The sequence below is a fragment of the Helianthus annuus genome, chromosome 5 (assembly GCF_002127325.2).
Source record: "Helianthus annuus cultivar XRQ/B chromosome 5, HanXRQr2.0-SUNRISE, whole genome shotgun sequence".
In the NCBI taxonomy this organism is placed as follows: Eukaryota; Viridiplantae; Streptophyta; class Magnoliopsida; order Asterales; family Asteraceae; genus Helianthus; species Helianthus annuus.
The window spans coordinates 120,664,490-120,736,578 of NC_035437.2; the positions used below are offsets into that span (position 1 = coordinate 120,664,490).

The following is a 72,089-nucleotide window of genomic DNA, read 5'->3' on the forward strand; positions in this document are numbered from 1 at the left end:
TAAAGATAATAATAGCCAGCTAGCTATGGAGCACTGAAGGCTTAAATAAAGTGGTTATAAATATCTGAATAAAAGAAGAAATTATGTTTTATTTATTTGGGTTTATCCATATAAAAATAATTGAATGGAATACGGGTTTTAGCCCATTTGTTTAAATATTAAAGAGTGAACTGCCATTTTGGTCCCTGAGGTTTGGTTACTTTTGCCACTTTAGTCCAAATCTCAAACCTTTTGCATCTGGGTCCCTGTGGTTTCAGTTTTATTACCATTTTGGTCCAAAAATGAAATCAGGTCATACTTGTCTTATAAAATCCTGCAATTTTGTCATTTTCCTCAGGGGCAAATCAGAACATATTTGTCTTATAAAATATGGTATTTATTTATTAAAAAGAAATGATCATTTTGCCCCTGCGGAAAATGACAAAATAACAGGATTTTACAAGAAAAATATGACCTGATTTCATTTTTGGACCAAAATGGCAATAAAACTGAAACCACAGGGACCCAGATGCAAAAAGTTTGAGTTTTGGACTAAAGTGGCAAAATTGACCAAACCACAGGGACCGGGACCAAACTGGCAGTATACTCAATATTAAAAGTTTGGTGTTTTAGAAACTCTGAAATCATTTTCTAACTACGATCCTGATGAAAAATTTTCTGTTGCGTAATTAATAAACACCGGTAACACTTGACTGGCTCACAACTCCCGCTCCCAGGGTGGGGTCGGGGGCTGTGACTACCAGTCATTTAACTCTAAAATATTATATGTCGTTTGCTTGGTAAATTTCTAAATCAAGTAAACTATAATTTACGTACTTGTGGTTTGGTGTGAGGATAAACTTGCGTCCTTATTTTAAGATGTTGGACATTTGAGTCCTTATCATTTGTTTTTCGCTACGTTTCGTGTTATTCTGTCATCTCACCATCAGTGTAGCTGTTAAAAAGTGAGTGAAAAGTCATTTTACCCTTTATTATTCTTTTATTATAAAAGCCACACACACCCGCCCCTAACCCCCTCTTTCTCCCCATAACCACCACCGGAAAATATCCAACCACCGGTTACCACTATCGCCGCCACAACTCCACATGTCACCCTACAAGAAGGCGTAGTCCTCCCTGTGTGTCGCTGCCACCACCAAATTTGGATTGCAAATCCAAAGCACTTTCAAAAATCAAAACCCTTCTACAAGTAATTAATATTTCGCTAAAACATAAAAAAAAAGATTAAACTATGTAAAATGGATCCATTTGGGTGATGATAGTGCCTGAGAATGTTTGGAGGTAGAAGGGAAGTCGACCATAGAGGCCTTTTAGGGAGAGAAAGTTAATTTAAACGAGGAATGTTTGCTTCCATGTCATCATTCAAGTTGACAAATTTCTAAAACCGACATGAAGTATTTACAGCTCTAACAAAGATGACACCTTTAACCAGAATTTAAAATTAAAGCAAAATCAGTGAATTCAGATAGGCCCCAATGAACATAGTTGATCGATTGATGGATAGATCGGTTCTTGATAAAGTCATTGACTCTGAAATTGGGGAAAAGGTGAATCAATTAGAGAAAAATAAGAAGAGACAAAGACCATATAGAAGTGATGACTTTGAAGGTGTTTATGTGGGGATATTTTATATATGCGTTGTGTAAATTGGTTGAAAGTTCGGTTGCTTTAATGTGTATACACGTGTTGATGTATTTCTTATTTCTGACATTATTGGTGATTGAAATTTGATTCACTGCATTCAAACAAAACATAGACTCATCATATCCAAACCTAACTACCATTACATATGTTCAAAACATTACATATTAAACATCAGTACCAAATCCCAAAAACCTTGAAATAGCCCAACAAACATAAATAAAACAACAGACCAGGCCTTCTTTTTTCCCCTACCCTACTTCTTTTCAACCTTCACCTTTTGGACATTTTTATCCTCACCACTTTTTTTCACTGTTTTGTCTTCACACCCTTCTTTTGTTGATCAGGTGGCACACCTGTAAAGGTCCAGCTGTTGTTGTGGCCTTTTCCTTTACACCTACCACAAGATCCTTGCATATTTTTCTGGGATAACATGCCTACCCTCTACACATCCTCTTTCTCAACCACTAATATCTTTCTTTTCTTTTTTGGTCTGCCAACTGGCTTGTGATATTTTGGTGCTGTGATTTTAGTGGGAACCTGTGATTTGATCCAAAGACACATGCCATTGATGGGAAACACTTTGAAGGAGTAAACTTGTTTTCATGTATCAAGATGGTATACTGGATGCACCTAGGACTCTGGAATCCGAACTTTCTAACCATAACTTTTCATATTCCATATGGTAGCAACAACATGGGAACATGGAATTCCAGTGATCTCCCATCTCCTGCATGTGTAGGTTTTATGTGCCATGTCTACCACACATTTCCACTACCCTGGTCCTGCAACACCATACTTATCCCCTCCATTCCAGCTAACCCTGCAACCTGTAGCATTTTTCTTGATCTCATCAAATAGTTCTATAACAAATGGTGTGAGAGGCCCATCAGTCTTGTCAATAACTTACAATACATTGACTATTCTCCTCATGCAGTACTCCCTGATGTATTCTAAGATTGTGATGATTGGTTTATCTCTTCCATCAAGGATTTTAGAGTTAAACACCTCACACATGTTATTGAGAAATACATCAGATTTTCCCCTTCCTACAAACAAAGCAATACTGAATAATTTAACTGAGTTTTCACATATAAGGACAATTATACTAAGAAAACAGGTACTGACCTGAGAAATGTGATCTGGACCAGTGTTTAGGGTCTATCTTAGACAACCATAGATGTGCCGTTGTGTTCATTCTTTTCAGTTCTTCAATTGTCTTCTCAAAACCCTTCTACAAGTAATTAATATTTCGCTAAAACATCAAAAAAAAATTAGACTAAACTATGTAAAATGGATCCATTTGGGTGATGATAGTGCCTGAGAATGTTTGGAGGCAGAAGGGAAGTCGACCATAGAGGCCTTTTAGGGAGAGAAAGTTAAGTTAAAAGAGGAATGTTTGCTTCCATGTCATCACTCGTCGACAAATTTCTAAAACCGACATGAAGTATTTAGAGCTCTAACAAAGATGACACCTTTAACCAGAATTTAAAATTAAAGCAAAATCAGTGAATTCAGATAGGCCCCAATGAACATAATTGATCGATTGATGGATAGATCGGTTCTTGATAAAGTCGTTGACTCTGAAATTGGGGAAAAGGTGAATCAATTAGAGAAAAATAAGAAGAGATGAAGAACATGTAGAAGCGATGACTTTGAAGGTGTTTATGTGGGGATATTTTATATATGCGTTGTGTAAATTGGTTGAAAGTTCGGTTGCTGTGAAGGTGTGCGCTCAATCAGGGACCTGGCCCATTAAGCAAGAGGCCCACAACACAGGTGTGCGACTTGGTTAAGGATGTGCGGCTGGATTAAAATATTAATTATAACAATAGCCCTTTTTAGGGGCTGTTTGGTAGCCTCTAAATGGTCATTAAAAGGCTACCTCTTAATGGAACCATTAAGAATTTTACCAATGAAAAGGTAGAAGAATGTGACATGTGATGATTTACCATTCAGAGGTTACCTCTTAACCATTCAGACTTGAGGTTACCTCTTATATATTCAGAGGTTTTAAACCATTAAGAGGTGGCATTGAATGGTCATTAAGAGGCTATCAAACAGCCCTTAGTATTTATTCACACATACATTTTAAGTTGCAAATCCAAATATTCAAACACTTAATCACTTTATATTAATATCACCCTTTTTATATTATTATTAATCATGCATAGATACAACTTACAGTAAGACGAACAGGAAAACAATAGGAGGTGAAACGCGAGTTGTCACGTAAAAGATGACCCAGATCGACCCATTTCGCATTTCGCAAGAAATGGGTCGAAATTTCCATGTGTGCATTTCCAATCCACCATAATAGGCAGGTATTATGTTGCATTAGTCTAGAGTTATAAGAAATTGCAACATTGCAGTGCTTTAGCACACATTTTTTGCAGATTACATGACGTAATTCAGCCTTTCATTATAATAATACCTACTTAAGCATGTAATGCATATTTATCCGCTTCAGAGTCAACTCTTTCTCTACCGAATCAATTCTTTACAATAAAACATTGAATACTAATAACTATTTATAGAAACAACTTGTTCCACTATATATAATAGTTTAATTTAATTTAATACACAAACAATTAAAATATAATGGGAGACATATAAATTACTAGACCTACTGTCTTGACAACTGTTTTTAATTTCTTTAATCTATTTAATCACATATACGCCATTAAAGTGGCCCCTCTAGGTGTAAAAGGACATTATAAAATCAAACAACACTGTGAGAGCCTGATATTATTCACACCTTTCATGGACAAATATGTCCATGTGATATTGGTCAAATGATCCACTGGATCCGGAATTGTTATAATACTTATATGATACAGTCATATTATATATATAAAAACTACAAGGTGTACTCTCTCCTGAAGAGTCCTCTTACAACACACATCTTGTATTTCCGGTACTTTTTCTAGATTGCCCATGTGTATGGAAGTAGGCTGTTCTTTGTGTAGAAAATCCGAGGCGACGGGGTTTCAGGTTTGAGTTTCTTGCTGCTTCTTTTGACGATCTCGTATATTTATTCCAACAAAAATGGCGATAATTAAAGAGTCAGATCACCTCAGAATACCATTTCAAGATATTGAAAAAGCCACTGGAAACTTCTCAACCCTCATTGGAAGGGGTGGCTTTGGCTCTGTTTATAGAGGACAAGTCTCACTCTCTGGGGAACTTACTCCTGTGGCTGTAAAGAAACTTGATAACCTTTCTAGACAAGGGCTTAAAGAGTTTTTAACGGAGATCCGAATGCTCTCTCGTTATAAACATCAAAACCTTGTTTCCCTTGTCGGTTTCTCAGAAGAACAGAATGAAAAGTATCTTATCTATGAGTACGCAGAGCGTGGAAGCCTCGATAGTTACCTAAAACCAACTAAACCATGGTGTCCACTTACATGGAAGCAACGAATTAATATATGCGTTGATGCAGCCAGGGGTTTGGATCATCTCCATAACCATGTTGCAGAACATGAGCGAGTTATTCACAGGGATATTAAAAGTGCAAACATTCTCATCGATCACAACTGGAAAGCTATGATTGCCGATTTTGGGCTTTCCAAAATTGGTCGGACAAATGAGGACGACACATATCTTATTACTAATGCCTGTGGAACACCGGGTTATTGGGATCCAGCATATTTCAATACAGGGATCCTCACCAAAGAGTCGGATATTTATTCATTTGGGGTCGTATTGATTGAAGTCCTATGTGGGAGGCTGTGCATCATAAATGCAAACAATGTTAATAAAGAAGAACGATTTCTTACCCCATTGGCCCTGCGCTACTACAAAGAAGAAAAACTAGATCTAATTATGGATCGTTATCTGAAGTACCACATGAAGTCAGATTCCATGAAAGTCTTTTTGGAGATTGCGTTTCAATGCTTGCAGGATGTGCGGGAACAACGACCTTCAATGGATTTGGTGTTACAGGAACTTGAGAAAGCATTGAAATTGCGAGTAAGTTCAGGTTTGTAAAAAATATACAAATATCATTTCTCTATTCTAAAATTAATCAATATACACTGTTTGGTGTTACAGGAAACTGAGGAATTAGCTGAAATGCAAGTAAGTTATTAGAGGTTCCTTTGTGTTTATTTACATTTGTCTTCTACAATTGAGCTTAAACTAGATATTTTTTTTTTTAAATCAGAGACAATTGACCGATAAACTTGTAGACTAGGAACAAGCCCCTTAAATTGAAGTTGACCTTCAGCTTTTTCAAATTAGAAAAATCGGACCATTGGATGTTGATTAGCCTTCAATTTGTTGATTAGTAATAAAGTATGGAAATGAGGGCTTATAGCTCAGTGGTTATGGAAATGAGGGAAGACTCCTGGCTTTGGTCTTGAGTTCGATTCCTGATCTTTCCGGGTTTTACCGGTTCTTCATTGTCGTGCCCTAGGGCGGGTGAAGGGTCCGATTTTCCCCGGAACTGGTGGCTTGGTGGGCTAGGGGCTCCGTTCGTGCAGGTTGGGCTACCATGGGGCTACCTTTCGACCAATGGGTGCCGCATACGGAGTACCCAGCGTTGCTTAAGTTAGACGTTCAAAAAAGTAATAAAGTATGATTTTTGTTTAAGTAGACTTTTATCTTATAGGTTGGGTTTTAGTAGAATTTATTTGATGTTGGTAGATTTTGTGCAAGTGGGTTTGGGTTTAGGTTGTGCTCTACATTCTACATATACAGCTTTTTAGGTTGTAGGTAAATCTTTTTAGATTGTATATAAAGGTTATTCTTTATTAGGGTGTGGGGGGCCCTACTCTAAGAGCATCTCCAATAAGGGGCATTTTTTCTCATTCTTTAGGATGTCTAGTTGGCACATGCCCAACCAATCATATTCTTTCTCTCACTTGCCCTTTTCACAAACACATTTTTTTCTCTCTCTCCTCTCTTCTCTCTCCTCTCTCCTCACTACACTCACATAACTCACACTCATCCATTTTTTCTCATTTTCCTCACAAACATCTTCACATCCTCTCTCCTCCACCTCACACCCTCTCTCCTCCATATCACCTTCTCTCTCCCTAAAAACAACTAAATAGTGCCTTATTGGAGATGCTCTAAGGGGGGAGTGACATCTCTTACACACACCCAATTAGCATGCGCCATGTCAACTCCCTTCTTAAGTCTCCATTTTGCATTCAAACGTTGGCATCACTCCACTCACACAATTATTTTTTTTATAAAAAAAGAAGAAAAAAATATGATTGGTGGAAAAAGGGTGGACCCACATTAACAACCAATCACCCCCTCTCTCTCTCCTCTCTCTCAATCGGTAAGCACACACCGAGCTATGAAGTCCCCGCACAGTAAAGTTTGGATGGTGGCGGTATACCCGCACGGCAAATGAAGTCACCGCATGGAGTCACCGAAGGTGCCCCGTGCACCCTTACAGGAGGGGTGCTTAACCCATCTACCCTAAGTTGTACCAATCTTTTGCACCAATCTTTTTTCGTCATATCACTTGCAATGACGTCACTTAGACTGGTTGCCTTTTATTATTACAAATATAAATATATCATTTTAACTTTAAATATATAAAACAATTAATTAAATAAACAACCCTCTTCTTTTTTAATAAAATAATAAATTAATCATTTTAATTTAAAATGTATAAAACATTTAACTAAATAAAAATAAAATAAAATAAAACATTTAACTATTACACCGAAAAGACATAATATTCCACAAAAAAGACATAGTATCCCATCACCAATAAAAATATAGAAAATAAAATAAAAGAAATCTCCTCATCTTCTTTTTCTCTAATTCTTCTTCTTCTTCTCATATCTGTTTCATCCCCAAATCGCATAAATCTAAACACTAATTTAATTACAAAGACTATTTTAGTTTAATTGCAAGAAAAATGTTTCCACCTCAAATTTGAGTTTAGTGAAGATGGAGGGTTCTATCACTATGTTCTTCATCAACAATCTTTCAGAGGAGGTGACAGCCAAGGAAATCTGGTGGGAAGTTGGGAGATAGGTCGAGTGACAAATGTTTTCATTCCTAGCACAAGGGGTTCGTGGGATGTAGATTTGGGCTCGTTCGTTTCAAACAAGTAAGAGAAACATACATGTTCCTCAAGGCGTTGAATAAGGGGTGTAGGGGTGGTACAAATTCCATCATTCACAACATCCAATCAAATTTCGTCATGTCATCAACTATTATTCCATTACTCACAACCTTTTTAGTGGAAATGCCCATCACTCACAGCACCCAACAATAAACCCTCACATTCCCTCACAATCTTTCATTCTCCACGTGTGATATATTCCACGCATTATCACATTTTTCTGTGAAAAAATCAAGTGGCGGTGGTGTGTTCCATTCTTCCACGCGTGATAAACATATATCACGGCTCCACCCCGCCTGTCCTATCATCAACTTTTGAGGGTTGAAGATTACGACTAATATAGCCAAAAAAATTTTTGGATAAATGAGCACCTGCTCGGTAAATATATTCCAAAAAGATGTATTACAGGTTTTAGGGGGCATACCCCCGAAACTCCTAAAAGAGGACACACTGAAACAAGCTTCGGGAACCTCTATAAAGAGCCACGGATATAAAACTAACTAAGCTAACTTATACAACAAAGCCTAGTTTGGAAAGTAACCGAAACTACCGAACTAAAACTAGATAGCCACACACCCTTGAAAAAGAGCCTTCACAATACTTCAGCAACAAGAGCAGCGACTGGGCCAGCGAGCAAAACACAAAATCTGGGCTTCCACTCCACTTTAAGCAAATGAAATTAACCCACTTCCAGAAAATTATACTTGGGCTTTTAACCCCAACTGGGCTTCTGTATCTCGCTGGGCCTGGACCAAAAATGCAGCCAAAATCATAAAATGGATCCACCATCATCCGATTAAACCAAGCAACATAATCTCCTGTTCGGTCCCAAAAAAGAACAAAACCACCTGCTGTGAACTGGCTATTTGCGAGCTTAATGGCTGAAGCAGAATCGAACAGGATCAGCTCCACAAAAATAAGAACCCCACCACCTGAATCGGCTGAGAGACTGGGCAAAAGACACTTCAAAATGCCAAACAATAATAATGAAAAAGAACCGAACATCAGCATGTTACGAACCAAATCGTTAACCAATTGATCCAAATAAAAATAGATAAGAAGCTTGAAAGAACTTGAAGATTTTTAGAAGAGACTCAATTCACATTTTTCATTCATAATCTTTTAGAAACAAATGCATATGGCTTTATAGCCTTAGGAAACAACTGACGGAAATAAACTACAAAACTACCCAATACTCCACTATAAAATAACTAATTAAGAAATAAGTAAAATGGTAATATGCATGTGAATAAAGTTGGATGTGGGTCTTGGAGATGGTAGATGTGGCACACATCATTCCCCACTGCTTGAAAAATCCTTGTCCTCAAGGATGCAATCAGAGAAGGCTCGGTAATAGGCCACGGCGGCCGCCACTCGGTCCGCATAGTTGCAATCTAAGGCGTTGAGACGAGGCACCACGGAGGACGCCACTCGTTTGTGTGCTCGTTTGGGACAAGAATGAAGTCAACAAGGAACCAACTCATGAAATCTACTTTAATCTTCCACTTTGCTATGATGTCTTCACAAGGTTGTTGAATGACACCTTGAGTTTCCAAACTCCATTCCTGCACTGTGTTGGAAGTGGTACTTGACCCGTATGTGCTTGCTCTTTCCATGATATACAGGATCTCTAGCTAGACAGATAGTAGACTTGTTGTCACAGTATATAGGTATTGGATAATCATTCTTTTCTTGCAGTTTATCTAGGATCCCTTTTAACCATATTGCTTGACACCCAGCTAGGGTTAGAGCCATATATTCTGCTTCCGTTGAAGATAGAGCTACAACCTTTTGCTTCTTTGATTGCCAGGATATAGGTCCTGATCCTAGGTGAAAAATATATCCGGATGTGCTTTTGCTATCATCTATGTTTCCTGCATAATCACTGTCACTAAAACCTAGAAGCTTCTGTTTTCCTCCTTTAGAGTACGTGATACCTTGATCCAGAGTGCCTTTAATGTATTTAAGTATACGTTTAGCAGCTTCCCAGTGGCTTCTCTTTGGACTTTCCATGAATCTACTTATTTTACTTACTGCAAACATAATATCCGGCCTCGTGTTTGTTAAATACATTAGACTACCTACAAGACTTCTATATACACCTTCATCTATAAACTCTTCCGGATCATCCTTAGATAATTTGAGGCCATATTCCATTGGAGTTGAGACTGTATTGCATTGAGCCATTCTATGTTTTTCAAGTAGGTTCCTCAAATATTTTCTTTGATATAGAATTATATTACCATTCTCATACAGTACTTCCATACCGAGAAAGTAATGCAATTTTCCCATATCTGTCATCTCGAATTCCCTTTTCATTGCATCCTTGAAATCAGAAATTAGCTTCATAGAACTGCTAGCTATAATCAAATCATCTACGTATAAACATATCACAAACTTTCCTTCCTTGGCATCCTTAGTGTATAAGGTATGTTCATATGTGCATTTTTTAAATTCATGTTGCATAAAATATGTATCTATCCTGCTATACCACACCCTTGGTGCCTGTTTTAAACCATATAACGCTCGCTTGAGATGACATACCTTAGTTTCTTCTCCTTGTTTGATGTATCCTTGTGGTTGTTCTATATATACTTGTTCCATTAATTTTCCATTCAAAAACGCAGTTTTTACATCCATTTGATGAAGATGCTAATCATTTTTCGCCGCGAGAGCCAATACTAAACGTACCGTCTCAAATCTGATTACCGGAGCAAATACTTCTTGATAATCTACTCCGAACTTTTGTTTGTACCCTTTTACTACCAATCTTGCTTTATATTTGTCTATATTGCCCTTTTCATCACACTTTGTCTTGTAGATCCACTTGACTCCTATGGGCTTTTGGTTTTTTGGAGGGTCCACTAGATCCCATGTTTGATTTTTATAAATGGATTCCATTTCCTTGTCCATGGCATCGATCCATTTCGTATCCTTGCTAGCTTCCTCATAAGTGGTTGGATCAGTATTAGCATAAAGAACGAAATTAATCACCTGGCTTTCATTTTACTTTTGTAATACTTCAGCATCAGTTAGAGCCCTTGAGTCTCTGTAAATACTATTAATGCTTCTCGTATTAATCACTTCGTTTCCAGAATCTGTCGAAGAAGTCTCGTCATTATGCTGATACTGAGTCTACTGTTGAGGAATATCTGATCCAGAGGTTGCTTCCGCATTCACGTCTGCAAGTCCATTCACGTCTGCAGGTCCTGTTGTATCTTCATTTTGTACAGGTTCAGGTACGTTGTGATCATCCGAGGACTCCGGGTTCGTGATATCTTGGTCTGCATATTCCTCTTTATCCTCTATTATCATGTAGGGAACATCAGTTGGCTCTGAATTTATGACCCATATTTTACTTTCATCGAAAGTAACATCTCGGCTTATTGTGATCTTATTGTTCAGTGGATTATACAGCTTATATCCTTTGATGTTTTCATTGTATCCAACAAAGATCATTTTCTCAGTTTTTTCATTCAATTTGTTCCACTGTTGCTTGGGTATATGAACATAAGCTACGCTACCGAAGACTTTAAAATGTTCTACGTTCGGTTTACTTCCATTCCATGCTCAAAAGGAGTTGTATTCGGGCTAGTCTTAGTGACCGTTCGATTTAGAATGTAGGCAGTACATGCTATTGCTTCTGCCCAGTACTTATTCGGCAACTTCTTTATATTCATCATGCTTCTTCTTAACTCCATTAACGTTCTGTTTTTACGCTCTGCTACTCCATTTTGTTGGGGTGAGTAACTATTAGTGAGTTGATGATGTATCCCATTCACCTTCAAGAAATCTTGAAACAATTTTCCATAATATTCTCCTCCACGATCAGTCCTTAACGTTTTTATCACATGAATACTTTAAAGTAATTCAAGGCCTCGGATTTGAGTTTAAGGAAATAAACCCAAGTCTTTCTTGTAAAATCGTCAATGAAAGTGATGAAGTATCTACAACCACCAATGGATTCTGTCCTCATCGGACCACAGATATCCGAGTGAATAAGTTGTAGTGGCTTAGTTGCATGCCACTTGGTTTTATTCAGAAAAGTTTTCCTTGTTTGTTTACTGATACACACCCTTCACATATGCTATTATCTCTTGAAATTTTCAGTAACCCAAGTACTAGTTCTTTGTTTCACATATCTACCAAAGTATCTAAATTCACATGTCCGAATCGTTTGTGCCAGAGTGTCGAAACGTCCTTCGTTGTCATGGTCATGGCTAACGTTAGATCACTTTCGGGGTTGAGTGGAAACATCTTGTTATTTGTCATTCTTATGGTACCCATGACTTCATTGTTTGTGTCCTTGATTGTGCATTGTTCCTTTTCGAACTTGACTGTATATCCTTTTTTGTATGAGTTGCCGCACACTCAAAAGATTGTGTTTCAAACCTTTCACGTAGAACACATTTGGTACCTTTTTACTTTGTCCCCGTATTGCAATCATGACTTCTCCGCTGCCTAACACCTCTAGTCTCTTGTCATCACCCGTTCTTACTTCCTTTTCTAAAGATTCATCCAATCTTATGAACAGGCCTTTGTTTCCTGTCATGTGATTACTACAGCCACTATCTAAATACCAACAATCATCTTTAACTGTTTCTTCCATGTTGAAAATCATAAACATTGTGTCCTCCTTCTCTTCCGGTTCATCTTCTTGATGAATTAACATGTTATCGGTATTTCCGTTTTCATCTTTCTTTTGACAGAATTTGGCTGTGTGACCAAGTTTCTAGCAATTATAACATCTAATGGAACTTAAATATCGGCCTTTATTTCTGCCGCGTCCTCTTCCTCCCACATCATTTCGAGTTTGTCGAAATCTATCTTGATTTGCATTCTGAATTTGAAATGCATGTTCGATTGGGGGATCTTCATATCGCTTCATTCGTAATTCACGGGATTGCAGAATTCCCATCAGTTCTTCAGTGGAAACATCCTCTAAATTTTTTGTTTCCTCTACAGCGATCACTACAGACTCAAAATTTCGAGTCATACTTCGTAGAACCTTTCCTACAATTCGCTGTTCACTAACTTTTTCTTCATTCATCCTTAATTGATTAACTATAAGAGTTATTCTATTGAAATAATCTTCAACAGATTCCCCATCTCTCATTTTTAATGCATCAAATTCACATCTAAGAGTTTGAAGTTTTACAGTTTTTACCCGGTTTTCTCCTCTATATGATTTGTGCAGAATACTCCAGGCCTCTTTTGATGATTTGGCCATGGCAATTCTTTCGAAGACGATCTCATTTACCGATTGAAATAATATGTGCAGTGCTCGCTTATCTTTCTTGATTGAGTCTCGATAAACTGCAGTGGCATCTTCTGTGGGATTGGTTCCCAATTCTTGATATCCGTCTTCAACAATACTCCATAGTTCTTGTGATTCGAGTAACACTTTCATCTGATTGTGCTAATGATAATAATTCTGTCCAGTAAGTTTGGAGATTTGAGTTTGAATCCCTTGCGTTTGATTCATTGCGTCTGAATTGGTATGAATATCGGTTGTTTCTGTTGATAAAGAATTTCGATCGCTGTGCTCTGATACCACTATGTAGGATATCCTTGAATATGATTAGGGTTTCGACAGAATTTTCTTGTTCATAAAATGAATTGATATTTCCGAATTGTGCAGTACATAATGTATATATACAGATACATAATTCGGCTATAACCGCCTTGACTTAGGAATAATAATAATAATAATAATAATAATAATAATAATAATAATAATAATAATAATAATAACGAGTAATATATCTAGCTTATACGATTTAAAAAATATATTTTTCTAACATTTTTTGTATCTTCCACTTTCACACACTTAGATTTTATAATAGCCCTGCGAATAATATGTCTTTGTTCCTCCGTTAGATCATAGTCCACCTCCGAATATTCAGAATCGGAATAATGGACCGTGTTGTAAGACATACTATCCATGTTGGCACCCACTGTTGGGTTTACTCGGGTTTGTTCGTGGGTCGCGGGTCACGGGTCAAGAGTTATTTGTTTGCATGGAATAAGCTTGATGTTCAAATGTCACTTGTTGCATGGATGCTAGATATTTGAAGGCTAAAAGCATTTTGTTATATTTGGTTTATTTAATAGGATTAATAAATTAGAATTGTATTAATAAATTAGAATTGGTAACTTGGTTTGACCAAGTATGTGGAGATACCCGTTAGGTTTCTGCACATGGGATAAGAGAAGGGGTCATGGTTTTACCAAGTTTTTAGGAGAGCATCTTTTAATATTCGTTTTTTATTCCATCATGTGTCAGTCAATGTATGGCTATAAAAGCCAAGTTCTTGTTCAATGAATAAAGTACAGCAGCTTTTCCATTCAATTTTATTTACTCATTGTGAATCACAACTTTCATTTTTCACTTACATATAGAGTTGTTGTACATGAGTTTGTGTGTAGTTTTTGGCCTAAACCAAACCAACAATTGGTATCAGAGCAAAGGTTAAACAAGGGCCATTTTGAGAGTCGACTTTCGAAGATAAGAGTAGCCTTCGGGTGCGGGCTGCAAGAGCAGCAGGAGCAAGGGGGTCGACAATCGCAACGTGTTTGGCTGCCGGTTCGGGTCGCAACTAGGGGGTGTTGCTATACGCAAATCGCGGGAGGCTAGTAACAGCAGAAGACGGAGACTAGGAAGTGGTTCATGTCAATCGTTGTCGCGCGAAGAGTACCGGTTTGGATGACGGGGGTGACGGGTGAACATTTGTGTGTCTCATGGCTGTTAGTTGTGATCAAAGTAGAAGAAAAGGACTGCAGTGATCGAAGGTCGGCGGTTTCGAGGGTTGATGTTCTAGGGGATCAAAAGGGTAGCAAAGACGAGTCGTGATTCTGGCCAAATCAGCGGGCTTGTTAACCCAGTTTGTTGATCGAAGAACGAAGAATGGATGGTGCTTTTATTTGTCGGATACTCTTTCTCGCCGAGGAGAAGAATCGCAAGGAGGCGTCGAATTCTTACAGCAGAAAAACCAACGGGTGTAGCGCGGTCGAAACGAAACAGCGGGGTGGCTGAGGTATTCCTTTAACGACACGAAGACGGTGCAGCGGGTGGCTGGCGTCTAGTTGGTGGTTGATACGCAAGTGGTGCTTATCAAGAAAGGGTTTGACAGAATAGTGAAATCACAATCAGAGACGACTTTGGATGTAGTCGAGGTGAAGACCGGGGTGTCCGGGATAGGTCGAGTAGAAAAAGACTTTGGGCTTGACCAAGGAGGAGGTCGAGTGTCCGAAAGAAGTCGAGATGGTTCGAGAGGAGATGGTGATTCGGGTGTCGTGGACGAGTGGTACGAACAAACACCGATTAAGGGGGGTGATTGTTGGGTTTACTCGGGTTTGTTCGTGGGTCGCGGGTCAAGGGTCAAGAGTTATTTGTTTGCATGGAATAAGCTTGATGTTCAAATGTCACGTGTTGCATGGATGCTAGATATTTGAAGGCTAAAAGCATTTTGTTATATTGGGTTTATTTAATAGGATTAATAAATTAGAATTGGTAACTTGGTTTGCCCAAGTATGTGGAGATACCCGTTAGGTTTCTGCACATGGGATAAGAGAAGGGGTCATGGTTTTACCAAGTTTTTAGGAGAGCATCTTTTAATATTCGTTTTTTTATTCCATCATGTGTTAGTCAATGTATGGCTATAAAAGTTCTTGTTCAATGAATAAAGTACATCAGCTTTTCCATTCAATTTTATTTACTTATTGTGAATCACAACTTTCATTTTTCACTTACATATAGAGTTGCTGTACGTGAGTTGGTGTGTAGTTTTTGGCCTGAACCAAACCAACACCCACATCACTTGGTTCTTTCCACCTTGGAAGCACATGCCCTGGATCAAATAAGTCCTGATTATTGGTAGTGCATGTTTCAAAATTCTCGCTTTCTTTCGGATATAAGTCCATGGATTCCTCAACCAAAGCATTCACTTTAACACTTGCTGGTAAATCCAGGACTGACAACCTGTTGGAGACAGCCACATGATTTTGATTTTTGGCTTTTTTCGCTGGCAACGGTTGGTGCACTGACACCTTGCATCACATTTTTGGCTTTGGTATTACCCTTCTCCTTTACTACACTACCCTTTTTATGAACTTCTGGATCTTTACCTTTGGCCTTTTGGTTCGAAATATTCCTTTTATGATTAACCGATGTGTACACATCATTTTTATTCCCCTGGCCTTTAGCAACAGTAGAATGAGTTTGGTTTTTTACCTTGTTCAGACACCCCGCAGCAGTTTCCTCTAGTCAAATATGACAGAAGTGGTAGGAAGATTCAAGGTAGTGACAAGCCCAGAGTGCAGAAAAGGAACAAAGTAGAGCCACTACAAGAAACTGGCACCTTTAGCGGCGACAGCTGTCGCCGCTATTGCCCACCTTTGTCGCTGCTATTACCTTTTATCGGCGACATGTCAGTATTGATGGGTCGCTATTGACCTGGTTGTCGTCGGTAAAGACCCATGTCGCTAAAGGGTCGTCGGTGTTAGTATTGATGGGTCGCTATTGACTTTTAGCGACGACGTGTGGCCACTAAAGGGTCGTCGGTGTTAGCTATGGCCGGTAAAGGTGATAGGCAATAGCGACGACAAGTGTCGCCGCTAAAAGTCAATTTTTTATTTTTTATGCATCAGCTGAATACAGCTGCACCCAGCCAGCTTCCGGTTGAAAAACACAATCTGCCAAATTCAAACAACGCAAACATACGCCATAAACATATACTAAAAGTAATATAATTACAAACTATGTTTAAGTCCTACATTATCATCCTACAACGATAAAAATCCTACATTATCATCCTACGTTAAAAATAACAAGTCACTCGTCGGAATCATCCTCATCTTCTCTATCGAATAAGTCATCAGAATCGTAGTCGTTTGCCTTTCCTTTTCCTTTTGAACTAAGATAGTTGTTAAGTTGGTTAAAAAAAGCTGGGGTTTGGAACAAGCTGTTAACAAAATCCTACAATAATAGATATCAAAACGCATATTAGCATATTAATTAATGCTACCAACATATATTTAACAAGGAACATGCGTTCGTTTGTCATTTTATAAGTTGCGTAGTTTACCTCAGAAAAGGGTTCTTGAGTCCGAGGTTGCGAAGACGACAAGTCCGAGGACGTGTTGGAAGAAGGTTTAGGCCCCATCCCCGGGTACCATCTTCCCCGCTCTCCCAACGCTTCCTGATACGGGCTAATTGGAGGACCATCACCACTCCATTCGTTTGTGGCCTACTGTAAATTCCGCTATATTTTACGAAGATGATTATATATATATATGTATATATATATATATATATTTGTTATAGAAAATTATACTTAAAAGAAATACTTATGTAATTTTGTTCAGCAACTGGATCAACCCAATTCCCCTGATTATCCGTGTGGGTTTTAGCGTAATCAGGTACCCAATCTATACCATGTTTAACATTAAACTTAGAATAGACATTAAATAAACAAAAGCTTACAGACACGCATACATACATAAAACATTAAATTTTTATAGCCGGTGCTACCGTATGACGATGCCCCCCGCGGAATGGGAATTGTTGTTTTCCGTGTACTTGTTTGTTGGCTTCGCTTCTTTTAATATATTTTTAGTCCCAGAAACCTTCAATGGTTCTCAACCAGTTATCATAGGGCATATCCACGGGATGATATGCCTTTGCCCTCTCAATATCGTCGTAACCTACCTCCTTCATAAATATTTTTTTAGCATCGTGCTTGCGGTCAGAGAACCGATTCATAAGCACACTCCTAATACCACCCGTCAAGTTTTTCACCTCTAAATCACGTCCACTTCATCAAAGTTGAAATTTTCCTACGAATTAAATAAAAAAATTAAAATATTATATATAAATTAGATTTAACGATGGCTGCAAAATCGTCGTAAACGGGCCTTTAAACGACTGCAAACGCAGCCGCAAATGGCAGCGATTTCACAGCCCTTTAACGGCGCGTTTGCAGCCGTTTAAAGGCCCATTTACGGCTGCAAATGCGCCGTTAAACGGCTGCGAACAAGCAGACGTTTAACAGCGCATTTGCAGTCTAAACAGGCCAATAAACGGCTGCAAACGCAGCCGCAAACGGCAGCGATTTTGCAGCCCTTTAACGGCGCGTTTGCAGCTGTTTAAAGGCTCGTTTACGGCTGCAAACGCAGCCGCAAACGGCAGCAATTTGGCAGCCCTTTAACGGCGCGTTTGCAGTCGTTTAAAGGTCTGTTTACGGCTGCAAATGCGCCGTTAAACGGCAGCCATTTCGCAGCCGTTTAGCGGCAGTGATTTGGCAGCCCTTTAACGGCGCGTTTGTAGCCGTTTAAAGGCTCGTTTACGACTGCCAATGCGATGTTAAACTGCAACGATTTCGCACATGTACGGTAACGACGCATTTGCATGTGCTTAAATATTTAATAAAATTTTATGCATATAAGTTATTTACCCATAAGTGGTTCATGATGGCTTACCTGTGCGGTGGTGAAACGTTATCCCATCCCACTTTTTCGAACGGGATGGTCCGCCACATATACATGCCGGCCTCCCTTGAAAACATATCTCTTGGTCTACCAAATGGGGTATACGTGACCTGTCTGTCAAATGTAAGCGATACGCCCCCCCCCCCCCTTTACTAGACGCCGTAGTTTTTCATTTTTGGCTTTCCCCCTAACCCTCTTCGGGGGAACCGCTGCAATTAAAACAAAAATAATTAGTAACAACATTTATAATATATAAAATATAAGGACTAAAAAATAATTTAGTAAAAGACTTACCATCCGTCTCATGCATGCCTCTAAAAAAACCACTTGTTGGCGGTGGATCACCAGCGCCGTCACCCCATCCCCATGGTGCCACATCCGCCATCAGATACGCAAATATAAGCAATACCGAAAACGTTATCCCTAAAAAGTTACAAGTGTTCTTTATAATGGTTTAAATTTCGGGCAGGTATTTTCTTAGCTCCTTTTGTTTTAAATGATGATTTCAATTTTGGTGGGTATTTTCTATGTTCGGTATGTTTTAAATGATGATTTTAATTTAAGGAGGGTATTTCCTAACTAATATATATTTGTCAAAGTTAAATATAAATGTTTTCAAACCTAAACACAAACATACAAATTATCAAACTTAAACATTTTTTTCAAACCTACACATAAACAACATTCAAATTATCATCTTAAATATATTTTTTTCTCAAACCTAAACGTAAACATAAAAATTATCAAATTAAACGTATTTTTTTTTCAAACATAACCATAAACATAGAAATCATGAAACTTAAACATTATTTATGCACATTAACACATACTTTATACACACTTACATACACAAATTTACATACTTTATACACACATATTAACATACTACCAACACACATACATACTTATAAAACACATGTACATACTTACACATACACATACATACTTACAAACACACATTTTGACCAAAACAACAAAATTTATACATACTTACATACACATTTGCATACTTTACACAAACATACATACTAACATACACATTTTTCACCAATTGCAAACATTTACATGCACAATTGTTCATCATTTACATACAGCTACATACTAACATACACCTACATACATACATTCATAGACTTACATACACACATACACCTACATACACAAATACATAGATTTTCATATACACATTTTCACCAAATACACCTACATTATACATTTGACATACTAACATACACCTAAATACATACATTCATAGACTTACATACACACATACATGCTTACATACACCTACATACACAAATACATAGATTTCCATATACACATTTTTACCAAATACACCTACGTTATACATTTGACATAAATACACCTACGTTATACATTTGACATACAAACATACATCCTTACATACACATTTACATACCTAAACTAAAAATTATACAATTTCTAAACTTTGAAAAAAAAAATACATATAAAACTAACCGTATTTTCAAGTTTCAAAGAGATGTAGACCGCGGAGACGAGGTGGTGACCGGAGAAGTGATGGTGGTGATCGGAGAAGTGATGGTGATGATCCGATTTCTCTACCATAAGCACAAAAATACACAAAAATTAAAGCCTATAACATGTATATAACAAAATAAAGAAGAAATTTAACAAAAACAAAGTTTAACTAACCGATTTGGGCAAGATTCGCGTGTTACCGGCGGTAGAGGGAAGTTTTTTGGGGGAAAATTGAAGAAGGAGGGGCGCTATATAGGGACTGATACGTTTTAACCATTAGCGGCGATGTCGTGTCACTGGTATTGCCCTTTGTCGCCGCTAAGGGTTGACCAGAGATAAGGTTTGTGTGGCTAGGGTTTAAAGTTCTGACACATACTTTTAGCGGAGACACACGCCGCCGCTAATGACCATGATCTTGTCACTGCTAATACCTTTTAAATCCCCAACCGTTAGATCAGGATTTTGCTCAACGGCTGGGGTTTGGTTTCAGACACCGGGACGCGGATCGACCAATAGCGGTGACATTTGGCCTGTCGCCGCTAATGATATATACTTCTTGTAGTGCCAGTGTAAAGCAGAAAAACTTTCAGAATCCTAAAGCTGTAGAATTTGCTAACAGGGAGTTCGTACCGGAGGCGTTTCAAGGTTGTCATTCAAACAGGCGCTGGTGGGTGGTTCTTCAGGGAACTATCTTCCCAATGTTTTAAGCAGTCACATGATACAATATAACTCGTCGCGAATTAGGAAGTTGAACAAGGTCTCCTTGATCAGTGAGGCGTACAATATAATCAAGTTGAAAGGGGTCAGATCTATGCTTAGAGGAGCGGGGGATTTGGGAAGAGTACAACTAAGATATCTCGAAGGACTAGGTAAGGGTTCTTATTTATTTTGATTAAGGTAGTTTGGTTTCCAACTTTTTAGACGACAATAAGGAGACGTGGGATGAAGTTTTATCCTTCCTTAGTTTCTAGGAAGGACACTTATCGATTTTCCATGGGTAGACTGGATTAAGGATCAGGGTTTCTCTCCTAACTTGTGAGTTTCTCCGTTTTTGATCAGATTGACACCAAATATGGAAGAACTATTCACAAGTCAGAAGCAGATTTGTCAGATGGTGACCTTTCAGTGATCACTTTGTTGTTCTAGTGAGGACGGGAGAGTCCATTCGTAATTCCTTTACGCTGGTTTGGAAACATCTTTCAGTGTCGCCAGTGGCTGTTGCCTGATCGACTAAGTCTTGATCTGCAATGTTTCAATCTTGACACCTTCAGCCCTTCACTTTCAAGTTGTGGTATATAATACTCTTAAAAGTTCCAACAAGACTTAATTCTCCTCTCTTCAATTTTGACAAGATGGAGGACCAATCTTGCCACCTCAACGAATCCCAAAACTCTCCCTTAACCTTACTGATTTCATTCTTCGGGAAAATTTCTTTACCAGTTCCTTCAAATACTCCCACTTTAATATCTCAAAGTCTTTAACACTTTCGGTCTGTTTAAACGTGTTCCTTCAGCGGATTGCTTTAGCAGTAAATGAGTGAGTTGCAAACTTAACAACTTGATTACTCAGGGCCTAAGAGAATCGATTTTCAATGTGAAGATTGCGCGTTGCTATGTAGTAGGTGCTTAGCAGGTGAGGTGGTAAAAACACTTTTCAATTCAAGTAATAACAACTTTTATATACATTTATAATTAATTTTTATATATTTGCAATTAAAAAAATATATATATCATTATATATTATTATTATTATTATTATTATTATTATTATTATTATTATTATATATACATATACAATAATAATAAAAAAAACATTTGAGGAACACTTGTTACCATTCTAAATCATCTATTTTTTTTTTTTATTTTCTCGCGTCTCTCTCCTACTTAATTATAAATAACTATTATTTAATCATTGATAGTTATAATATTATATAACAAATAAATTTAGCATGAAATTAATTATGATTTTCTAAATAAACTTATTTTTTACTTAACAACTCTTATGTAAATCTCCATATATTAAATATTACTAAGTAGGAAGAATAATGATGATAAATTATGTTCGTTAAAATATTATAAAATAAGAAGTATAATGATAATAATTGTTTTTGTTGGTGATTTCAAAATAATTCAAATATTTAATGTGACTGGATGACGGAAATTGTAAAGAATATATCAAATAACATTACATTTATTAACCTGTGTCATACACGGGATTATAACTTATTGTGTGTGTGTGTGTGTATATATATAATAGAAATTAGAGGCTCGTTTAGAATCGCGAGCTGGCTTGAGCTCAATAAGTGAAGTCCGGTCTCATTTATATAACCACACTTGTTTAAGGCTCGACCTCGGGCTTGAGTTTATTTAAGCTTGGACCAGTTCAAGCTTTTAGATAAGCTTAACTCGAGTAGCCCATGAGTGGCTTATAGCTTGTTTACACCTAGTTCATATGAGTTTTTATGTTATGGCAGGCATTTGCTAATACGGTGGAGAATAAGAAATGGAAGAAGAAACAGTTGTCACCTCAAGATGCAATCATGTTGATACAGAGAAAATTAAGAGCATATCTAATAAGGAAGTCTCGCGTTCTTTGTGCTCATCGTGAGTTGGGTATTGTTAAGGGGAAGCTTAAGGAGCTCATGGCTCTGCTCAACGATTCCTCTTATCGTCGTAGGGTGGCTCGTGATGCAGATGAAAGACATAAGTTTTCTGAGAAGATCATTGTGCTGTTTCTGACTCTTGATGCCATTGAGGTAAATACATGGTCATTTTATGTTGCCTCTTAAGCAGGTTATCCTATGAAATTATTAAAATGGATACATGCTTGTGATTCAAGTTCTTGTATCATCATGTTAGCTAAGAAAAAGGTTTGGATGGTAGATTAACTATATCTCTTATTGAATGTCAAAATTTCTCATGTTAAAGTGAATGTATTTTGAAATGTGCTGCCTTAATCAAATCTACTCATGAATATTATATCAAACAACTTTGAAAATGGTTATATGAATATCAGAAACCATGAAGAATATTGTTAAATTGTAAATTTTGAGCAATTGACCTTTAGAATTTAACGAATATTAATTGTTGCTTTCCAAACAGGGTGCTAATATCATGGCTAGGGCTGTAAAAAGGTCGATGGTGGATGATCTGGAAGCAATGCTGGACATTGTGGACCCTCAACCAAGAGGGGGTGATTCTCTATCCTTGAATATGAGGATCATCGACATGCTAGCCGGTGTGATCCAAAAGGAAGTAGTAGAAGGTGTGGCTCAGGTATGTCCAAAATCAATAACGAATATAGGAAGTCAAACATCAAGTTCTATTGGTTTGCCCTAAAAATAGAGACCAACGAGAACCTCGGAGATAAGGGCATGTGTAGTCATAAAGCCCTCAAAGGGGCGTTATGCGCCATGTGGCATGCCACGTCAGCAAGGGGCTTTATGGGGCTTTATGCAATTTGAGGCCGTAGTCATAAAGCCCCTGTGTAATCATTACTATATTAATTTAATTTTCTATTTTTTATATAATTTATAACTTTTATAAAATAAAAAACCATTTCATTAAATAAAAAACACTACATTAAAATTAAAAAAAAATTACACTAAAAAAAAAATTACACCTAAAAAAATAAATTACACCTAAAAAATAAATTTATTCTTCGGTGTCATCTTCGTTCTCTCCTTCTTCCTCTTCGTTTTCTCCAGCATCTAAACCTACGTCTTCAAAGTTCCCGTCTTCGAATTCCTCCCCCACTTCTTCCTCGGAATCTTCGTCGTGATCATTGTTTAATCGAATTGGGCGAATCGCCCAAGCATGCTCAACCAAATCCGCCTTCAACGCGTTATGTATTTCTCTAGATCGCAGTAGTTGAGCATTTGCGAGTCTCTCTTCCGTTGTCGCTTGGGGTAGTTCGACCAAATCTTCGGGAATATAGTTTTGGCATATCGCTTTTCCATCATCCTCAATGATCATATTATGCAAAATGATGCAAGCATACATGGCCATTCGTATTTTATCCTTATGCCACATGCGACAAGGATTTCTGATAAAATGCCATCGTTGCTGTAGAACCCCAAAACACCTCTCGATGTCCTTTCTCGAAGACTCCTGTAATTTTTTAAAATACTTTCTTTTTTCATCGAAAGTTTCAGAAAACGTTTTAACAATAATCGAATACTCGGGGTAGATACCATCGCCCAAGTAGTAGCCATGCTCGTAATCGTTCCCGTTTGCATGGAAACCGGCCTTTGGTATAGTTCCAGAAATGTAGCCCTCGATTAATGGTGAAGCCTCTAACGTATTAATATCGTTAAAACACCCGGCTACACCAAAGAAGGCCGACCAAACCCAAAGGTCGTATGACGCAACACCTTGTAATACCAAAGTTGGCCCTTTTTGATCACCCCGTGTATGTTGACCTCGCCATGCGGTTGGACAATTATACCAACGCCATTGACGACAATCCAAGCTACCAATCATGCCGGGTATCCCATGCTTTTCTAGATGCACCTCATATATTTTTTGAAGGTCGTTCCAAGTGGGGTTTCTCAAATAACGTTTTCCATATAACTGGCATATTCCTAAAATATAATTTAATATACAAAAGTTTTACTAACAAGTTACGAAAAAATAAATGTATAAAACTAAATAAATAAAAGACAATTAAAAAATTACCATAGCAAAAATGTTCCAAGGTATCTCGGGTTGTTTTCTCCGCCATCTTCAAATACTCGTCGTTGATGTCGTACGTGTTTCCGTATGATAATACGCATAAGGCGGATGTGACCTTTTGAATTGAGGTGAAGCCTAGATATCCTCGTGCGTCCATTCTTTGCTTAAAGAAATCGTACGTATTTTCCAAGTCATTATTAATGCGCAAAAATAACCTTTGGCTCATCCGAAAACGTCGTCTAAAAACATTCGGTCCGTGAACCGGTGCCGCGTCAAAATAGTCTTTCATCAAACGCTCGTTCGCGGCTTCACGATCTCGCAAGATATAGGTGCGTCGCAAGATGGGTCGTGGAGGGGGAGGTGGCCGAATGTGCTCAAATGTTTGTAGCACAAAAGTACATGCACTCGTAACCGCTTCTTCCTCGGCCGCGTCTTCGTCGGGCGAAAAATATCTTCGGTAAATTTCGGTGAAAGACTCTTCCGACGGGGAACCCATTTTTTATAAAGTGAGACTAACTTTTTTAAAAATATATGGAGAATGAGTATGGAGAATGAGTATGAGGTTTGAGTTGTAAAAAAAGTGGAAGAATATGAGGTTTTATAGTGTGAAAAATAAAAAAAATTGAATTTTTTTTTTTTTTTTTAATATATGACCGTTATCAAACGGTCAAAAACATAAAATGCCATCTCCTCGCGCCGCGAAAAAAAACACGCCTTTTTTTTTTTTTTTCTCATAGCGCCCCGGGGGGGCGGTGTTGTGGGCGCCGTAGCGGCGCTATGCCCAGTCCTCGCGCCCCATTACATATGACCTAAACACCAAACCCTAGAAATTAGGGTTCAATCTCCAAGAACCGCAGGAACCCCAAAAGGCCAAGAACCGTCGGAATCGGCAAAACCCACAGAACTACTAAGACTCCAAAGATCACCAGAAATCAACCTAGATCTAGTTAGATCCGTGAGAGAAAAACCCTTGAAACATAGCGGAAGAAAATAACCCCAAGAGCACCTAGTGCTCTCGCACTAGATACCATGTCAAGAACATAGTATCAAGATGAACAATCACTTTATTAACTCACAAATCGGTACAGATTATACTAAACAACTAAAGAATCAGTCGGCACAAATTGCCAACTTAGAAACTCAAACTCTGAACCTGTGTAGAATCTACATTGTAGATCAGCAACGTGATGATCTACTCTAAAAGATTATCAAAATAATCAGTCAAACACACAAACTCACAAAGCTTGAAGAAACCCAAGAATGTACAGGAAGATTCTAGAGAGAGAAAGTGAGATGAGAGAAGATAAAAGGATGAATGACTTCTCTAATCTCTATGCCCTTTTTATAACACTTAACCAGGCCAAAGGCCAAGGGTTAAGGCCCAACTTCAATGTCTTCAAATAAGCCCAGCTCCAAGTGGCCCAATAGCGGTACAACAGCGACACTTAACCAGCACCGGAAGCCCACTCATCTAGGAGCCCATTTTTTAAGAAACAAGACCCAACATGCAAAAAACATAAGAATTTATAAAATGTATAAAAACATTATATAAAATATTGAATTGACAATCAAATATAAACCTTATATTTCAACATTTTTCTTCATTTCATTGCCTACTCAGGGCCTATGAGAGCTTGGTGTCTTGATTTTCTACGTGAAAGATATGTTTTTCTAAAATAGTAAGTGCTTGGGCAGGTGGGGCGGTAGCAACAATTTCTAAGCGTACTGGACTTGTTTATTTTTTATTAATTATTCATATAAAGTTAATAATTATTTTTTATCTTCTTACAATTAAAATATTTATATATAATTTAATATTTTTATCATATTTTAATCAAAATATTTATATATAATTTAATAACTTTTATCATAATTTTATATGTGATAATTGTTATTAAATATTTATGTTATATTTATATAAACTTTATAGGCTCGGTTATAATCACGACTTGGCTCAAGCTCAATAAGTGAAGCTGGGGCTCATTTATTTAACATGCTTGTTTTAGGATCGAGCTCGTAAGCATAGACCAGTTCAAGCTTTTAGATGTGTCTTGAGTAGCTCACGAGTGGTTTGACTCGTTTAAACCCCTCGTCATTAAAATGGGTTTGTATATTATGGCAGGCGTTTGCTAAGAGGGCGGAGAAGAACAAAGGGAAGAAGAAGGAGTTATCACCTGAAGATGCAGCCATGATGATACAGATTAGTTTTAGAGTATATTTGATAAGGAGGGGTCAGGCTTTACGTGCCCTTCGTGAGTTGGCTATTGCTAAGGGGAAGCTTAAGGAGCTCAAGGCTTTGTTTAAGAATCCCACTTATCATGGTCGGTTGGCTCATGATGAAGAGGAGAGACAAAAGTTTTCTGAGCGTATCATTGTGCTTCTTCTCACTGTGGATGCCACTGAGGTAAATACATGGTCTTTTTATGTTGCCTCTTATGCAGGTTATGCTATGAATTGGATATATGTTTGTGATTCAAGTTATTGTATCATCATGTGCCTAAGAAAAAGGTTTGAGTAGTAGATTGATTATATATATAACTCTTGTTGAATGTCAACATTTCTATTTACTCTGTAAAAATTGATAGCATGGTAATATTGTTGATTTAGTCGCGTATATTATTTGTCAATCATAATCCCCACATCTTGCTTTTAGCTGTGACATTCTGTCAAAAATAAGTATAGACTATCATTTTCTTTAAAAGATTTCGACTTTAGTGAGCTTGATAGTTGATGATTGATATGAACTTCAATTCATCATGCTACTTCATATTTCTTACTTGATTTCGTTGCCCCTTTGTTCCAAATTAGATGCGAGACTTTTAGCATTACAGTCTTGGGCCCAATTATGCTAACATTTGGCTTCATCTTATGAGTTATGTCTCTTGGATAGAGTAGCTACCATTCCATACTTGATAATTTTCTTCTCATGTTAACGTGACTGGATTTTGAAATGTGCCGCCTTCATTAAATCTACGCATAAATTTTGTATCAAAGGTCATTGTAAATGGTTATATGAATATCAGAAACCATGAAGAATGGTGTTAAATTGCAAATTTTGAGCAAATGACCTTTTGAGTTTAGAGATTGCTAATGTTGTTTGCAAAAGCAGGGTGCCAATATCCTGGTGAGGCATTCAAAAAGGTCGATGTTGGATGAACTAGAAGCAATGCTAGACATTGTGGACCCACAATCAAAACGCGTTAAATCTCTAACCTTGAAGAGGAGGACATCCAACCTACCAGATGGTGGTGTGATCCAAAAAGAAGTAGCGGAAGGTGTGACTCAGGTTGTCCACGTGATAGAACTCTACGGCGGTTCTGACACCTTCAAGGTTAGTAAGTCCATGACTATGAAACCCGTGTTGAGGTTGTCTTAGTTTGCCAGTGTTTTTCGGGGTTTACGTAGGTTTAAGCAGTTCGTTATTGCTACAATTCTGTATCTTTCTCTGCTTGTGCAACAATGGGTTCTGAACTAATGTGTTTAAAAGTAAGTTAATGTTTTTGTGTGTTTGTTTTAGTTTTGTAAATTACTTTTTTTTTTGTTTTAACGCCAAACGCAGACACCCCTAAATCTACTCCTAAGTTACACCCGGAAAACACCAGCAAACTAAGATGACCTCAACATGGGATTCATAGTTATGGCTTGTCTATTTTTTTGTTTAGATACATTTTACAACTAAATTTTTTATATGCAACATTATATATAATTTAATTGTTTTTATCATAATTTTATATATGATTATAGTTATTATAAATATATCTATATATATGTGTGCATATATATATAGAATATCAATTAAAATTTACAAGCTCGTTTATAAACACAAGCCAGCTCGAGTTCAATAAGTGAAGTTCGATTCCTTTACTTAACACACATGTTTTAGGCTTGAGCTCATTTCATTGATTCAACCCCGTTAATATGAGTTTGCATATTATGGCAGAGGATGTGGGAGAAGAACAAAATGAAGAAGAAGAAGAAGGAGTTGTCACCTCAAGATGCAGCCACGATGATACAGATAATGTTTAGAGCATATCTGATAAGGAAGTCTATGGCTCTTCGTGCCCTTCGTGAGTTGGCTATTGCTAAGGGGAAGCTTAAGGAGGTCAAGGCTTTGTTTAACAATTACTCTTATAGTCGTCGGTTGACTCATGATGAAGAGGAGAGACAAAAGTTTTCTGAGCGTATCATTGTGCTTCTTCTCACTGTGGATGCCACTGAGGTAAATAGATGGTCTTTTTATGTTGCCTCTTATGCAGGTTATGCTATGAAATGGATATATATTTTTGTGATTCATGTTATTGTATCATCCTGTGGCTAAGAAAAAGGTTTGAATAGTAGATTGAATATATTGCTCTTGTTGAATGTCAAAATTTCTATTTAAAGTAGCGTTATCAATTATGTAAAAATTTGATAACCTGGTAAGAGTCATATATTGTTGATTCAGTCGCTTATACTATTTGTCATAATCCCAAAGTCTTGCGTTTGGTTTTGATTTTCTCTCAACTTAAGCATACACTATCATTTTCTTCCAAAGATTTCGACTTTTTGTGAGCTTGATTTGAACACTTTAATTCGTCATCCTAGTTCATATTTCTTGCTTGATTTCGTTGCCCCTTTGTTCCAAATTAGATGTGAGCCTTTTAACTTTATAGTTTAAGACCCAATTAAGCTAATCTTTTGGTTTCATTGTATGTCTCTTGGAAATTAACTAGCATTCCATACTTGGTTTCATTGTTGCATTCCAAACAGGGTGCGAATATCATGGCGAGGGCTGTAAAAAGGTCGATGGTGGATGATCTGGAAGCAATGCTGGACATTGTAGACCCTCAACCAAGAGGGGGTGATTCTCTATCCTTGAATATGAGGATCATCAACATGCTAGCCGGTTTGATCCAAAAGGAAGCAGTAGAAGGTGTGGCTCAGGTATGTCCAAAATCAAAGTATATTTAAGTAATTAAATATTTCAACACGAAAGTGACGAGATTTTAAAATAAACTAGGGTCATTGACCGACGCGCGTTGCGCGATTTACATTGTGGTTAGCATATATGATTATAAAGCATTAAAAAGTTTTTTTCTTTTGGATTTCTTGCGTCACATGTTTGGTTTCTAGGTTTAATCTTTGTGCTAAAATATTTATCATGCTTCATTTCTAGGTTTTGTTACTATGAATGGACATTGATCCTAATAACCAATAGAAGAAATGGCAACTTTAGTTTCAAAGCGGGTTTTTTTTTCTTGTTGGAGATACTCTATCCATAAAAAAACTCCCAAAGATTTCTAAAGTTGCTACGTTTCACAAAAGTAGTACATACATATTGAATTTGCTAAGATCATATTACAAAAAAAAGACATTGATGAACATAAAACAAACTATATACAACATTCCACTTATTTTTATAAAGCCCTCATCAAGAGATGTGATGGTTTCTGTGTATTTTTATGTCCTCAAAGTAGAGGTTAGAGTTAGGACAAGTTTTGAAAAAAGTGTTTGTTATAAGTTTTTGTAACAAACCCATATAGATAACTCCATCAGTGGCATACGCAAACTGATAAATTTTTGTAACAAACCCATAAATTAAGATCAAGAGAACTTACATGGAGCCATGTTTAGCAACATTCGCTTGGCTGCAAGTTTCGCCTGTTAACGGAAAAAGTTTCCTCTGTTTTTGGACAATTCTGACAAGGCATGTTGTCGATTTATATGATTAAAACTCAATAACCAATGACCAAAGAACATAAATATGTATATATACACTTTTATTATGTCCGCAACTCACTTAAAGTTTTGGTTCCGCGATTTAAAACAATAGAAAATACAAAATAGTGAAATTAACATACGCGTTATACCGATTCGAACCGGGTTGAACCGAGCAGCACCGAGACCCGCACTTGAGCTGAGACCTAAGCTGACCCGAATCAATGCTGACTGATGTTGACTTGTCGAACCGAACCAAAGCTGAGCTCACCTAAGTTGACCGAAATGAAGTTGAACCGTAACGTGAACTTGATTAGAAAGATACTCGAATTTGTTAACTTGAATAAACGTAACCCACATCAGCTTCTAACCTGAACCGAACCAAGATAGGGTCCAAAAATGAACCGAGCCAACACACCACGTCGTCTTGATGAGGACTGAACCGAAATCGCTGACCCGAGGCTCGAGTGAACGGAAACCCGAAACCTGAACCGAGTGAACAACCAACAGAACATTATCGCTTCAATAAATAAAGGAATATAATGAGAAGTAGCAGGGGGTGTTACCGTAAACATCGTTGGCCAAAAGGTCTCGGGGAACAATTTAGCTGTCTTAGGATATCCAAAGGCGCCGGTTATACTTCATTTGATCCAAAGTACATTAAAAAATTTATCAAACTAATCCTTACAAAATAGCTTCTAACTGTTAAAAAACTATAAGATATTTTTTATATCAGCCTTCAACGTCAAGCAAAAATTCACTGGTTCACCGATTTTGCGAGCGACTGGGTCTGGTAGTATCTAGCAACAACAATTGGAATTTCAAACTATGAAAGTGATTAATGATACATTTAAGTTGATTGTTTTTAATAGATCTTTCTAGCAACAACAATTGAAATTTCAAACTATGAAAGTGATTAGTGATACATTTAAACTGATTCTTTTTAATAGATCTTTCTCTTTAAAAACTCTATATGAGAAAACAAAATTTAAATAAGCGAACTTGAATGTGCGAGTAAAACGCTTTACGTATACATTCATATAAAGCTATCAAGTGAGTAATGATACATTTAAGTTGACTTTTTTATGAATGTTTCAGTTCTAAAACTCTAAATGAGAAAAACAAATTTAAAAACCATCGCTTGACCTGTGTTTGGCGTTGATACGAAGCATTCAATTTAGGGATGAGCAAATACCGATACCGTCCCGATCCCAAAAATCCCGATCCCGAATATCATGAAAACTGGATACCGATACCGAAATATGTCGGTACGGTATCGGTATTTTGAAGGTAAAATTTGGTATTATATCAGTACCGTACCACACCCGTCCCGATACCGAAAAAGCCAAAAAGTGGATACCGATTCCACTACCGAAAAAAAATCGGTACGGTATTTTCGGGATCGGAACGGTATTTGCTACCATTTGCTCATCTCTAATCCAATTCATACAAATCAATGTCAGCCTTCCTGTTACTATCCTCTATGACCCACTTAAAATAAAAGGGAAATTAGTTAAATCCTGACTACTATCTAATTAACAAAAGGAAAATAAAATCTCACGATCTAGATACTACAGTCTCACATTATGAAATAAGCAAAATGTAACTGCTCATTCAAGATAACAAATTTCAAAGTTCAAACACAATTAATTTGATAAGCAGTTCCGATAAGCAAAATACTAAACACCCCACAAAACAGTTTATCCCAGTTTCTAAAAACAATGATTACTATCTGTGTGCATTTGATAATGTGATAAAATTGATAAGGGTACTGTTTTTTAAACCCGATCCTATTAGCCTTATTTAATCAATTGCATACCCTTAAACCGAACGACTCAAACATTATTTATTACTTATTAATCTACGTAATAAGCTTCAAATAATTAGACCTCATTACCAACTAATCCTCAACAGTCATTCATCCGAAATAAGATCGATCCAAACCTGGAAAGTTCCAATTATCATATTGCTTGTGCTGTGGGAACCGACACCTTAGATCTGGACTGCTTCCACATAAATTGTGTTCATGATCCCATCACTCTACTGCTATTTAAAAAAAAAAAGCATTAAAACAGCTAAGACTCGCAAAGTACAGCAAAACGATGTGGCTCAGATCTACCAGAAATTGTGGCTGCAAGGTGGGTTGCAGGTCAAACCCTACCATCCGCCATCCTTGCCATGCCATCATCAACTTGGAAAAACTTTTGAGGTCATCATAGCCTAGTGATAGAACCCATTACCACAGCCAACCAACAAAACTGTAGCAAAATACTGTAGTTAGATCACAAAACTGCTATAAAACATCGGTTCAGTAGGCTCACATATAGATCACAGCCAAGAAACCAAAAGCCCTAAATAGATAGTATAACATCGATACGTTAGGCTCACAAAAAGATCACAGCCAAGAAACCAAAACCCGTAAGAAAATTAACGACAAAGAGGTAAAAAAACTTGAATGATATACACACTCAAAACCATCGCCACTGTCCACCAACCAGGAGCGGTGGGTGGCAACCAGAGCACATGTCATGTGGCCTTCTAAGGAGTCGCAAATGATGAAAATACCCTTGCCCACAACATGATATAATCAAGACACCCTTCTACCGTTCTGTGACCATCATCACCCTACAACGTCAATGACCGGGGAAGGCGAGTGGTCGGTAACAGCCTCTGCCAAACAGAGTAGGTGATGAGAGAGAGAGACCGGAAGAGAAGACCTTTGGAAGGAGGCGGCAACGATGGGAGAGAGCGCGGAAGAGAGAACCAGATGCCGATATGCATGTGGCTGCCGCCGTGGCTCCGCCACCAGGGACGGCACCGCTTCTCCCAGCTCTCTCTCTGTCGACCTACACACCGCATCCTCAGGGTGACCGGATGACGAAGTGTCCGCCGTGGTGGCGGAGGGAGTTGCTCCCGTCTCTCTCTAGATTCTGAAGTAGACGTGAAGAAGCAAGTTGGTGGTGATCAGGTGAAGGGATTTAGGGTTTTGATTTTGGGGAAAAAGGGACGATGATGGTGATCTGGTAACGTGGCAAAGTTTTAAGGGTGGAAAGTACTGTTTATACTGTTCATAACGTTGGTTTTTTAATATATAGGATAATTATAACTTGAATAATTTATTCAAGTTGAGGGTTTTTTTATAATTAAACAGATTCTAGGCTATTAATTAAAAAGTTAATTTATATTATTTATTTATTAAGTTAGTTGTTAATTAATAAATTATTAATAATTAATAATATGATATAAGTATGGGATTCAAATTTAAAGGGAGTATTATTTGGGATATGCCTTTTGATTTCTAAAAATAGATGGTAATGAGTCGGGTATCCATCGTATATGGCTAATCCCATACTCATAGTCAAGTGTAAAATTTTGTCCCGTACTTGTCCCATTACCCGTCGGATATTTGACGGGTGTTACCCGTTGTTTATCGGCTATACCCGTTGTGATTTTCATGTTCCTTTATTATTTTATGTTTTAAAAATTTATATAAGTATATTAAATTGTGATAAATAACATACAAAATATCCTCACATAATAATATTTGATATATTTAAAATATTAATATATTATAATATTAATCTCAAAAATAATTTTGTATTTCATAGCATATAAATATAAATAATTTCATCAAAATATATATTTAAAATGAAAAGTTTATCTTTTAAATAATAAAGCTACAAGAATGGTTAAAACATTACTAAACTATAGTTAAAGGAAAATAAGTACAAAACTTAAAAGGTTTTGGGTAATATTTCGGGTAAACGAGTATATAGTTTTGGGAATCGGTCGTGTATCCTCCAATCTCATACCCGTCCCATACCCGCAAAATAATTTTTTTTCCATACCTATACATAGCCCAATAACTGTCGTGTATCGGGTATACATGTTCCAAATGATTTGGGTTTCGGGTATACCCTGTAAAATCACGAAAGCTTTACGGATCGATACATACAACATCCATTGCACTTAAACAAGACATGAAACCCAAGAACATAGAAGATAGAGTAGAAGATACAGAAGAAACTCATTTATTTCATTTCAATCAACACAGATTTACATACCAAATAGAGTATACATCTCCTATAAGTTGGTTTAGATCACAAAGAACTAAAGCCTAGCTTTCTCTCCCTTGAATGTGCAAATATAACTTTCTACAAAGGCTCTCCAAGGATTACCCTAATCTAACCTATTCAACACACACACACACACACACACACACACACACACATATATATATATATATAGGCTAGACTAGAGCCCAAACCCGGACAAAACATATTGTTCAGGATACAATACAAGAAATACGGAATAACTAGTATTCCCGACTATATACAAAGACCCAAACTTGGAATAATAATCCGGAACTACATAAGTATTCCCCTTAACTGTTGCTTTCAGTTCTGTTTAACACTGATAATCAGTCACCGGATACTGCACTTACAGACACCGCTTTGACTACTGATATCATGCCTGCTTTCAACTTTGCTAAAGAACTTGATCTTTCCAATTGAGCATACAAACTTCAACCCTTCTAATGAAAGACTGTTGACGATCACTAAAATGGCTGCTTTGAGAAACTCAGAGAATCCAACATCAAGCACTGTGGATCCTTCCCTTCAAACTACTCCTGGATCAAGTTAACACGAACCAACCTACAACCAAATGTAAGAACATCGCTCGATCCTTGATCTTCAAACTTAACCAAAAAAAAAGAACGAAACGTCAGAATTCTAATGTCCAACATTGAACACTTCAAATTCCGCAAGGACATGAATTTTAGTTCGATAAGTTAGTAACAAACTATACTCCGAAAATGTACATCCTCCATCTTGATCCTAGTCTTCAACCAAGTGTGTGAAATCATTTTGTCTCAAATTTTCAAGATCCCATATTTTATTTTCAAGAATCCACCAAATACCCGATGACTTTCGTCTCCGATCTCTCACTCAATGTAAGAACATCCAAATTATTTCAAGAATTCAATTAACTTGGAAGAGGGACCAAGAAGACTAACCTTCTCTACTCTAAACGGCATATGATAAAGGCTCAATCTTCAACTAATCGCCAAACGAACAATTAGCTTCAACACAAACACACTTGATCTAAACTCGAACAAACTTGACGAAACTCAATCACACACTAGCTTTAAACTGTATCATGTTTTAAACTTTTTTGCACCGACAAGATTAAACCTCAATTAATCTCAAGATTGTAAACACGAACTTGTTTCACTGTCGCACCACGAGCTTCTAGAAATTTACAAAGAAACTAGGATATATGAAATTTTTAGTCCCCCTTTCTTCAAGATGAACACAGTAAAGTCGATCGCACCACGAGTGAAACCATTTGCCAGTAAGTGTTTTGAAATCATCCCGTACCACGTGGAGCCTGATGGAGACCATATAGAGCCTTATCCAACAAATACACCATGTTTGTCGAATCTAGAGCTTCAAAACCCGGCGGTTGAGAGACATACACAGTTTCATGCAACTTCCAATAGAGGTACGCACTTTTGACGTATAACTGATAGACTTTGATGCACATGTGAGCAGCAAAGGTAAGAAACAGATGAATTGCTTCAAGCCGAGCCACCGGAACGTAAACATTAGTGTAGTCTATCCCTTCTTCTTGATTAAAGCCTTGTATAACCAAACGGGCCTGGTTTCTTGCGACCACACCTTTGTCGTCTTTCTTACACTTAAAGACCCATTTAGTATTAATTGCATGTTGGCCTTTCAGAAGATCGACCAAGTTCCAAACCTCCAGTTTGTCAAGCTGAGCTAACTTTTCCTGCATTGCTTCACACCACGAACAATCCTTCAGAGCCATATGGTAATTATTTGGCTTGATTTGCGAGATGAAGCATTCATGCAAGCTTAAGCTGTAGATCTCTTGTTGTTTAATCTCGGTGAACAGACACTGCATGTCGTTAAGGCTTTTGCTTCTTGTCATCACACCCACACTTGGATATCGGATAATATTATCAAATGGATGATTAATATTCGTCAGAGTAGTGGGAGCAACAGTACTTGCATATTTGTACCGAGATTTGACTGGATCTCCTATCAATAGGTGCAATTCCAGACTCCACCACATTTCCAAACAAAGTATCAGCATTTGCATTCGCATTTGCATTCTGAACACCTTCATTATCTGCTTCAGAATCACTAGAATTTGCTGCGTTATCGGGGATAAGAGTGGGAACAATATCATTTGGATTTGACGTGATGGAGACAAAATCTCCGGAATTAACACTGGCAGACACGTTTGTAGGGATGCTTATTCTCCAACCTGCATCTACTTCATCTTTATTGACACTGGAAGACATATTGGGCTCGGGTATACCAATCCCAAATGCTTGGGGGTTTCGAGTATACCCATTGGGATCGGGTACTTTTGCCATCCCTATTTCTAAACGCTAATTTTGAGAGACAATAAATAAGGACATAAGGTTTTTTGAAAAAGCCCAAGTCACTCTCCATCTTCTCTCTCTTGCACCACCTCTCACCATTACGATCCTCACTTCATTTGTTGTCCACCACCAATTGTCTCTATATGACGGTGACGATTCCAGAGAGCTGCAATTTGTTGAATCGAAGTGTTGCAACTTGGTTAGCCGAAAGGGTATTTTTGTTTAACACCATATGGTTGTTGTTTTGTTTCTGGACTCCTTGTGGATAATCCAAAGTTTGGTTTGGATTTGTTCATACACACGCTTCCACAATTCTTGATTGAAGTTTTTTTAAAACACGTCTACGAAACCCTACTGTCGCATTAGAGAGCGAACAAATAGAACATGTTCATTTATTTACTACAACTGTAAGCCAATTTTACTTTGTCGAAACTTTAGTTTAACAAAAGATTGCACCATTTACATTATGATGATCGTGTTCTTTAGGGGTGAGCATTCTGAGTACCGGTACCGTACCGATCATTTTTGGTACCGGTACCAATTTTCCAATTTTTCGGGACCGGTATCGGTATTTTAGTTACTTTACCGGCAATACGGGTACTGATACCTACTTTTCCCGTTTTTCAGCACCGGTACTAGTCATGTACCATGCTCATCCATAGTGTTGTTTGGAAATTAAGCCCTAGACATGTGGTTGTGTTTTATTTTCGGTTTTATGTGATAGGTTTAAATTTTGTATTTTTGGTTGTTTTGGAAGCCCATTGTAAAAGAATAGGTTTTCTATTTTATTTAACGGGAAATGGATTTTATCATCCCAAACTAATCTCTTTTGGCCTCTGTCACTCCCAACTTTCACCTTGGTTTCCACCACCCCAAACTTAACACTTAGGTTGCTATGTCACCCCGTCGTTAACTAGGCACTAACTCAGTTAGTGTTTTTTGCTAACGTGACCAATTTATCCAATGTGGCATGCTGATGTGAAATGTTAATATGTAAGATAAAAGGTTTAGGCTTCATATTGAATCAACCACTAAACTATAGGGGCTTGTTTTACAAAATCATCAAAACATGAATCAACCCTGAACCATTCTTAGCCGTCATCTCTTTCTCTACATGAAATCCCCTTTTTCTATCTTCCCCTCTACTTCCGTCGCCACCACCCTCACCTCCACTTACAGCCCGCAACCTTACCGGTAACCGTCGCTGAGGCGTTGACAGGCGTTAATTCGATAAACTCCAAACCTGCGTTGCTTCAGTTTTGTCAAAACCCTAGCTTCGATATACCGCTGCTGGTCATCAATCATCTACCAGAAACATCATATTGCCAGAGATTGATACGTTAATTCTGGTTTGATGACATCATCGGCGACTGAGTTTAACATATACGGCATTTTGTTGTTTCGGTTGCATCACACTACCAGGATCATAGAGAGTTTAAACGTGGAGCAGCAACAGTGGATGGTTATGGAGAATTCGATGCCGGTTGAGTATTCCAGTTTGCCAGAGAAGATGACTTATGGTGGAATTGGTACGGAGGAGTGTGTACGGATCAAGTGTTGTTTGATTTAACTATTGATCAGTCATTGTTAAGGTGGTGGTGGCAGGAGGTGGTGGTGGTAGGAGGACGGTCATGGTGGTAGGAGGTGGTAGGGGTGATGGTGGAGGTGTTGTTTTAGGGTGAGAAGTGAGAGAGGGGTGGATCTTGGGTTTTTTATTAATTATTTTTAATCAGCAAAATATGGCCATATAATATCTTACACATCATCATGCTACGTCAGCAAAATATGGCCATATCAGCCAAAAAAAATAACTGAGTTAGTGCCTGGTTAATGACGAGGTGACATGGCAACCCAAGTGTTAAGTTGGGTGGCGGGAGCCAATGTGAAAGTTGGGAGTGGCAGCGACCAAAAGAGATTAGTTTTGGGTGATAAAATCCATATATTTTCCCTTTGTTTAATTGTTGCATCAACAAAGACACGATTTGAAGAATCAAAAACCAATAGACGACCAAGGATCAGAAGATGGAGATCTCGTAGCTAGTGGGAGTTTTCATAGACCCAAATGTTGATTTTGGTTTATGTCCGGTTGTGACCTATTGGGTTTTGCTATTTGGCTCTAGCGCACCAAACAACTTTAGTGGCTTGATTTATCTTATATGTCTGTGGCTGTTTGTTTGTAATATTTAGGTGTAAATATTTTTATTCATTAAGTCATGGTGCGTTTTTGAGCCGTATCGGTACTAACACTGATGACGGGGGTAGCCCAAGACTAAATAAAATGACTTAGACACATTAAAGCCTAAAAGGTTAAAAGGTTCGAAGGTTGAAAATCCGGAACTTAAGATAAAGCATTACGTGAACAGTAGAGAGTCACATCTCTGATTGCTTCACCAAACTCCCCAGCTGCAAAAGTAGCATGAGTCCACAGAGCACAGCCTTTTATCCACAGGTCAAAGGCTTCAACCCCCAAAAAGGGCAAACCCCCTACTACAAGCATGTTCACTAGTCAAACAGCTTCCTCTTTGAGCAATGTCTTTCCCTATAAATTAGACACTTCATTTAGTGTGAAGGACATTCCGATCAGCCCTGATTCCTGGAGAATCTCTGGCCATTGCTCTCGAGTACTTGCTTCATGCAAGTCACTTTCTTTCACATTCAACACACACATTCTCTTTGTTCTTACATCCGAAACTGAGCACATCCCAGTGGAGGATCTCGAGCAAACAACAAAAACAAACTAGTGAACCTCTCTCCACGTCTTGCAAACGTGGGGGGGCCCCACGACCTGCGTTAGGCAAAGTTGAACCCTTCAACCCTTTTGCCTAACCAGCCCAGCTACTATCCTTGGTCTATTATTTGTTGCATCAACAAGTTGGCGCCCACCGTGGGGCTACGCCACTATTTTTCTCCAAAAGACCTAGTAGTGTAGCTCCTTTCTGTTGAAATTACCATGTCAGAAAGTGGATCCCCGGTACTAGCCAAGCTCATGTGACCATACCAACTTCTTTCTCGACACCAGGAAGCACTCCTGAGTTTCTCACTTTCAGCACTCCAACTCCGTGCAGATCAGGGGTCCCTTCCCCTAATATCGGAGTTTCTAGCACCCCATCAGATGTTGAGCTTACCCCTGAGGGGGTCGCCAACAATTTCCTTGAGTTGAGGTCTCTCCTCAACCAATATGTGAGTAGGGAAAAGGACAAGGGAGTGAGGATTCGTTTAGATTATGACGAACCGGAGCCAACACTATCTCCTGGACCCCCCATCCCTCCTTTTGAAAACTCACAACCTTTGATCTCTAGGGATGAGGCTGGTCCCAGTAATCCTCCTCCATTCCCTAACCCATATTTGTCCGCAAGGCCGAATCCTACACCATATCTTTTTTTTTCGTCCCAACCAGCTACTAATGGTGCTCCTTTGGGCCATGAGCTGACCCTTGACCAGCTCCGACAGTCCCCAGTGACGAGTCTTCCACCCTCAAAAACAACTTCGTGGGAACAAGCTTTGTCCGTGCTCCCCTTGGCATGAAGTGCTGTTATGAGCACTCCTTTGGGAGTTAGTTTCCCAGTTGCACCCGGAAGCCTTCAAGGCTTCAACCTTATGCCCCAGATGATGGCCAGCTTCCCGTGGCAGCACTTTATTAATTAGGTGCTAGCCACTCAAGGGAACAACAGTAACAGCAACAACGCGGGTGTAAGGGCTGAAGAAGATTTGGCCAAGCCTTACAAGCCGAGTAACCTCTCGTGCTTCTCACAGCAAATAGCCGATTATGATTTTCAGACAAAGATTAAAATGCCATCCCACATCAAGACGTATGATGGGACTGAAGATCCTGAAGACCATCTTCAGATCTTTACCGGTGCTGCAAGAATTGAGAAATGGTCAAATGCTAAATGTTGTCTAATGTTCATGCAAACCCTTGTCGGATCAGCCAGAATCTGGTTCAATGATTTACCTGCTCGAAGCATTCGAAGCTTCTGTTGGTGCATATTCTGTGACAACAGCTTAGATTTGGTCTTTGGATATCTTGTAATTAGTTAAACGATAAAGAGTTAGCGGGTTTAGCTTTGTATTAGTGAGATAATTGAGTTTGGGCTAAACTAAACCCACATTGGGTCTAGGGGGACGAATTGGGCCTTGCCCATGTAGGAAACCCTAGTCCAACTTGTAAACCTTGTGTTATATAAACAAGGTTAGACATTTGGGTTTAGGTTAATAAGCCAAAACAGAGTTGTGAGGAATTTCGTGAGAGCTAGATAGGCTTGGACGAATTTGAAGGTTGTTAGGGTTTTGATTGATTGTAATTCGTGAGATTGATAATCAATAGAAAACCTGGTTTGAAAGTGAATTGCTGATTTCTGTTTCTACACGTTTTCTGTTGTATTCTGATCAAAAGGATTCCGCATTCTTGATTGGATTGACAATTCTGTGAAGATCCATACATCAAGGGGACCTACAACTTCGATGACCTCAGCAAGGGGTTCCTGGCCAATTTCTCCCAACAGAGGCGGTAATCTTTCAGATAAAACAAAGAGATGATGAAAGCCTTCAAGAGTTCATAGAAAGATACAAGAAGGAAGGTCTAACATACGTGGGGGCAGATGAAAAGATGAGGGTGGCCGGTTTTATGAACGCCATTACATCCAAATATCTCACAAGAGCTTTCAACAAATCCCTGCCCAAGACCTTGGAAGAAGCTCTCGAAAAGGGCTGAAGCCCACATCCGGGGAGAGGAGGCAGTAGACATTAAAGAGCAAAGGAAAAGAGGATCCAGCTGGCGAGGCAACAGCCCAGCTAGAAAAAAGGGGAACTTTAACTCCTATGACAGACGCCAAAAGGGTTTAGACCATCGAAGGTCTGAAGGCCGGAACCCTTCCAGCAGAGAGAAAGGCATAAGTTTCACACCCCTCACCAAAAAGAAATCCTCGCAACAGAAGAAGTCAAACAAAACTTTCAAAGCCTCCTAGGCCTCTCCCCAAAAGCAGAAAGAATGAAAACTCCACACAATACTGTGAATTTCATGAAGAAAAGGGGCACCACACCAAGGATTGCTTCCAGCTTAAGAAAAGGATCGAAGAAGCCGTTAAGTCCAGGGAACTTGCTCACTTGGTAAAGGGAGTAAGGGACAAAATTGCTGAATGAAAGGGCAAGGAAGTCAATATGGTGGATTTTGATGGAAGGGTTCCACACAAGAGGCAACGGTTGGAAGCTTGGGAGCTTTAGTGTGTTTGCTTCCCTCCAACGGAGAAAGACCCTCTTTCAAACCCTCTTGTGGTTAAGGCTACTGTGGGAACATTACAAACGAGCAGAGCATACATATACACTGGTGCTGCCACCGAAATCATGTTTGAAAAGTTCTTCAACCGTTTGAGCAATGAAGAACATTCAAGACTTCAACCCTTTGGGACCTCCATAAAAGGTATTGTCGATATACCCCTTAAGCCTTTAGGGCAACTGACACTTGATGTTCATTTCAGCGAAGGTCAGAAGGAGAGAGTCCAACCACTCACCTTTGTGGTTATCAATATACCTTCAAACTATGATGTGATCATTGGAAGGCCAGGACAGTGTGCATTCTATATCGCTGTGTTAGTTGGCCATGACACTGTCAAATTTACTATCGAGAGGGGAATAGCAACCCTTCAACCTACTCAGGAGGCCTACATGGTTGAAGGTGAAAGTTCCAAAAGTGAAGAAGACAAGCAAAGGTTAATCATAAATCCTAAGTACCCTGAGCAGAGGATAAGGGTCAATCCGAGCCTTTCACAAGAAACCCTCTCATATCTTGAAAAGTTGTTGACACGTTATAGCGATGTCTTTGCTTGGTGCCCGGAAGATATGACAGGTATCCCTCGAAGCATTGCTGAACATGAGTTGAGAATGCCACCTGATGTCAAGCCTATTGTCCAAAAGAAACGAAGTCTAGCCCCCGAAAGAAGCTTGGCTGCATGCCAAGAGGTTGAAAAGCTTGTGTCAGCTGGCATCCTCCGAGAAGTCAAGTATCAATCCTGGGTTGCAAACCCTGTCATGGTTCGAAAGCCAGACAATTCTTGGAGAATGTGCATAGACTTCAAGGATCTTAACAAAGCTTGTCCCAAAGATTGTTACCCGTTACCAGAAATTGATCTCAAGGTTGACTCCCTGACCGGTTACCCTTTCAAGTGTTTTCTTGATGCTTACAAGGGTTACCAGCAAATCCTCATGAAGGAAGAAGATGAAGAGAAGACCGCGTTCCACAGAGACAAAGGGATCTTTTGTTACCAAAAGATGCCTTTTGGCCTCAAAAATGCTGGAGCAACCTACCAACGCCTAGTTGACAAGGCCTTTGCAAGTCAAATTGGTAGAAACATGGAGGCATATGTCAATGACTTGGTGATCAAAAGCAAAACGGAATACGAAATGCTTGATGACATCCAAGAAACCTTCAAGAACCTAAGGAAGGTCAACCTGAAACTCAACCCCGAGAAATACTCATTTGGGTTTGAGGAAGGAAAGTTCCTAGGGCATATTGTTGGAAAACAAAGCATTAAGGCCAATCCAAACAAGGTGAAAGCTGTTCTTGAAACCAAACCGTCGAGAAGCAAGAAGGAAGTTGAAAGCTTAAACGGGAAGCTTGCAGCCTTGAAGCGTTTTACCTCAAAATTGGCTGAAAGGTCTTTACCCCTTTTCAAAACGCTCAAGGGTTGCTCCGATAAGAAGGACTTCAAATGAACTGAGGAGGCCGAAAAAGCCTTCAACCAGATGAAGCAACACTTAGCTTCCCTACCTGACATTGCAGCCGCAGAAACGGGAGAATTAATCTCGGTATACCTTTCAGTTGCTGAAGAAGCAATAAGTGCGGTCCTCACCATTGAACGAGACAAGGTTCAGGTACCCGTTTATTTCTTCAGCAAAACTCTATAATTGGCTGAGATCAAATACCCTCCCTTGGAGAAACTTGCTCTAGCCCTAGTCCAAACGGCTAGAAGGCTTCGTAGGTATTTCCAAGCACACCCTATACAAGTGGTCACCGACCAACCTATTAAGAATGTGCTTGAAAAACCAGAAAACTCGGGACGATTAGCCAAATGTGCAGTGGAACTAGGTGAACATAACATCACCTATGTCCCAAGAAAAGCTATCAAAGCCCAAGTCTTGGTTGATTTCATCATAAAAGTCCCAAAGCAAACAATCACTGAAGTAAACACAGCTGCCACTGAACCCTCAGACCTTGAAGCCTGGAAGCTTTTTACCAATGGGGCTTCAAGCGTTGAAGGGTCAGGGGTCGGGCTCATTCTGATCAACCCAGAAGGGTTAGAATTCACATATGCTCTTCGCTTTGATTTTCAGACCACCAACAACGAAGCTGAATACGAAGCACTGATAGCTGGCTTAAGACTGGCTAAAGAAATGAAAGCCCAAAAGCTTGAAGTGTTTACAGACTCGTTGCTGGTATCAAGCCAAGTGAATGATAGCTACATTGCAAAGGAGCCCAATATGAAAAAGTACAAAAAAATCAAAAGAATTGATGAACACCTTCCAAACATGTACCATCAAGCAAATTCCCAGGTCTCAAAACAAGAAAGCGGATGCCTTGAGTAAACTCGCATCTCTCACTTTTGCCCACCTTACCAAGAAGGTATTGGTAGAAGTGTTAAAGGCTCCGTCGACCGATTAGTTGGAAGTTCAAGATGTAATCACCGAAGAAGAACCAAATTGGATGACTCCAATCAAGAAATTCCTTAAAAACGGTGAATTGCCTAGTGATCAAACAGAGGCTGAAAGGGTTAAGATCAAGGCAAGGCAGTATGTACTACAAGGTGAAATCCTCTACAAAAAGGGTTACCTTGCACCCTTGCTAAGATGTGTTGGTCCCGAGCAAAGTCAGTATTTGGTCATAGTGATTCATGAAGGTATATGCGGAGCTCATTTTGGAGCTAGATCGGTGGTTGCTAAACTTATGAACCTTGGGTATTTTTGGCCCTCCATGCACCGAGATACCACTGAGCAACTAAGGAAGTGTGATGCCTGCCAAATTCATGCACCGGTCCCGAAAAGTCCCAAACATGATGTTGTCCCAATAACATCAGCATGGCCATTCTATAAATGGGGGATGGACATTGTCGGTCCATTTCCTCCAAGCAAAGGTGGAGTAAAATTCTTGTTGGTGGCCATAGATTATTTCACCAAGTGGCCTGAGGTTAAACCACTTGCAAAAATCACGGGCAAACAGATCATTGACTTCGTTTGGGAAAACATTATTTGCCGTTATGGATTGCCGGGAGTACTTGTCACCGAAAATGGAAAGCAATTTGCTGAGAAGCCTTTCAGCGTTTCGTGCAAAGAATTCAGAATCAATCAGGTTTTCAGCTCAGTGGCATACCCACAATCAAACGGTCAAGTTGAGAGGACGAATCGAAGCATAGTGGAAGGAATCAAAACCAGATTGGGAAGGTATGAAAGCAATTGGCTTGAAGAATTGCCAAGTGTTCTATGGGCGATAAGAACAACCGAAAAAACAAGCCATAAAAGAACACCCTATAGCTTGGCATTTGGGTCCGAAGCCGTGATTCCAGCTGAAGTAGGAGTTGTAACACAACGAATTGTCAACATGGATCCCGAAACAAACCAAAATGAGACCATGTTGAACTTACAACTCCTAGAGGAAGCACGAGACCAAGCTGCAATTCAAGAGGCCAAGTACAAACAACGAATAGAAGCCTACTATAACAAAAGAGTCAAGAATGAACGCTTCAATCCAGGAGACCTGGTGCTTAGAAACAATGAAGCTAGCAAAAAAGAGAACCAAGGAAAGCTTGGCCCAAAATGGGAAGGCCCGTATACCATCCTTGAAGCACATAAGGGTGGATCTTACAAGCTAGCAGACTCAGAGGGTAAAAGGCTTCCAAGACACTGGAATGGAAAAACCTTGAAAAGGTTCCATGTCTAAACGGGAAAAATTGGTTTGTATTTCACAAGTTGTATTTCAAGAGTGGCACTATGAATACCTTTAGTAAAAACAATATCTCTTGAATGAATGAAGTTGTTTTATCAAATTTGTCTTTCTATCCTAAGATCAGGTTGAGAACCTAGAAAAAACTCCATGGAAAGGGCCGTGTAAGGGGAAGAGCTCCCAGGCCACATCGCTCAATAGTTCAAGGGTTGAAAGAACCTATATAAGGGGTGAGTTCCTAAATCAATACAACTCCATGAGACTAATTATTGAAAACAAAGTTGCCTCATAGACGGGTTTGAACAACCTACACCAAATGTTCGTTAAGCCTTAGAAAAATAACCAACAAACAAGCTTACGAAATCAAATAAAAACAAGAAAATGATGAATAGGATAGGTGCTATGTCTTCTTGTTAAAAATACCAAGGCTAAGTGACTGCAGCACTGAACCCTTTAAGGTATAAAAAACATAAAGGCAACACAAACTCGACAAAGACAAAGCTACAAGAAAAAGAAATAACCTAAGGAATAATGCAACAAATTGAATGAAAAGTAAAACTCAAAGATACAAACCAAGCCACGTCAGAAAACTAAGAAGCCTTAAAGGCTTCAAGCTATATGTGTGACAATCAGAAGCCTTAAAGGTTTCAACCTATATACAGGATAGCCTGAAAGCTTGAAGGCTTGAAGCCAACCAAGCTGTCTTAACAAAATAGGCACAAGCATAAAAAACACAACACAAGACAAATAGTTAAACATAATAGCATAATAAAGGAAGCCTTAGAAACTTCCAAGCATCCAAGAAAAGTTAGAACAAGCCCTAGTGACTTGTAAACTTAGAAATTGTTCAAACGGCCATACAGGCCTAACCACAACCACATAACAAGAACCTTAAGGGTTCCTGTAAAACCTAATATTGTTTTAGTTAACATACAAACCACAAATTGTTTTCAAAGGTGCTAAGAAAGCTACGAATGTCCATCAAGCATAAGCAGGAGGCTTGGAAGCCTCAGAACTTTCACCTTTAACCTTCTTTGCTTTCTTTGACTTCCTAGCCTTCACACCACCATCACCACCTACTGCTGAAGCCTCCAAGCTTACATCCTTCGAAGCATCAGGTCCTCCTGAAAGGGTGTCATCACTATCTCCCGAGTAAGATCACTTTCTTGAAAGGGAACCTAGGACTTCAGCACAGACTTTCTCATTAAGGCCCTCCGGTTTTAGCTCCTGCAAGACAGTAAGAGGCTTACCAAAACAAGTAGAAACTTGGTTGACATACGGGTAGGTCAGCCTCTCCATCTGTTCAACAGAACTTTTGAAGACCTCAGAAGCTTCAGGACGAAATAAGGGAGACTTTTCCAAAGGGTTCCCGGATTCATGAAGCTTGTAACCAGCAATGAGACCTTGATGTTTCCCCAAGTTGAGCAATTTAGTGTAAACTTCACCAAGAGCGGAATTAAACTCATTGGAGTGAAGAAGGTAAGTAACAACTTGCTAGAAACCTTGCTTAATTAACCATTGGTTATCACTGGTAGCTCGAGCAACCAAAGCTTTTAAGCCTTCCTTCTCTTCATCAAAGGCTTTCTGCTAAACAGACAAAGCCTCCCTACAGCCTTTAGCTACAACCGATCGGCCTCAAAGCTTTTCTTAAGATCACCCAATTCAATTTCATGCCTTCTGGTCAACTCACCAACCTTTTTGACCCATGCCTCTTCTTTCTCAGCAAACCCATCTATCTCTTTCTTCATTGCAGCCATTGAAGATTTCATTTTCTCTTTCTTCTTAGAAAATTCTTCATACTCATGCATCCTCTTACGAAAACGAGCAACTCCCTGAGGAAGCATGGCAGCAAGGTTGCAAGTACTCAAAATCATGCGGAACAACATCATGTCATCATCCATCTCGGCAATGGTGTTATGAACCGAAGGAGGAGCAATGTGGCTTAACACATCTTCACAAACAGCAGCATCCTTGAAACTATCATCAACCTTCACCGACCAACCAGGCATATAAACCTCATCTGGATCCAACCCTTCAACGTCCCTGCTCGAAGAACCTTGAACAGGAATAACCATAACCTTCTTGGCCGGAGTCTTCTTCTTCCCATGAACAACCAACTTCTTTTCCTTCTCAGCACCCACTTCAACACCTTGATCTTCAGAAGCCTCAATATGATCACTCAACTCCACTGGTTCAGTAGAAGTGGATTGAGGAGCACCCTTGAGTAAACGGCGAGTAGATCGACGGGTTGAAGCCTTGGGAGCAACAGACTTAGAAAAATCCTTAACATTGGAGACACTGACATACCCAGTACCCTCAAACCTTTGCTCAGCACCTTTAACTACAACATTTTCATCAGGGACAACTGGGACGTCCTCAAACGCAACATCAGAAGTATCGTCACTTTTTATGAATTCAAGTGCAGACATGACTGCAAATAACCACAAAACAGAAAGCACATAAGACATAAATTAAGAAAACACAAAGGAAGTAAAAAAGAAAAATGCATACCCGTGCCATTCCTCATTAGAACCGGATCCCGATTGGCCTTTTCCCACAATTTACTAACCCCTAACAGAACTAGCAAATGTTCAGGAAAGGGACGAACCCTTGAAGGGCACTCCCGGATGGCTTTAAGAAAAGCGTCATTCAAATCGGATTCAGAGGGTTCCGGTTCATTGAGAATAGCATCCGGGTGCCTCCACACCATCTTGAAGGGGACAATAGAATCAGAGACCCAGAAAAAACGATCTTTCCAAGTACCAAGAGTGGTAACCATGGAAGAAATGAGACAAGCATCAACCTTGGATGTTTCAAAGGTGAACCAATCACCGTTTTTCGCCAAACGGAAAAACTGACGAAAAAGCAACAGTGAAGGATCATAACCAAGGGCACGACACAAAACTTCGAAATGTAAAACCCTAGCCATGCCCTTCGGATGAATTTGACCAAAGGAGACTCGGTAATACTCCAACAGATTTAAAACAAAGAGGGAAAATGGATGACGGAGGTTCGAAAACTCAAAATGACGACAATAAAGAGGAATCGAACTGGCCGGACATTTATCAATCGGAACGTCACAAGCAGGAGCAGTCGGTTTAAACTTGTTCCCAATACCATATTCCATGCAAAACAGTTCTACCTCTTATTGGGTTAATCGAGAAAAGGATTTTGCCAAATCCTTACGAGCACCCATGTTGCAGAAAATAAGAAGAAAACAAGGAAACAGAAGAAACCAGAACTAACCTGAAGGATGGAAAGGAAATGCAGAGAAAACTTGAAGAGAAAATGAAAAATTGTTGTCTGTCTTCAATAATAAAAGGAGATAATACCCAAATAAAAGTTATAATTAAACAATAGTCATTAAACCACTCCCTGCAAAAAACCGCCGACCTATAAACTGCCACACATCAATCAAATCAGTTGTCAGTTTTTAAAATTCAAAATTCTCAACTGACTCCAAGCCTTCAAGCTTTCAAGCCTTTAAGCAATAAAAGCAAATGTGTAAAAGTCAGAAGTCTTTGAGCTCACTCCTAAAAACCTCTGACTTGGGGGGCTTATGACGGGGGTAGCCTAAGACTAAATAAAATGACTTAGACACATTAAAGCCTAAAAGGTTAAAAGGTTCGAATGTTGAAAATCCGGAAGTTGAGATAAAGAAGTACGTGAACAGTAGAGAGTCACATCTCTGATTGCTTCACCAAACTCCCCAGCCGCAAAAGTAGCGTGAGTCCACAGAGCACAGCCTTTTATCCGCAGGTCAAAGACTTCAACCCCCAAAAAGGGCAAAACCCCCCACTGCAAGCATGTTCACTAGTCAAACAACTTCCTCTTTGAGCGATGTCTTTCCCTATAAATTAGACACTTCATTTAGTGTGAAGGACATTCCGATCATCCCTGATTCCTGGAGAATCTCTAGCCATTGTTCTCGAGTACTTGCTTCATGCAAGTCACTTTCTTTCACATTCAACACACACATTCTCTTTGTTCTTACATTCGAAACTGAGCACATCCCAGTGGAGGATCTCGAGCAAACAACAAAAACAAACTAGTGAACCTCTCTCCACGTCTTGCAAACGTGGGGTGACCCCACCACCTGCGTTAGGCAAAATTGAACCCTTCAACCCTTTTGCCTAACCAGCCCAGCTATTATCCTTGGTCTATTATTTGTTGCATCAACAAACACTAAACTACATCCCAACTTAATTGATAAGTCTTTGCCATCCTTTTATTGGAACTCAGATCGATATAACCTGAACCCAGATGTATTGTGCTTTAGCCTTGCATTAAGGCCTATAAGTGTCTAGATAACGCGGGATCGCGATTTCCAAGTCACTTAGGCCGATTCTGTAGTTATTGATTTAAGGATGACCCACTTTGTCATCTTGCTACCCCAGAACATCTCTGGAAATTGTGTATTGGTAAGCGTTACCTACCTACATAATCTTTTTTCAGTAGAAAGTGTTTGCACCATCACAGAATTTGATTAATAATGGATCTCAATACTTAAAGAAAATAATGCTTTTGAAATTGGTTATTACTGTATTTATTATGGTTTTATGAAATATTAAAATACTGAAAATCAAAAGTTTGTTTTATAGAAATCTTTCAACAATCTCGTTCTTGCTTATCCTCCACATCGGTCCATTTTGCACCGAAGTAAACTCCATAACAAAAACATCTTAGAATGGTGTTGTAACCTAAGAAAAGTTCTTAGTGATGAAGAGAGGTTATATATTTTGGAAATTCCATTTCCCTAGTTCCTCCTACAAATGGCCCGAATGAGGTTTGGAAGCGACATGTTGATAATTCTAAGACCATGTGTGGTGGGGTGCCCCTACCTTGGGGGTTATGTGATATGTGGCATCAAGCTCTCTTTTCAAGATCAAGCCCCTGCCAGGCATTTTCACAATCACACCAACACCCATTTTCTGAAGATCACGCCCCAGGGGGCGGTGGGAATTTGGGGCGTTATCTTTGCCATGTCCGCAGAACTTCAAGCCCAATCACATTACCACTACACATGGTCTAATTAGTTAGTGGAATGTGATGTTTCGGATCATAGATTCTCCATAGTTGGTGGTCTCACATTGGTCTTCACCCTTCGAATTGTGAAACAAAGTAAAAAATCATGTTCCAATTGTTTTAACATTGGTTAGGCATTATCTCATCCAACCTCCTCGTTCTCAAATACTCCAATGACATGTGGTGGTAAGTCCTTGATTCATGGGCAGCTGGAGAGTGAGTAGTAGTGCCTTGTCTAATATATTTTTATAGCTAATGTGTAGAAGTTTGGCTTTGGGCAATAATAGAATATATCAAACCTGGCGTGTTGGCCTTCTCGGATAGTTAGGACCTCTATTTGGTGTAGAACTAGTTACGATGTTCATTTAAGGAGTTGTTCTTCTTTTTCTTCATTTCATTGCCTACTCACGACCTATGAGACCTTGGCCTCTTGATTTTCTACGTGAAAGATGTGCTTTGCTAAAATAGTATGTGCTTGGGCAGGTGGGCGGTAACAACAATTTCTAAGCATATTGGACTTGTTTATTTTTTTATTAATTATTTATATAAAGTTTATAATTATTTTTTATCTTCTTACAATCAAAATATTTATATATAATTTAATATTTTTATCATAATTTTATATGTGATAATAGTTATTATATATTTATATAAACTTTATAGGCTTGTTTCTAATCGCGACTTGGCTCGAGCTCAATAAGGGAAGTTGGGGCTCATTTATTTAACAAGCTTGTTTTAGGATCGAGCTTGTTTAAGCCCAGACCAGTTCAAGCTTTTAGATGTATATCTTGAGTAGCTCACGAGTGGCTTGACTTAAACCCCTCGTCGTTAATATGAGTTTGTATATTATGGCAGGCGTTTGCTAAGAGGGTGGAGAAGAACAACAGGAACAAGAAGGAGTTATCAGTTGAAGATGCAGCCATGATGATACAGATTACTTTTAGAGTATATTTAATAAGGAGGAGTCAGGCTTTACGTGCCCTTCATGAATTGGCTATTGCTAAGGGGAAGCTTAAGGAGCTCAAGGCTTTGTTTAAGAATCCCACTTATCATGGTCGGTTGGCTCATGATGAAGAGGAGAGACAAAAGTTTTCTGAGCGTATCATTGTGCTTCTTCTCACTGTGGATGCCACTGAGGTAAATAGATGGTCTTTTTATGTTGCCTCTTATGCAGGTTATGCTATGAAATGGATATATATTTTTGTGATTCATGTTATTGTATCATCCTGTGGCTAAGAAAAAGGTTTGAATAGTAGATTGATTATATACCTCTTGTTGAATTTCTATTTATTCTGTAAAATCTGATAGCATGGTAAGAGTAATATTGTTGATTTAGTCGCGTATATTATTTGTCAATCGTAATCCCAACATCTTGCCGTTAGTTGAGACTTTCTGTCAAAAATAAGTATAGGCTTTCATTTTCTTTGAAAGATTTTCGACTTTAGTAAGGTTGATACTTGATGGTTGATATGAACTTCAATTCATCATGCTACTTCATATTTCTTGCTTGATTTCGTTGCCCCTTTGTTCCCAATTAGATGTGAGACTTTTAGCATTACAGTCTTGGGCCCAATTAAGCTAGAGTAGCTATCATTCCATACTTGATTATTTTCTTCTCGTGTTAACGTGACTGGATTTTGAAATGTGTCGCCTTCATCAAATCTACACATAAATTTTGTATCAAACGACATAGTAAATGGTTATATGAATATCAGAAACCATGAAGAATGGTGTTAAATTGCAAATTTTGAGCAAATGACCTTTTGAGTTTAGAGATTGCTAATGTTGTTTGCAAAAGCAGGGTGTTAATATCCTGGTGAGGCATGCAAAAAGGTCGATGTTGGATGAACTAGAAGCAATGCTAGACATTGTGGACCCACAATCAAGATGCGTTAAATCTCTAACCTTGAAGAGGAGGACATCCAACATGCCAAATGGTGGCGTGATCCAAAAAGAAGCAGCGGAAGGCGTGACTCAGGTAGTCCACGTGATAGGACTGGACGGCGGTTCTGAAACCTTTGAATGAGCTTGTTAGTAAGTCCATGACTATGAAACCCGTGTTGAGGTTGCCTTTGTTTGCCAGTGTTTTTCGGGTTTTAAGTAGGTTTAAACAGTTCATTATTGCTATAATTCTGTATCTTTTTCTGCTTGTGCAACAATGGGTTCTGAAACTAATGTTTTTAAAAGTAAGTTAATGTTTTTGTGTGTTTGTTTTAATTTTGTAAATTACTTTTTTTTGTTTAAACACCAAACGCAGACACCCCCAAATCTGCTTCTATGTTACACCCAAAAAACACCAGCAAACTAAGACAAGCTCAACACGGGATTCATAGTTATGGCTTGTCTCTTTTTTGGTTTAGATACATTTTACAATTAAATTTTTTATATCTAACATAGTTATTTCAAATATATCTATATATATGTGTGCATATATATGGAAAATCAATTAAATATTACAGGCTCGTACACAAGCCAGCTTGAGTTCAGCAAGTGAAATTGGACTCGTTTACTTCACACACACGTTTTAGGCTAGAGCTCATTTCATCGGTTCAACCTTTTAGATAGCCTATCTCGAGTAGCTCACGAGCGCGTTGGCTCGTTTACAACCCTCGTTAATATGAGTTTGCATATTATGGCAGGCGCTTGCTAAGATATGGGAGAAGAACAAAGTGAAGAAGAAGAAGGAGTTGTCACCTCAAGATGCAGCCATGATGATACAGATAATGTTTAGAGCATATCTGATAAGGAAGTATATGGCTCTTCGTGCCCTTCGTGATTTGGCTACTGCTAAGGGGAAGCTTAAGGAGGTCAAGGCTTTGTTTAACAACTACTCTTATCGTCGTCGGTTGACTCGTGATAAAGAGGAGACACAAAAGTTTTCTGAGCGTATCATTGTGCTTCTTCTCACTGTGGATGCCATTGAGGTAAATACACGGTCCTTTTATGTTGCCTCTTATGCAAGTTATGCTATGAAATGGATATATTTTTGTGATTCATGTTATTGTATCATCCTCTGGCTAAGAAAAAGGATTGAATAGTAGATTGATTATATAGCTCTTGTTGAGTGTCAACATTTCTATTTATTCTGTAAAATCTGATAGCATGGTAAGAGTAATATTGTTGATTTAGTCACCTATATTATTTGTCAATCATAATCCCAACATCTTGCTTTTAGCAGTGACTTTCTGTCAAAAATACTTTCATTTTCTTTGAAAGATTTCGACTTTAGTGAGCTTGATACTTGATGATTCATATGAAATTCAATTCATCATGCTACTTCATATTTCTTGCTTGATTTCTTTGCCCCTTTGTTCCAAATTAGATGTTGAGACTTTTGGAATTACAGTTTTGGGCCCAATTAAGTTAATATTTGGCTTCATCTTATGTCTCTTGGATAGAGTAGCTACCATTCAATACTTGATAATTTTCTTCTCATGTTAACGTTACTGGATTTTGAAATGTGCAGCCTTCATAAAATCTACGTATATTTTGTATCAAACAACATTTTAAATGGTTATATGATTATCAGAAACCATGAAGAATGGTGTTAAATTGCGAATTTTGAGCAAATGATCTTTTGAGTTTAGAGATTGCTAATTGTTGTTTGCAAAAGCAGGGTGATAATATCCTAGTGAGGCATGCAAAAAGGCCAATGTTGGATGAACTAGAAGCAATGCTAGACATTGTGGACCCACAATCAGGATGCATTAAATCTCTAACCTTGAAGAGGAGGACATCCAACATGCCAGATGGTGGTGTGATCCAAAAAGAAGTAGCGGAAGGCGTGACTCAGGTTGTCCACATGATAGGACAGGACGGCGGTTCTGAAACCTTTGAATGAGCTTGTTAGTAAGTCCATGACTATGAAACCCTTGTTGAGGTTGTCTTAGTTTGCCAGTGTTTTTCGGGTTTTACGTAGGTTTAAACAGTTCGTTATTGCTACAATTCTGTATCTTTCTCTGCTTGTGCAACAATGGGTTCTGAAACTTACGTGTTTAAAAGTAAGTTAAAGTTTTTGTGTGTTTGTTTTAATTTTGTAAATTACTTATTTTTAAACGCCAAACACAGACACCCCTAAATCTACTCCTAAGTTGCACCCGAAAAACACCAGCAAACTAAGAGAAACTCAACACCGGATTCATAGGTATGGCTTGTTTATTTTTTTGTTTAGATACATTTTACAATTAAAATTTTTATATATAACATTATATATAATTTAATTATTTTTATCATAATTTTATATATGATTATAGTTATTACAAATATATCTATATATATGTGTGCATATATATAGAATATCAATTAAAAATTACTGGCTCGTTTAAGATACCCGCCAGCTCAAGTTCAATAAGTGAAGTTTGACTCCTTTACTTGACACACATGTTTTAGGCTTGAGCTCATTCCATCGGTTCAAGCTTTTAGATAGCCTATCTCGAGTAGCTCACGAGCGCCTTGGCTCGTTTAGAACCGTCGTTAATATGAGTTTGCATATTATGGCAGGCGTTTGCTAAGATTTGGGAGAAGAACAAAGTGAAGAAGAAGAAGAAGGAGTTGTCACCTCAAGATGCAGCCAGGATGATACAGATAATGTTTAGAGCATATCTAATAAGGAAGTCTATGGCTCTTCGTGCCCTTCGTGAGTTGGCTATTGCTAAGGGGAAGCTTAAGGAGGTCAAGGATTTGTTTAACATTTACTCTTATCGTCGTCGCTTGACTCGTGATAAAGAGGAGAGACAAAAGTTTTCTGAGCGTATCACTGTGCTTCTTCTCACTGTGGATGCCACTGAGGTAAAAACATGGTCATTTAATGTTGCCTCTTATGCAGGTTATGCTATGAAATGGATATATATGTTTGTGATTCATGTTATTCTATCATCCTGTGGCTAAGAAAAAGGTTTGAATAGTAGATTGATTATATAGCTCTTGTTGAATGCCAAAATTTCTATTCAAAGTAGCGTTATCAATTACGTAAAAATTTGATAACTTGGTAGTATTCATATATTGTTGATTCAGTCGCTTATACTATTTGTCATAATCCCAACATCTTGCGTTTGGTTTTGATTTTCTCTCAACTTAAGTATACACTTTCATTTTCTTCCAAAGATTTCGACTTTTGTGAGCTTCATACTTGGTGATTGATTTGAACCCTTTAATTCATATTTCTTGCTTGATTTCGTTGCCTCTTTGATCCAATTAAGCTAATCTTTTGGTTTCATTGTATGTCTGTTGGATATTAACTACCATTCCGTACTTCATAATTTTCTTCTCATGTTAAAGTAAATGGATTTTGAAATGTGTCGCCTTATCTAATCATTAATTTTGTATCTAACTTTGTAAATCGTTATGTGAATATCAGAAACCATGAAGGATGTTGTTAAATTATAAATTTCAAGCAAATGACCTAAAGAGTTTAATAGATGTTAATTGTTGTTTGCAAAAGCAGGATGCTAATATCCAAGTGAGGGTTGCAAAAAGGCAGATGGTGGATGAACTGGAAGCGATGCAGGAAGTTGTGAACCCACACCCAGGAAGAGACGAATCTCTATCTTTGAGGACATTCGACATACGAGATGGTGTGACCCAAAAAAAAATGGGAGCACGTGTGGCACAGGTTATCCGCATGTTAGAATATGCAGATGGTTCTGAAACGTTTGGATGAGCTTGTTAGGAAGTCCATGACTATGAAACCGGTGTTTTTCTTAGTTTGCAAGTGTTTTTTTTTTGTTGTTACGTAGGTTTAATCTGTGTTTTATTGTTACAGTTCTGTATGTTTCTCTGCTAGTGAGTTCTGTAACCGGCAGATTGTACTGTGTTTAAATTAAGTTCATGTTTTTTTGGCTCTCGGTATCCACACATCCCCTCTTTTTATTTGCACATCTCTAATCCTACAGGAAGTGTATTGGGTTATACGGTTCCTCCGGGTCAAAGCGTATTGATCTATACGCTTCCTATACGTGTACTTGAAGTACAACTTTTCAGACACTTTTCATGCAATGATTATGGGACCAGAGGAACCATATAGCCCTATACGCTTCCTATAGATTTTTTTTTTCAAAAGCAGCATATGGCTCTTATCATCTTTTTTTTTTTGAACGGAAAGGAACGAGTGTCAACCACCGTGACACCGGGCACTGTGGCCAAGGTCGACTACTCAACCGCCACCAGCCTCTTGGCTCTCCCAAATACGCGGAAACCCGACCTCTACCCGCCCGAAGGAATGGCAGTGGAATAATCGGTAAAACCTCGCCTCCCATCCAAGACGAACAATATTGCCCTATACGCTTCCTATACTTTACTTACTTTACTGACATGGAAAACGTATTGCCCTACACGCTTCATATACTTTACTGACAACGGAACTATATTGCCTTGTACACTTCCTGTTGGGGGCACTTTTTCAGATCTTTTAAGTTATGAACTGCGTGTATGTCATAGCGAGGTGGTACATCGTACCAATAGGAATCGTGTTGCCTTATACGATTCCTATTGGTGTCGTATTTAGTGTGTGTTTGGTATGGGGTAATAGAATGGATGAGGTAATGGAATGAACGGGGGAATGCAATGGATCATTACCATTCCATTTCGTGTTTGGTTACCATATGAGAATGAAATAAATTATTACCGTGTATTGTTTGGTAGGCAAGAAAAACAAGGGAATAAAATCTGCGGTGAGTGGTGGTGGTGGTCGGTGGCGGTGATTGTGGCTGGTGAGAGGTGGCGGTGGTGGGTGGTGGCGGCGACGAGTAGCGGTGGTGGGCGCGGCAGCGGTGGTCGTAGAATGCACACGCTCTGTAGGTTTTGTATATCTCGTATTGCCCCAAAAACTATTGTACATCCCTTGAGATATTTGTTGTGTTTTGATTCTGAAAATGTTTTGAATGTTGTTGAATCAATTGAATTACGGGTATATAGACCAATACGCTTCCTGTACGCTTCCTAGTTTTTGCGAGAATACACTCATCCCCGAAAGTTTGGATATATAACAGATTTCTCGTCCGATAGGAATCGTATTGCCCAATACACTTCCTATGGAATTAATTCGTTCACCAACGAAACCCTATGAGAAGTGTAATGCCCTATACACTTCCTGATGGGTCCCTGCATATGCTCATATAGGTAGCTCTTTATTCTTGCACCTGCATATGCAGTTGTTCAAAAAACTATTAAGAAGAAAGCCTCCAACCTCCTTTCACTTGCAGGTCAGAACACATACCATGGGATGATGCTACTAATGTGTTCCAATTTCTAGATGTTAAGCTTTCCACATTGAATTCGGCACCTAACATCATATTAGGTGGGAATTGGGTATCTTAACACAAGAAATCTCATGTGGACTTTAATCTCATCCTTGCAGCTGCCTCCCCCATGTCTTTCATGTCAAAACAAGATGACAAAAATTTCTTTGTTTTATCAACTTGATCCTGGTCAGTACCGAAGATCAACATGTCATCTACATATAAAAAAATTGTGACTCCTTTCCTAGAATCATCAAATTTGCTATATACGCACTTGTCTGCTTGGTTTAATACAAAACCATTAGACAAAACCACATCATCAAACTTTTGACGCCACTGTTTTGGTGCTTGCTTTAAGCCATATAATGATTTAACTAGCCTGCACACCTTATGCTCATTGCCAGGCATAACAAAACCCTCTAGTTGTTTCATATATATCTCCGAGGAAAACAATTTTCACATACATTTGGTGAATTACAAGATTGTGTATTGCATCTAAGGCAACCAACAATCTAATAGTGGATATTCTTGCTACAGGAGCATATGTATCAAAGTAGTCAATTCCTTTCTTTTGTCTATGTTGATGCACTTTGTGGATGCGGCTCGGTTCGGTTCGACTCGGCTCGGCTCAACTTGGTTCGAGCCCGACGTCGCGACATTCCTCCCTCGTGTGCCCTAGAGAACGACAACCAAAGGATGAAGAGTCGCAAGCTGACATCACCATGACATTACCATGATGATGACATGATGATGTCACCTAATATCATAATAGAACCTTGCATGATGTCACTTTACATGGAGTCACATGTGCACATGAAGAAACTCACGAAGAATATACACACACTAAAGACAAACCCAACGAAGAACTGAAGGATATGAGACAAAGAACATATTTCGTGGCCTAGGTTGTTCGCAGGAAGTCACTCACGAAGAACCCACATTGTTCGTGAGTTTATGTTCTTCGTGGGCTTTTGTCTGGGCCCGGTTATGCTTCGTAGGGCTTTGGATAAGGTTGGATATAAAAGCAGCTCTTGTAACTGAGTTTAGGGTCAGAGAACTAGAGCGCACACCAGAAAGGTTTAGAGGGTTTTCTTGTTGAACTTTGTACTTTGTAACTCTTCTGGTTGAATACATTGAAGCTTTAAACGTTGAATCTTGTTATTGTGCTTACTCTCTCGCTCGGTTTGTGTCGTAACAGGGATTCCGCACTCGTTACGACATCCGAAACAAGAAATCATCTTAGTCCGTCGATCCGCATTGGGACCCACAAGTGGTATCAGAGCTGCTTTTATATCCAACCTTATCCAAAGCCCTACGAAGCATTACTGGGCCTGATGAGTTTCCTGGTGAGTAAAAGAGAAAATGATAGTACGTCAGTGGTCTGTCGAAACCTCTTTAAACTTAAAATGAAAAACGGTAAGCAGCTCTATATAAGATGTATCGGTAGGCTCACAATCATTTTAAAGTATGCAGGGTGATATAAACCTAAATCGACTGAAGACTGTGTGGGAACCGCTCATTGGCATATGGTCTTGGTACCGAAATTCCGTTTGATAGATTGCCGAGATTCTGAGATACATGGTCTTTAGGCTGTTTATCATCTGGGTATCATGGTTGTTTCTTTTACCGAAAACAACGGGGACATAAGTCTAGATCTTACATGATACCATACATACGTGTACATATCATATAAACATGTATATAATACATGATGCATACAACCTTAATAAGTGATAAACAATCACATGTCCCAATCAATAAGTGATAATCACAGTTTTTATGCGGGAGTCAAGTTCGTCTCTTTGTCGGTACGATGGTACTAACCTGTTCACGGACTTGCTCTTATGCCCTGCATGCATCGAATATCAAGTTCCTCATTGATAAGTGATTTAATCACATATGGCTTGTATTCGTCCAAAAATAAGTGAGTATCTCACATTATATACGTTGAAAACAGATGATAAATGGTATACTCACCAGTAATGAACTCTCATGCATACCTTGATACGGGAATGTGTCGTGTGTGGATGAACACCGGTCGGTAAGTATAAATAATACTTTAGCGTATCCCTTAACCGCGAGTACATCTGATAAGTTGAGGTTAAGTGGACAGCAATACCGATAACCGTTATAGGATTCTTATCTTAATGTTAACTACTTGAACAAAAGAGCGTTTTGGCGTGACCGTACACTGATATGATTCTCTTACCCTCGAAACTCGCAAAAAGAATGTCTGTAAATATTTATTTAATGCTTTCCGTTTCTGCATCTCTGTATATATTGATTTACTGCTTTACGTCTTTTCACTTGAGATATTCAAAAATACCAAAAAGATTTTAGGTGTGTTTTAATATAAACTTTTTAAAAACCAAAAAGATTTTATTTCTATCTTATTTTAGATTGTAAGATGTTGGATCTCGAGTCTTTCCTGATTGAAACCAAATCAACTGTATCTTCATAAACGGTAAAAGTTAACAAGTTTTGAAAGTTAAAATCTAAAATTGATCAAATATTTACAACTTTCAAACTGTTGTCGGTCGGTAGTTGATTGAGAGTTGGTCACAAGTGTGTCATTTGACTAAATTCTAAGCGGTTGTTCTCATTATGTGTTTAGCTTTCTTGTATGTGCAGATGCGGCATTCAAACTAGCTAAAGGCAAAGAGAACGTGTTCTATGACAAGCTTCGGAATGAAGACACGACATGGATGTAATCAAAGGATCAAGATGATCGAGTTGCAGCTGTGACAACTCGAATTTCCAAGATTTCTATTTCGCATTTATTGCACGTTCATTGTTCGTGTAGTTAATTATTTGCACAATTGATTGCTATGGAATGGTATACGTTTTGATGCAATAAATCGTATTGTGTGATTGTGCATGGTTGTTTGATTAATTGTGATAGACTTGTCAATTATGTGAACTTGGTGGCGAAACTGTGAAATGCTTGTAAGATGGTATGCTTGTGTAAAATATAATAATTCAGGGTGTATTGAGTAATTAGTGAAAGTTTAATTATACTTAACCCTAATCCTTCACTAAACCACACACACAAAAATCCAAGCACGTAGTTCATATTCTCTGGCAATCATCACCAAATCATTGGCAAGACTTTCATCACTTTTGTTTCCACATTCTCTCTAGAATCATTCAAGGTAATTGTTTATTGTTTATTGCGATACTTGTATACCCTAATTGATTGGTTGATTGTATCAATTCTTGATTCTTGTAATACTTGAAAAACCCTAGCTTTCATATGATGGTTCTGTGCTTTGGTTGATTCTTGGTTATTGTGTTATGATGGTGTTTGGTCGTGAAATCAATTGCTTGAATGATGATGATATCTGTTAAATTGATTCGTGCCATGTATTGTATGAACTAGGGTTTCTGGATCGTAGAAAAGTAAAAACGTAACTGATTCAATCCCTAGGAACTGGAACATTCGTATGTATGTTTGCTTTTAGTCAGAGTTTTAATGAATGCACTCTGTCCGAGTATGTAAGATAGGATTCTTGTCCGAGCTTTCAAACTTATGCATAATGATTCGAATATATGAGGGACTTGGAGTCCGAATTCTTTTGTGAACACTTACATAGTCCGAGTTCTTAAACATTGTTGAAGGTCCGAGTTCTTAAACACTTGTGATGGTCCGAGTTTAATGCCACCCCATTATAGTCCGACTTTTGGTTGATGATTAGGCCCGATGTTTGCTTATAAAAGTCTTGTCTGAGTTTGCTTGTGATAAGGTGGCCCGATTTATGTATGCTTCGTATATGATGTTTGAGTTTTAATGTACGCACGCATGATCCGAACAATTGTTGTGTTTTGTAGTCTGAATTGTAATATTGATGCATGATCGAGTTCTGTGAATTCAATTAAGTGTGTAACCCTGATTTAAGTGAGTTATTCGATGATGATATTAGAAAATACTGTGAAAGACACTGATATGAAGTATGAATGACATGAAACTGATTAAGCGATCATGCGATACATGATGTTAACTGTTAAACGCTTTGTGGCATGGATTACATGCGTATCATTACGAACATGAACTGATTTAATACACGTGCACACTATAGGACTTGACTGAGTACTTGTGAGCGCATAACCTAGCATACCGAGCAAACCAAGGTGAGTTCACACAGCCAAGGCATGGGGTTCCCGGGTGGGAATGGGATTTGATGAACTATTGTACATACTCCGCTGATAGAACTACGACTAGACTAGTAGCACTTATTGAACTGATCTTCGCACACCTGCCAAGGGTTGGGCGCGATATTATGACTGACTTCGCACACCTGCCTTTGGAAGGCCGCGAACTGAAATTTACTAATCTTCGCACACCTGCCTGGTAGGCCGCGATACAGATAAACCTAGTCTAGAATACTCGGGATGAACATTCCCTAATATCTTCGCACACCTGCCTGGGAGGCCGCGATGGAAACTAATACGATACATGACATAACGAACGAACATACTACTACTCACACTATATTATTACTGAACTGTTAACTGTGAACTCGCTCAACTAGTTGTTGACTCGTTGCTGCATGCCTTGCAGGACCTTAGGTACTTATGGAGCTTGCACTGGAGGCGCGGTCGTTGTGGACAAGGATCGTGATTACTATGTTGAACTGTTATGACATTTAAAACTATTAACTATGTTGGGTTACTTACATGCTTCCGCTACTTAAACTATGTTTTGTTGGAACATCAATTGTATTGAATTGGGTTTATGAATTTCTTTAATTATTTATATTGTTCAATATGATTGGTGGCTTGATCCTGGTCAGTCACGCTCCCAAGCGGTGGTACTCCGCAGGTGGATTTTGGGGGTGTGACAGCAGCCGACCACTCATCAACACCGAAAGGATCTGAAGTATTGAAGATCAAAAGATTCACGAGCATCATTCAAGGGGGATTTTGTTGATACACTCCTTGTTTGTGACGCGTGAAGACATTGAAGATCCTACAACATGAAGAACAAACCTTCACCAGCAACATACGAGGGGGAGTTTGTTGATACAGTTTTGTGTGGATGTGGCTCGGTTCGGTTCGGCTCAAGACCGACGTCACGACATACCTCCACCGTGCGCTCTATATAAGATGTATCGGTAGGCTCACAATCATTTTAAAGTGTGCAAGGTGATATAAACCTAAATCGACTGAAGACTGTGTGGGAACCGCTCATTGGCATATGGTCTTGGTACCGAAATTCCGTTTGATAGATTGCCGCGGTTCTAAGATACGTGGTCTTTATGTTGTTTATCATCTGGGTATCATGGTTGTTTCTTTTACCGAAAACAATGGGGACATAAGTCTAGATCTTCCATGATACCATACATACGTGTACATATCATATAAACATGTATATAATACATGATGCATACAACCTTAATAAGTGATAAACAATCACATGTCCCAATCAATAAGTGATAATCACAGCTTTTATGCGGGAGTCAAGTTCATCTCTTTGTCGGTGCGATGGTACTAACCTGTTCACGGACTTGCTCTTATGCCCTGCATGCATCGAATATCAAGTTCCTCATTAATAAGTGATTTAATCACATATGGCTTGTATTCATCCAAAAATAAGTGAGTTGTCACACCCCAACCGATGGCGGAATCATCGGGGCGCGGCACTAGGCGAATATATTGCTTAAGAGAATCCATAACAACTATATTGCGATAATATTTATTACATTCGTTATCCCATACTAACAAATAATACAATCACATAAGTCATCACAGATTTATTGTCCTCTCGAACAATACAAATCCGACAACTTAGATTTTAGGTGAGTTTCTAGACTTCCTAGCTTGGTTTGATGTAGACTTTGACTAAACCTGCAACATACGTTAAAATAATGTCAATACAAAAGTATTGGCGAGTATACAGGTTTGATATATAATAGAATAATAGATTAAAAGTGCTGCGAATTTCCATATGCATAAACGTAATACACGATATATATACTCACAAAACTGATACTACCAGCTAAGTCCTCGCTGCTCGACTCTTCGATGGCATAACTAGACCCCGTCGGGCGCAATAGTACTATACTAGTCGTGGTGGGATGTCACGAGTATAAGTCCTAGCATACATGCAACTAGCATCACGTATATCTATGCAAACAGTTATTCGCAAGTGATAGATTGACAATTTGAATCATTCGTTTGATAAGTTTGATTTATAAGGAACGTATGCTACACCCAAAATTCGATAAAAAGGGGTCAAGTATACTCACAGTGCGTATTCGGTTGGATTGACGGGATGGTGCCTGAGAATGTCTTGATTTCAAACTAATTACACGAGTATCGGGTTACGTGTTAAACGGTATCGAATTACATGAAATTGGACGAAAATTGAATTGAAGTTGGCCCATTCGAATGGACCGCTCGATCGAGTGGGCTGCTCGATCGAGTGGGCCGTTCGATCGAGTGGGCCGTTCGATCAGCTGGTCCAGCCGATCGGCTGGGCCGCTCGATCGACTGGGCCGCTCGGTCGACTGGGCCGCTCGATCGGCCAGCCCGTCCAGCTGTTTTTCGATGATTTTCGGTGGTTTGGTCGGGACGTTGTTGTGACGTGTTGAACAACTGAAATCCCATCAATTTCCGACCTGTTCTAAAGGCCGGGAATCACCCCGTTCCATCAGGACTTGCCGTCCTTGACGGTTTTCCTTTGTTTAACCCGTACTTGGTGGAAACTTTGCTAGAAATCAGATCTTTGACCAACACATCACTAGGAATGAGTAGAAGGTCGGTCTAAGCTCTTATTCTACCGTTATTATGTATAGATCTGATGTGAAAACCTTGATTATCCTTATGAAGTTTCCTAGATCTGAGTTGTTCTTGGTGGAATGAGGCCAACATTTGAAGTTCATAAGAACTTCATGATGACATCACTCTAGAACATCTCAAATCCGTAACCTCTTGGTTAGAAAACATAGATTTAGACGAGATTTACGTAAAATCGTATGGAAACCATTCGGATCTGAGTTATTCTTCATGGGATGAGATCACTCTTGAAGAACTCCATGGTGACATCACCCTAGAACACTCCAAATCCGTTGATTTCACGGTTAAAAGTTGAGATTTGAAAGGTAGAATGATGAAGGAATGCATATAGATCAAGGAAGTACAAGATTTGGGTTGAAAACTTACAAGAATCGCGAGAAATCGAGAGATTAAGGGGCTGGAACGTCTTGGTCGAGTAGCAGCAGCAGCAACAAGTGTTTGGAGTGAAAAGAGGGGTATTTATAGGCAAGGGAGGAGAAAGAAGGAGGAAAGGCGGGCCGGATCGACTGGCCCGTTCGGTCGGCCGGCCCAGCCGATCGGCTGGCCTGTCCGATAGGACGGCCCAGCCGATCGGCTGGTCCGTTCGATTGGGCGGCCCAGCCGGTTGGCTGTTCTGTCCGATCGGCCGGCCCAGCCGATCGGCTGGGCCAGTCGATCGGGCGGCCCAGCCGATCGGCTGGCCCGTCCGACTGGCCCAGCCGTTTGGCTGGCTTGTCCGTACGGAGGCCTTTAGTCCTCGTTTTTGGCGCGTTTTTGACTGTTTGGGCCATATTTTCGTATATTTATATTATTATTTAATTATTTATCATAATTACACACAAAAAGGGCCATATATACGTATCTATATAACCAATATTCGGTGCGATAATCGAGTTACGCGTGCCTTCGAGTGCGTTCTTCGATGTGATGTGCCACAATGATTATCGGGGCACTACTTGCTCGTGTTGCCGTCATCATCATGATGGCTGGAAACATGGTACTCACCAGATAGTCTTTGTTAGCGTTGCTTGTTTATGTTTTGACACCTCACGGTTATCGAGGATGGTAGATTAAGCCCTCACTCAACATCATCGTGAGTGTTATAATTTATGAAAGTAGGTTTGTAATAGCGATAGAATATGCGTAATTATTCGATTATAGTTCGATTTAGCGATACATCTGATATAGTTTCATTATGATCTGAATCTCTGGTGCTAGGCGTAACGAGTGTATCGAGTAGTAACAACGCACGTAAGTGCGGGTTGTTACATGAGTATCTCACATTATATACGTTGAAAACAGATGATAAATGGTATACTCACCAGTAATGAACTCTCGTGCATACCTTGATACGGGAATGTGTCGTGTGTGGATGAACACCGGTCAGTAAGTATAAATCATACTTTAACGTATCCCCTAACCGCGAGTACATCTGATAAGTTGAGGTTAAGTGGACAACAATACTGATAACCGTTATAGGATGCTTATCTTAATGTTAACTACTTGAACAAAAGAGCGTTTTGGCGTGACCGTACACTGATATGATTCTCTTACCCTCGAAACTCGCAAAAAGAATGTCTGTAAATATTTATTTAATGCTTTCCGTTTCTGCATCTCTGTATATATTGATTTACTGCTTTACGTCTTTTCATTTGAGATATTCAAAAATACCAAAAAGATTTTAGGTGTGTTTTAATATAAACTTTTTAAAAACCAAAAAGATTTTATTTCTATCTTATTTTAGATTGTAAGATGTTGGATCTCGAGTCTTTCCTACCTGAAACCTGATTGAAACCAAATCAACTGTATCTTCATAAACGGTCAAAGTTAGCAAGGTTTGAAAGTTAAAATCTAAAACTGATCAAATATTTACAACTTTCAAACTGTTGTCGGTCGGTAGTTGATTGAGAGTTGGTCACAAGTGTGTCATTTGACTAAATTCTAAGCGGTTGTTCTCATTATGTGTTTAGCTTTCTTGTATGTGCAGATGCGGCATTCAAACTAGCTAAAGGCAAAGAGAACGTGTTCTATGACAAGCTTCGGAATGAAGACACGACATGGATGCAATCAAAGGATCAAGATGATCGAGTTGCAGCCGACCACTCATCAACACCGAAAGGATCTGAAGTATTGAAGATCAAAAGATTCACGAGCATCATTCAAGGGGGATTTTGTTGATACACTCCCTATTTGTGACGCGTGAAGACATTGAAGATCCTACAACATGAAGAACAAACCTTCACCAGCAACATACAAGGGGGAGTTTGTTGATACAGTTTTGTGTGGAAGTGGCTCGGTTCGGTTCGGCTCAAGACCGACGTCACGACATTCCTCCGCCGTGCGCCCCAGAGACCGTCACACGAAGCACAAAGAGCCGAGAACCATCATCACCATGACATCACCATGATGATGTCATGATGATGCCATGTGATAACTTATCAAATGAATGCATGAATTATCTCTTGATCGAACTGCCATGCATTTCAACAACTCATACATGTTGGGCCAGCCCCTTATTTGATGATCAAACTGTTGGGCCTATTGTTCTACGAAGAACCATGCTCATGGTATCCACGAAGAACATGGCCTCCACGAAGAACTCATCAGGCATGCACATGGTTCACGAAGAATTTAGCATGTTGACGAAGAACCTGAGTTCTTCGTAGACTGTGCATTCTTCATGGACTGTACATTCTTCGTGGGCTTTATTCAGGCCCAGTATGTTCTTCGTAGGGTCTGGATAAGGTTGCATATAAAAAGGGTCTTGCAGATCTGAGAACACAGGGAGACACACAATGCACACAGAGAGAGAATACAGTGAGCACATACCTCGAGTTTAAATAACTATCTAACTTAAGCCGGGCCCAGTGTGGGAGAGCACTCAGATTCCTGCCAATGCACGAAGTAGTAGCAGGATTATGGTTTTGAATTCTAATCTCTCCTATCCTTATCGATATTTAAGCTACTTTATGATTTACTAACATCTCGTACAACACTCTTTGACCGGACACGTTGATTTCGAATATCACCTCACACGTGATCGTTTCAATATGAAACTCGTCATTGTTGTTTTGCTCCACACCACTTACCGACGTGCCAACTCATTTTTCCAAAATTTGATATATCACTTCTGATTAAAATTAATTTTGGTAAACGACATTGAGGTAAAACATGAGTTAATCCACGTCGAGAAATCGTTTTTGTGAATATTTTTCTTGAGAAAATCCAAAAAGATGTTTTCAAAAGTTTAAATTTACTTTTTAAATTTTTGGGGGAGTGAATCCAATTCAGAAAAATTCAAAAACAATAGAAAGACAAAAATGAGTTTCCTGGTGAGCAAAAGAGAAAATGATAGTACATCAGTGGTCTGTCGAAACCTCTTTGAACCTTAAATGAAAAACGATAAGCAGCTCTATATAAGATGTCTCGGTGGGCTCACAATATTTTAAAGTATGCAGGGTGATATAAACCTAAATCGACTGAAGACTGTGTGGGAACCACTTATTGGCATATGGTCTTGGTATCGAAATTTCGTTTGATAGATTGTCGAGGTTCTGAGATACGTGGTCTTTATGTTGTTTATCATCTGGGTATCATGGTTGTTTCTGTTACCGAAAACAACGGGGACGCAAGTCTAGAAGTTCCATGATACCATACATACGTGTACATATCATACAAACATGTATATAATACATGATGCATCTGACCTCAATAAGTGATAAACAATCACATGTCCCAATCAATAAAGTGAGAATATATCACAGCTTTTATGCGGGAGTCAAGTTCGTCTCTTTGTTGGTACGATGGAACTAACCTGTTCACGGACTTGCTCGTGTGCCCTGCATGCATCGAATATCAACTTCCTCATTAATAAGTGATTTTATCACTTAGAGCTGGTATTCATCCAAAAATAAGTGAGTATCTCACATCATATACGTTGAAAACAGATGATAAATGGTATACTCACTAGTAAGATGAACTCTCGTGCATACCTTGATACGGGAATGTGTCGTGTGTGGATGAACACTAGTCGGTAGGTATAAATCATACCTTAACGTATCCTCTAACCGCAAGTACATCTGATGAGTTGAGCTTACGCATGATCGTACACTGATATGATTCTCTTACCCTCGAAACTCGCAAAAAGAATGTAAATATTTATTTATTGCTTTCCGTCTCTGCATCTCTGTATATATTTATTTACTACTTTCCGTCTTTACATTTGAAATATTGAAAAATTCCAAAAAGATTTTAGGTGTGTTTAAATATAAAAATTCCAAAAACTTTACATTTTACTTCTATTTTTATTTTTGATTGTCCGATGTTGGAACTCAAGTCTTTACCACCTGAAACCTGTTCGAAACCTTAAACAATTACATCTTTATAAACGGTCGAAGTTTACAAGTTTTGAAAGTTAATATCTAAAATTGATAAATTTTTAAACTTTCAAACTGATTGTCGGTCGGTAGTTGATTGAGAGTTGGTCTCATGTGTGTCATGTGCTGTTTGACTATATTCCAAGCGGTTGTTCTCATTATGCGTTTAGCTCTGTTGTGTGTACAGATTCGACATCCAAACTAGCTAAAGGCAAAGAGAACGTGTTAGATGACAAGTTGTGGAATGAAGACACGACATGGTTTCAATCAGAAGATCAAGATGATCAAGTTGCAGTTGACCACTCATCAACACCGAAAGGATCTGAAGTATTCAAGATCAAAAGATTCATGAGCATCATTCAAAGAAGAGTTTGTTGATACACTCCCTGTTTGTGACACGTGAAGACATCTGAAGATCCGACAACATGTGGAGATCGAACCATCATGAGCAGCATCCAAGGGGGAGTTTGTTGATGCACTTTGTGGATGCGGCTCGGTTCGGTTCGGTTCAATTCGGTTCAAGACACGACCAGAGTCAACGACGTTCCTCCGTTGGTTCGACTCGGCGTACGAAATGGAAGTGACAACGACCGATACGTTCGAGAATGACATCATCATCTCTATACAAGAAATGTAGAAACATGATACATGCCTTTGAAAGAACTACCATGCAAATGTCCAAGAAGAAGCCTGGTACTTCGTGGGCCTAGTCTCACTTTTGAGGATTCTAAAAGTGCACAGCAAAACGAAGAACCTTGTGTTTCACCCTTCACGAAGAACATTCTTCGTGGCCCTTGGTTGTTCTCTGAATACATATCCACCAAGGATTCTTTCTTAATGGGCCTGATTATGTTTCACGGCCCATACATGTTTCTTAGGGTTTATTGGCTGTTGACTATATAAACAGAACATGTGTAACACAGTGAGGGGTGAGCTTGGATAAGCTAGAGAGAAAAAGTTCCGGTGAGCTTTTTATTTGTCAAATCTTGTACCGAAACTTTGTCGAAATCAATACACGTAACCGTTAATCATTGATATCTTTGCGTATTGTTCATTCTCTCGCTCGGTTTGTGTCGCAATAAGGATTCCGCACTCGTTACGGCACTCGAAACAAGAAGTCATTTTAGTTCGACGATCCGTATCGGGACCTACAAGTGGTATTAGAGCGTAAGGCTCGATTTCTTGTTGAAAACCGAGGTTTCGGTGTGATTTTCGAGTGAGTTTTGAGCTTTTCTTGGATAAAAGTCAAAAATCCAGTTTGGGTTCATGAAAATACGAATTAAAACTTGAAAATCTATTGTTATTTGATGTTCTTTTTAGCAAAAACTTGTTAACACGATAGGAGATACCCAAAAGTACAAGCTTTATTGAGGTTTAAGGTTAAAATCACAAATCACCATTTTTCCGGCGAACAAGATCACCAGAAAAAGTCACCGGAAGTGATTCTGAATGTTTGATTTCTAACTATCTTGGGTATTCCAGCTTGTCGCTTTCACAAATTCAGAAACAATATTCTATTTAAAAGGGAAGGTTTACTCCTACATTTTCACAAAAAAAAATGGTTCTGTGCACTACCTTTTGCAGTTCACGAAGAAGCATATTCATTTAAAAACCACTTTACATTTCCCGAAGAATACCTCCCACGAACAACAACCAATTCATGAAAAATAAAACTTTCAAAAAGAATACCTCCAATGAAGAACATTCTTCGTCCCTAGTTGTTCTTCGTGAACATGTGATTCCGTGTGAGCATATGTTTTTTTTTCATGGATCTAGTTTTTAATTGGTGACATTCTTAGTGGATATTTTTCGTAGGCTTTATTGTTTGTTCTCTTTGATTTTTGTTTTTTCGTGGCCAAGGAAGTCCTTAGTGGGTTGTACACTATTTTTCGTGGACTCTTTTTTCGTGAACATTCATTTATTTCACAGAAGGTTTTTTAAAAAAAGTTTAGTGGATATTTATTTTTCGTGGGCTTACATTTCAAATATTCTTCGTTGGGCGTCATTATATTGTTATTAGGCTTTAAAATATTGTTAGTGGACAACCAATTTAAAATTCAATTTTTAAAGATCAATTGTAAAATGGGCCAGCATGTTTAAAATCCATCGTGAACCTTAAAAGGTTATCATTGGGCTCACGAAAAACCTTCTTGGGCCATTCATAGTTTTCGTGGACTTGGGCCAGTATAAAGGAAATATCCATTCACGAGTAACCAACTATTATTTGTGGGGTTTGGGCTTGACGAAACATTCTTTTTCATCCTTTAAGATTTTCGTGGGCTGGGGTTTTTTAGTCTATCCATTTTTCGTAGGTTGGGCCTGGGTTTTCATCCCACGAAACACAGTTTAAAATTAAACAACATCCGTTTGGCCTAAGCCAAATTAATGTGATTCTTGGGCTTTATAACTTGGGCTGGGTTATTCGTCATCAAATTATTCATGGGTTTAAGAAATTATATCAATTTTTTGGTGAATATTGATTTTTCGTGATCTATTATTAGTTCTTTCGCAAAAGGTTTACTGTTGTGTTTTAAGTTGTTTGTTAAGTTGTTTTTTTCCAGTTCATCATGAGTACACACCTTTGGGGTCAAACACTTTTAGGATCACAATCTTCAAATAATCCTTCTCATCAAAGTAAACCAAAAATGGCAACAGATATGTATGGTCATTGGATTCCAGATTCAAATGCGGACAATTTGTATACGCAAAAGGGTTCAGTAATGGTGAGTCCTCGGGAAATGAGGGCAGTAATGGTGAGTCCTCGGGAAATGAGGGCAGTTCTGAACATGGCGGTAGTTCAGTTGAAGATGTTACAAGTTCAAGTGAGGATGGATCTGAATGTGAATCATTGAGGGAGGTTATTGATTCTGAGGCAGATGGTTCAATATCTGAGAGCGAATCCAGTCAGGTATGCGTCGATGAACCAAAATCTGATAGGTGTGATAGTTGTGTTGAACTAAGTGCTAAATTGTCTGATTTGCAAAGCAAATATGACGATTTAAAAAGCAAATACGACGTGACATTTATCCACAATCAAAGTTTGATCATGGATCTTTCAAAATGCACAGAGGCCAATATGTTTCACAAAATCATGAAAAGCAATTTAAAAAGATAATTGACACATTGAAGGAAGATAACTCCGAGCTAACAAAAATGGTTTCAAGAAAACAAACTGCGATAAACAATTACATCTATAGGCTCGAGGAAACACAAAAAGAATTGGCCTGTGTTAAGTGTGAAAGTGA

At 38.7% G+C, this 72,089-nt stretch overlaps 2 protein-coding genes and 2 long non-coding RNA genes across 12 annotated transcripts; 1 reads left to right on the forward strand and 3 right to left on the reverse strand.

The window, feature by feature from the left end:
• The first annotated feature begins 4,462 nt into the window (after positions 1-4,462).
• LOC110940982 lies at positions 4,463-56,298 on the forward strand. Its single transcript, XM_035990167.1, has 14 exons — positions 4,463-5,613; positions 5,695-5,721; positions 22,194-22,475; positions 22,822-22,995; positions 26,516-26,797; positions 27,503-27,724; positions 28,334-28,612; positions 29,143-29,316; positions 51,315-51,596; positions 52,261-52,437; positions 53,099-53,383; positions 54,076-54,252; positions 54,960-55,247; positions 55,903-56,298. Exons 1-14 carry the CDS (start codon positions 4,690-4,692, stop codon positions 56,116-56,118), a joined length of 3,789 nt encoding a protein of 1,262 aa, XP_035846060.1. The 5' UTR covers positions 4,463-4,689; the 3' UTR covers positions 56,119-56,298.
• On the reverse strand, positions 18,222-21,114 carry LOC118492255. The gene is made up of 4 exons (XR_004892818.1): positions 19,895-21,114; positions 19,700-19,800; positions 18,515-18,643; positions 18,222-18,429 (listed from the first exon to the last, which is right to left on the reverse strand). It is a non-coding gene; the product is annotated as an uncharacterized LOC118492255 (long non-coding RNA).
• Positions 21,569-28,602, reverse strand: LOC118492254. 4 transcript variants are annotated; one of them, XR_004892815.1, is made up of 3 exons: positions 28,383-28,484; positions 27,171-27,363; positions 24,288-25,864 (listed from the first exon to the last, which is right to left on the reverse strand). XR_004892815.1 is itself a non-coding variant. In XM_035990168.1 (2 exons), the coding sequence occupies exon 2, from the start codon at positions 24,199-24,201 to the stop codon at positions 23,374-23,376; it is 828 nt and encodes a 275-aa protein (XP_035846061.1). In that variant the 5' UTR covers positions 24,202-25,864; positions 28,383-28,602; the 3' UTR covers positions 21,569-23,373. The 4 variants fall into 4 exon arrangements, 1 of the variants encoding a protein (XP_035846061.1); XM_035990168.1 differs by lacking the exon at positions 27,171-27,363 and having other exon boundaries at positions 21,569-25,864; positions 28,383-28,602; XR_004892814.1 differs by lacking the exon at positions 24,288-25,864 and having other exon boundaries at positions 26,777-27,363.
• LOC110940983 lies at positions 29,731-33,196 on the reverse strand. Of its 6 annotated transcripts, none has more exons than XR_004892817.1 (6): positions 32,210-33,189; positions 32,035-32,133; positions 30,657-30,890; positions 30,462-30,576; positions 30,234-30,361; positions 29,731-30,071 (listed from the first exon to the last, which is right to left on the reverse strand). It is a non-coding gene; the product is annotated as an uncharacterized LOC110940983 (long non-coding RNA). The 6 variants fall into 6 exon arrangements; XR_002593728.2 differs by lacking the exon at positions 29,731-30,071 and having other exon boundaries at positions 30,085-30,361; positions 32,210-32,348; positions 32,559-33,158; XR_002593730.2 differs by lacking the exon at positions 29,731-30,071 and having other exon boundaries at positions 30,085-30,361; positions 30,657-30,880; positions 32,035-32,136; positions 32,210-33,196.
• Positions 56,299-72,089: the final 15,791 nt, after the last annotated feature.

Coding starts and splice junctions, on each gene's coding strand:
- LOC118492254 (XM_035990168.1), bottom strand. CDS start 24,201: ATGATTGGTAGCTTGGATTGTCGTCAATGGCGTTGGTATAATTGTCCA.
- LOC110940982 (XM_035990167.1), top strand. CDS start 4,690: ATGGCGATAATTAAAGAGTCAGATCACCTCAGAATACCATTTCAAGAT. Junction 52,438..53,098: donor CAGCGGAAGGCGTGACTCAG/GTAGTCCACGTG, acceptor ATATTATGGCAG/GCGCTTGCTAAGATATGGGA. Junction 53,384..54,075: donor TCACTGTGGATGCCATTGAG/GTAAATACACGG, acceptor TTGCAAAAGCAG/GGTGATAATATCCTAGTGAG.